Source organism: Engraulis encrasicolus, chromosome 10 (genome assembly GCF_034702125.1).
Source record: "Engraulis encrasicolus isolate BLACKSEA-1 chromosome 10, IST_EnEncr_1.0, whole genome shotgun sequence".
NCBI lineage: Eukaryota > Metazoa > Chordata > Actinopteri > Clupeiformes > Engraulidae > Engraulis > Engraulis encrasicolus.
Window position 1 is genome coordinate 37,946,724 of NC_085866.1, and position 72,089 is coordinate 38,018,812.

The 72,089-nt window shown below is 41.8% G+C and overlaps 4 protein-coding genes across 7 annotated transcripts in view; 3 read left to right on the forward strand and 1 right to left on the reverse strand.

The window, feature by feature from the left end:
* Positions 1-16,698, reverse strand: part of espn (espin) — an 84,005-nt gene extending 67,307 nt beyond the window's left edge. Inside the window, exons 1-2 of the mRNA XM_063208821.1 lie at positions 16,183-16,698; positions 7,460-7,653 (exon numbers count right to left, since the gene is read on the reverse strand). Of these exons, the coding sequence (XP_063064891.1) occupies positions 7,460-7,653; positions 16,183-16,476 (488 nt within the window). The 5' untranslated portion in view covers positions 16,477-16,698. The remainder of the gene's footprint in view (positions 1-7,459; positions 7,654-16,182) is intronic.
* Positions 16,699-33,116: 16,418 nt separating this feature from the next.
* Positions 33,117-33,977, forward strand: hes2.1 (hes family bHLH transcription factor 2, tandem duplicate 1). Its single transcript, XM_063208820.1, has 3 exons — positions 33,117-33,302; positions 33,419-33,506; positions 33,621-33,977. Exons 1-3 carry the CDS (start codon positions 33,117-33,119, stop codon positions 33,941-33,943), a joined length of 597 nt encoding a protein of 198 aa, XP_063064890.1. The 3' UTR covers positions 33,944-33,977.
* A 17,147-nt stretch (positions 33,978-51,124) lies between these two features.
* On the forward strand, positions 51,125-53,904 carry LOC134457059 (transcription factor HES-2-like). Its single transcript, XM_063208823.1, has 4 exons — positions 51,125-51,601; positions 51,723-51,818; positions 51,934-52,021; positions 52,134-53,904. Exons 1-4 carry the CDS (start codon positions 51,512-51,514, stop codon positions 52,439-52,441), a joined length of 582 nt encoding a protein of 193 aa, XP_063064893.1. The 5' UTR covers positions 51,125-51,511; the 3' UTR covers positions 52,442-53,904.
* Positions 53,829-72,089, forward strand: part of acot7 (acyl-CoA thioesterase 7) — a 124,954-nt gene continuing 106,693 nt past the window's right edge. Inside the window, exons 1-3 of one of the 4 annotated variants that reach the window (XM_063208818.1) lie at positions 53,829-54,084; positions 61,572-61,689; positions 69,797-69,953. In XM_063208818.1, the coding sequence (XP_063064888.1) occupies positions 54,035-54,084; positions 61,572-61,689; positions 69,797-69,953 (325 nt within the window). In that variant the 5' untranslated portion in view covers positions 53,829-54,034. Of the gene's footprint in view, positions 54,085-57,110; positions 58,080-59,953; positions 60,076-61,571; positions 61,690-69,796; positions 69,954-72,089 lie in introns of those variants that run through there. The other 3 variants (XM_063208815.1, XM_063208816.1, XM_063208817.1) reach the window with 3 other exon arrangements.

The following is a 72,089-nucleotide window of genomic DNA, read 5'->3' on the forward strand; positions in this document are numbered from 1 at the left end:
AGGTGCTCCTCGTGTCTAAACCTATCACCTGAAACCTATTTTGCAGATTACTTTTATTTATTGAACAGTAGCGCCCGTTAAAAAAGAATAAAATATCATTTACAAGTGGCATTTCCAACTAGAAGTATGCCTTTGACTCTGCCACGTTAAGTTGTGTATTCGTGGTCATGGAAACCATTGGCTGCAGTTCACTGGCTCCTCGTTCACGAACGAGAGCTCAGCTCGTTCAGAGCCGTGAACTGTGGACTAGGTGAGCTGCTGAGCTCTTCTAAATTATGAACTAAATACCTGGTATGTGTAAAAGCACTGGTAATATTAAGAGACCACATTAAGAGATAAAGTGGTGCCCCTTTGGGCAGATTAAAATGCTCATTGGACGACCACTTCTGCTACTGTCTGACTGACCAGTGACAGAGACCGGTGATTCACCAATGAACGAAGTGAACGAGAGGCAGAGAACTAGTTCGCTTCATTCACTTCAAAGACTCGTTCAAAACGACCGGTTCGTTCGTGAACGACACATTACTAGTAGCCAGCTCTCTCTCTTCCTGATTAAAGTTTCAGAGGATACATACAAACACTCACACACGTAGGGTGAACTAAGGTAATTTGGGACATCAGCCAAAGTGGGACAAATAAGGTTTTGGGTTGTTTTCTTTCTAAATATTAGCAGTCAATCACAAAATGGGATGCATTATTGTTACTGCAACTGTCATGTATAAGGAACAATAATTTTATTTGGTGTTAAGTATCATAAAAGGAATGAGCAAAGGTTTGAAGTGACAGTGGATCCAACACTTGTCAGTTGAGCTAGCTGACATATCGATTATGCTATCAGATCATAAGGATATTATGGCTGAATTAGTGATTATATGGTACAAAATATGATTGAAATATATGTTGTTTTACTAAAGGTTTACCTCAATATCAAAACATTCAGACATTTGTCTTTACTTTATTAAGGAGACATAATTTTAGTAAGTATAGTGGAGTGAGCTAATTTGGGACAATATTTTAAGCTAAAATGGGACAGTTTTCTCATAGCAACAGAATGGGTCAGCTACAGCTTCTGTTAGCTGTTAGCATAGCATATTAGCACGCCATAGGCCTGCATTGTAATATGCACATCCACATGCTAATGGACATGGCCACAGTCACACATGCCCTACTCCTTCTATATTCTCTTGAAATGGAAATGTTTCAGGGATGTTATATCATTTTTTAAATAGTTAAGATCCTAGTCTACTGTTAACAAGAGAAAAACTGTATTATTCTTCAGTTTGTGCAAAAGTAATGATAATCAAACAGACTGTCCCATTTTACATTAAAGGGTGTCCCAAATTACCATAGCATTTTCTCATAACGAAGTTGGTGTCTCACTGTCTTTAAATGTTAATATATTATAAAATATTATACTTTAAAAACTAATTCCTACATGGAAATGTACCCAAGACCCATATGAAGACATACAATTACTAAATGTTGGTGTAGTTTAAACTTAAAGTGGGTTTTTTTGGCGATCTACCAAAAGTGTCCCAATTTACCATAGTTCACCCTACACATACACACACACACACACACACACACACACACACACACACACACACACACACACACACACACACCAGGGCTTAACACTAACACACGCCAGGTAGCCAAATGCGGGTGAAAGTCGGCGTTGGCTAGTAGATACCGAAGGTTCACTAGCCATTTTGGCGGGTCCGTTACTATTCTGAATGATGAGGCACCGCATTTTGTAGTTTTTTTCTTCGGACCGTCTTTGCTACAAAAGCAATACAATGCGATTTCGCGAGCCTACAATACCCATGAAGCACCTGTGTCACGTGTCACCTGTGTCTCACGCAAGCCAGGAATCTGATAGGCCTAGAGCTAGTCTTGCGAAGAGGAGTGACAGCGAGCTACCGAGACGTCAGCGTGCGCTTCGAAATGTCACTGGAAACCTTCACGTGAAAATAAAGTAGAGAAGTTCATCTCAACTGACCTGTTTTGCGATCTGTCATTACTACAATAGCCTACTTAGTAGTAGTGGTCATTAAAATGACCAAAGCGAGAGGAAAACATGTCAGTCTGTCTTACTCTTGTGAAAGTCTCATTAGCGCAGTGATAAGACAAGGACACATGCGGCATTAATAATGTTTGGTTTAAATTATTTTCTGATTTGCCTGTGTCTTCATACCTTAATATTCCTCCATGTTTCTTGTGCTGTTGTTCCCGACTGTCAAACCGTTCTTAAAAAAACGCGCAGTAGTAGCCTTCCAGACTGCACAAAAGCATCCCATTGCATGTCCCTTCGCAGGTGCCCGTCTCGCCCGTTTGTATTTTACAACTCACTATTAAACGGAATGAAAGGAAGTCGTAGCCCCTTCTGTAGTTACCGCATCTGTGTGTGCTTTCTAGTGGATACTTTTATAAGCAAATATTCCAGAAGAGGTGTTATTCCACATCCATGTCCGAGGACCGGTCAACTTGGCAATGACTTTAGGCTATCTACTTTGCGCATGAATTTGGACGGCGACCTCCACAGATAGGCCTATATGATATGAAGAAGTCCCTCCAGATTAAAGACGAAAATATTTTGCTCTCGTGTAGCTTACATTTGTGCCCTTCCACAACACTGTGCTTGGTGTTTCTGCATGGTAGCCTAAATATACTATGCCATTCCTCAGATCAGTAAATCTGTTCTTTGCATAGCATGCATGCATGGACCAGTTAATAGGCCTAACAATTCTAATTGCCCTATAGCATATTATATTATATTATATTATATTATATTATATTATATTAGGCCTATATTATATCATATTAGCCTACATTACATTATTAGGGCCTACAGCCTATTATATAATTAATTAAAGCTGCTATGATGGCTAAGAAAATTGTGGCTAGTGAAAAGGCCCAATGGCTAGTGAGTCAGGAAAACCACTAGCCAAAATGGCTGGTAAGCGAAAAAGTTAGTGTCAAGCACTGACACACACACACACACACACACACACACACACGCACACACACGCACACACACACATACAGTCCCCCCACCACACACACACACACACAGACTCACACACACACAATCAGCTACAGAGAATTTACTGCATAAATGGAACAGAACAAGCAACACCCAACTGCAGTCAGCATTTCCTCTGGCTCTGGCTCTGGCTCTGGCTCTGGCCCTGACCCGGATGAGCTGACTGGGCAAATGATTTCATTCTAACACCATCTTACTGCCATAGAGCAGGTGCTCATGGAACGAGCTAAACATTAGCCGTCCACGATGGCTTTATGACATCTGGAGTAGATCTTCAGAGCAAACTGAAGTGCAAAGGCTATCCCATTAAATCGTTTAATTTTCCGTGCAAACCACACTGGGTAGATAGGCCTCGCCGTCATCCACTCTTCAAACAATTTATCGCTTTATGGCCATCGACCTCCGACACTGACTTGTGAAGTTTAAATGTCAACGCCAGCTATGAGTATTACTACCACCCGGCAGTGAGCTGACAGTTTATTACAATGACAAAAAAGGACAGCAATCCGCATGAAGACAACACACTATACACAGTAAAGAAATTGAGAGTTAGTTCAACACTTACAGTGTACTCTGGGACAAAATACACTCTAGAAGATGTTACTGCAAGATTAACACTGCATATTTAATGTGTACAGTACAAGCATTCTCTTGTCGCTGTGAAGACGCTCGCTTCCAAGCCAGTGCACATCCTCTCCTTTGGGACCAAATTACCAACACTGACAGCACAAGTGTTCAATGGGAGTATCTGTGAGACTGATAAGGCCATCCCGAGATTGCATCTGTGCATGACTAGCGTGGTGCGGCAATGTTATGTTTACGCGCCAATTACAGGAGCCTGTGTGAGTGGGTATCGGCAATGTGTTTGTTATCAGGCCCCTTGGGGGGGGCTCTTTGCTAAAGGTCCCTCTGGAACTTCTGGTGATTAGTTGGGCCTTATAGTTACACTTCGACAGATAGCACCACAGTATCTTTCTCTACACTATATCTGTCAACATTTGAGTAGCAAAATCCGGGAGATTTTTGTGGTGGCAGGTAAGTTACCTTTGCCTGATGAAGACCTGAAGGTCGAAACGTTGCTCGATTAAATAATAAATAGACAAGCAGTGTCGCGGACTTCTCTTTTCACTTGGCAGGTAAGTTAATCAAATGGCTGTGGGATCAGAACCCGTACAGAAAAGACAAATAAAATGTACAAAATGATTCAGACATGGACTATGTAATTCTTCTATGGAACACACCATGAAAGTGTCCAATTCCTGATTTTCCACATAAACATTATGCACATTCCCTATACTGCAACATATCAACATTGTACATGGAATGTGTGTAAGGGCTTACTTATATGGCCCATACTTGTGAACTTGTATACTTGTATGGGCATGTAGGTTTCTCTAAATAACTTCTGTATGGGAAATTACAAGAGAATACCATAGACTGCATTAGGAGAGCACAGTGAAGTGGTCAGGATTGGGTCTGAAATAAAGGAGAAACCCAGGAAAAACGTGAGTGCTGGCAAATATGCTCTACTACACTCACACTCACTCTACTACACTCAGTAGTGGTGATTGAGAGGCGGTGATGGGTGATGGACAGACAGACGCAAAATAAAATAGTAAGCCTTACTGTTCAAGCCTTACTGTTACTGTACAATACACATGCAGATGCGAAGTAGCATGTACATGCCACACATTCAGGGGTGAGCTGAATTGGGCATTATTTGTACATTGATCATGCTGTTCCACCACACAGTGGCAGCGGGCCATGCTTCTCAGTTCCCAGCAGTTGCTCTTACGCCAAAATGTAAAGATCCAAAGTAAACATTTCAGACAATTGTGTGTGTGTGTGTGTGTGTGTGTGTGTGTGTGTGTGTGTGTGTGTGTGTGTGTGTGTGTGTGTGTGTGTGTGTGTGTGTGTGTGTGCACGCGCGTGTTTGTGTGTGTGTGTGTGTGTGTGTGTGTGTGTGTGTGTGTGTGTGTGTGTGTGTGTGTGTGTGCACGCGCATGTTTGTGTGTGTGTGTGTGTGTGTGTGTGTGTGTGTGTGTGTGTGTGTGTGTGTGTGTGTGTGTGTGTGTGTGTGTGTGTACGGTCTATAATGGGTAATAGAGTCAATAGTAATAATGGAACCATCATCTACTACATGTTACAAGTTACAGGTCCTATGTACAATCCATATATATATTACATTTTACAACGTACATGTAATTAGACATTATATGATATTTATTGTTCTGTAGTTTTAGCAGTGAAGCAGAAACTCAGTTTAAAAGTTAATTTGTGCTATTACATGTTCTCACACTCATTCAAGCAGACACTACTCGCACAAAAAACGTATTTCTTAACTAGCCAAATAGCTTGCTTGCTTTGGACACAACATCATTACAGCTCCTTTAAATCTTTCCAAAGAACTGCTCCCTAGTACTGCCGTCACCGACTAGAGTACAACATATCTAATTATATGGAATTCATTCATAAACACTGCATCGGCCACGCATGTTCACCGTTACATCATTGTCTGTATCGGTTGTCTATTTACTGCTGAGTTGCCCTCGGCAACTGAAGTGTCACTTGCACGGGACCAAGTTCAGAGGTGCGGTGTGCGCCGCTAACACACTACCCCAACCATCCATGGCTTTGGGGGAAGTAGTGTTTTGTTTCTTCTGGTGGATCTGGTAACCACAGCAAGGGGGCGAGCAGTAGTGGGGACATCTACTGAAGGCTCAGAGCAGAGGAACCGTCAGCCGCGTGCTGTGTGTGTGTGCCAAATACACAAAGTGTCAAGTGCCCTGGCACCCACTTGCTATTCAAGGAAATCCCGCTTTGGCTCGGAGCCAGCAAGGTGTGCGTGCACATCTTGGGGGAACATTCGAGTGCAACAGCCTTACATGAAGTCATGTCGCCTACGGAAGAACCACGACAGTCACGAGAGAGTTTACAGTGCTTTGCCTTGTCACAACAGGCTGCTTGCTGAGACCCAAATCTCTTTGACTACATGGAAACCAAAAATCTCCTATAATTATTTTCAGCAAAGAGGGATTGAATTCCTTGAATACATATTACCATTTCAAATTACGTGTTATTTAGTCTCTTTGGGGATTAATAAAGTTAAAGTTACTCTACTTTCTTCATGTCAAAAATCTGCATCATTTAGTTCCTTTTTCATTCATCAATGAATGTAGCAAAATACATTTCACTTTCTCATCTACAGAAAGAGTGACTGCCATAACGGATTAACTGCCAGCCCCAACAGCCAGGAAAAGGGTGGACGGGACATATAGCTACATCGGAAACTGACCTGTCTAATGAGACGGTTAAACAAATGAAGATAAGCTTCCGTGCCAGAAGTAAGGACACTGCTGAGTGATAGCCAAACTAAACCTACATGTCTGCTCTGTGCAGCACCGGATCAATGTACACCTCTTGTGGAAGGGAGAGGTCAGTATCATTACAATGACTATCAGTATCAGTATAGAGTAAGATAACCATGTTCAGGCACTAATAATCCCTCAGATGATAAAACAGCAGTAATCTGTCAATCAAAACAGGAAATTGTGGGGGGGGGGGAATAATATTGCCCCCACCCCCACCCCCACCCTAACCATATCCTAGTCCTCTAGATGACCCTGTGACACTAGGCTGTCTGTAAAGGCTAGATCACTAAATTATCAGCAATTTCTCATTATTGATGTGTGTACCTAAACATCAAGCACAGATCAATGTGGCAGAAGAAACACGGCAAAATGCTCTGGGCGAGATAACATTGTGAAAGTCTTTGGCAGAGGGGAAAGTACGGTAGTGGTAAAAAAAAAAAACAGAAACAACTGAACAGCTCTTTTCCAAAACGTTATATCTACCATTTTTTAATTTTTGCATTTTAATATTGGAATTGACTGTTAAGAAGTCCTATCATATACAGTATGTGTGAATTCTTACTGTTCAAATGTTTTGAGAACATACCTTTTAAACCTCTATAAAATTTTGCAATGCAATGGAATGCCCAATACAAAAATGTCAATTTCCCAACATTCTATAAAATGGATATATGACATTTTGGAAAAGAGCTCTTCAACTATATCTAAGTCCTCTGTGGGCCCTATGAAGCTCTGGTGGGCTTCAACAATACTTCGTTCTTCCTACACAATTCTTCCTCAGTGGAACCCCTTGATCATCCTTGATTTGGAAAAGAGCATTTCTGATGTGGGTGTCAAAGTGCCAAGAAGAATAGAATAACTTTGATAGAGGAAAAATATTCTGACACAAACAAAATGGCAAAAAAGTTCGACAGAGGAAAAACTAGTGGCAAAAATGCTTCAACAGGAGCAAAATATGCAATAAAATGTGTCAGATAACCAAACAGACAACAAGACTGACAAGATAGACAGGGTGGGGTGGTGTCAGAACGTCCGTGCTTACTTTGGGCTGTGGTCCAGCAGCAGTCGCAGGGAGGGGAGGTCGCCCTTGGCGGCGGCGTAGTGCACAGGAAGGGCTCCAGACTCCGTGGAGACACTGGGGTCACCCTCACTGCTCTTCAGCAACCACTCCGTGATCTCATGGTGACTGAAACGTGCGGCAAGGTGCAGAACTGTGGCTCCAGAGCTGTCTTTGTCCTGCACAGTAAAAATACCAGAGTTAAAAGAGCTCTTAACAAGTTGAAATTAACTCAGTAATTAACTGATAACACTTGCTGCCACTGACAAATAGAGCTAATTTGACTCTTTGGTTAGTGTAAGGGTGGTTAAAAAAACACACAAAAATATGCTTCAAAATGTAGTGTGTGGGTAACGGGATTGGGATGGGGATGCAGCTGGGCAGTATCAGAGTCATTTATTACATGGCCTCTGCTTGGGAAGGGGTCCTGCATCCCTCTGCCATGCGCTATTCCACGAAAAGGAATAGACAATTATTCTTGCCGGAAAGGCTATGTTGTCCGGTTCATAAAATATGATAAGAAAACCCACACATCTGTGTTGACCATCTTGCACCCTTCATAGTGTCATCCTTTCAAAAGTGTTATAACTCTAAAGACCTCCATTGTTGGCTCAATATGAAACCAACATGTGAACTTATTGTAACTTTTTTTTAAATATATTTTTAGGGGCTTTTATGACATTATTTGATAGGACACTCTGAGATGGTGACAGGAAGTGAGTGGGACAGAGAGACAGGGTGAGATCGGGAAATGACCCCGACCGGACTCGTAGTAATGTAACTTCATGCTTATTTTCAAATTGTTCCAGTTTTGTAACAGTTTTGTAACAGTTCACCTACCTCCTTCATTGCAAAACACGCAGAATAAGTTCAAATATTCCAATCATGTGCGTTAGTCAAGCGCACACAGTGTAAACAAAACACTTGGTCAATAGCTATCCATCTCATTACCATAGTGGTTGAAGCAGCATCAACAAATCCCTATCTCTGTTACATTATGTATGATTCCACTGGAGCGTACTCCTAAATGTCATCCAGATAGGCCAGAGAAATCAAACGTAGAGTGGCTACAAAGTCTGTTGAGTTGCCACAACCATGGACCAGTCAGTCTCCACTTGGATGATAGAGATAACTGGAAATAATGGGCATGGAGCTAAAGAAAAGAGCTAGGTATCATTACATGGCAAGCTCTGCTTTTTTTCCATTTTAATACAGAGCACGGGGTCACTGATGCGGCATAGCTGAACCAACTGAATGACTGACAAGCCCCATCACAGCCAAGCTTCAATTTCACCTCTCTCAAGTTCTCGCACAGCTCTGGACTCGTGCCTCTCACATACTTTTTCAAGTCAAGTCAAGTGTACTTTATTGTCAAAAATCTATGTAACAGGGTTAGCACAGAAGTTTGAAATTGCGTTTGACCAATCTCACATACTTGCAGATGTGCAAAATTAAACTGTAGAAAGGTGTGTAAATTCACTGTAGATTGTTCAGTAATTGTCTAGATATGTAGTATGCCCAGCATTGCTATGACAATAATGTCATAGCAACAGTAATTGAAGAATAGAACAATAGCTCATTTGAGGTTAGATGATTTCCTCAACATACAAAATCATGCTCAGTCAAGGTCATCAGACCTACGTTGCATTCAAACCCTGCAAAAAGCAAACCAGCCAACCAACCAACAGACCACTTGACATAACGACCACTGCATGTGAAGTAAACATCAGAGCAGGCTTTTGGAATGCACCATGGGTGTCATTCGTAATTTCCAAGAATCTTTATAACATCCTAAATAAAACTGTTATAACACAACAGAAGTTGCGCTAATGGTCTAAAATAGTGTGTGTGTGTGTGTGTGTGTGTGTGTGTGTGTGTGTGTGTGTGTGTGTGCGTGTATGTGTGTCTGCACATGTGTGTGTGCACGTCTGTGTGTGTGTGTGTGTATGTGTGTCTGCGTGTGTGTGTGTGCACGTCTGTGTGTGTGTGTGTGTGTGTGTGTGTGTGTACGTGTGTGTGTATGTGTGTGTGTGACTGGGGGGTGGGGGGGTGGTTGTGGTAGAGCTTTGTCTTAATCATTAATGTGGAGGAGGCTAGAATGATGCAAACCACTCATGCATCTCCCTGCCTCTTTCTTTTTTCTTCAGACCACTCAATAACAAAGAGATCACTTTCTCCTGCCTCTAGAACCTTCTCGACAGGCTGCCCAGGAACAATGGAAACTTATACTACTCACACAGATCCTACACCAGATGTCTCACAATTAATCGTCCTATTAGTCTAATTGAGGATCGCTTTTTTACAAGAGGAATGGGAAGGGTATGCTTAATATATCTACAGTATGTTTATCTTCTCCAAGAAACTTCATCAAGGAGGGCCCCTTTCCCCATGTTTGCAACTTTTGCATCATTTTGGGGACTAATGGGAAAGCATGATGCAAGACTGTATTACAGCACCAACATATGACAAAGATTACATAAATCATAGGGAAATGTGAAGCATGGAACATATGTTAGGGAACATTCCCTAAAGGTTGTTGGCTATTCCACCTACTGATATTATTGTGAGTCTTTTCTTCTACTATGTTAGTCTTATCATATGGCACAAAGTAAGCAAAGGTAGTCTATAGACAGACAAGGGATCAGAACAATGCAAAGAGTGCTTACTAGTAGACGTAAACTCACACCAGGTGCTCTTTTGTGAATGAGAGCATGTTGAAAACTCAGAGTAACAAAGGCCTTTGTCATTTCTAATGTACATGGGACTGCCTATGACACACCTGTGTGCACCTGCCTATTGTACGACTTGCAACCACAGCACAGTAGTACGGTAATGTTATTTTCTGGGTTGACCTTTTACCCAATTAAAAACCATGACACAGTACTTTTCCATGCTATCACGGTGCCCTTGCCTTGACCACAGCATGAAACGTAATCATAATCGCTAATCATATTTCCTTAATCCTCTGCATACATCATGCAAAGCCTTGCCTAAACAGTGCCAGGGCTGCCTGGCAGTCATGGCTCGGTGAGAGAAAACTATTTGCCAGTGTGTCTCGTGAGGCTTCATTATCACACCTGAGCACTGCTGTCTCCCTATAGACAATGCTTCAAACCTCACCGCCCTGCAGCATGCACAAACACCTGAGCTAACAACCACTGGTAGATCTTTTTTAAAAAGTTGAGCAGAAACTACACTCCATGCATGATCGTGGAAGAAAGTAACCCAACCCACCCCAACAGCATGCACCAAAGCAAACAGCCACAGGGAGAAAACAATAATAATAATAATTAAAAATAGTGGACAAAAATCCCACACAACATCCATTGATCACAACGTTTTCGGTCTTTCATACCCTGAGATTCTGAAAATCTCACCTGCAGAAGACCAGCACGACCAAAATGTCGTAAAAGTGTAAACTTAATGGACGGTGTGCGGGCATATTTGTCTACTACTATCATTGAGAGTAAATAGAATGGAGGCCAAAATTCTATTTCATTGTTGAAGCCAAGTTGGAGCCAAGGTTGGACCCAAAAAGACCAAAAAATGGCCAAATCCCATTCATTCCTATGAGAGACATAAAACCCTGTATCTCCCTTAAATGCCACTCCAGGGGGATCATTTTTCGCTCAACTAGTAGGTCCCCTTGCTCTCCAACTTACCAGGGTGGTGATTTTTTGTGGTGATGTTTTATTTTAGAGAGATATTAAAAGTTAAATTGACCAATGAGCATCAGAACATGGTTTGATTGACCGTTAGAAGTCTTGTTGTTGTCCAATCAGCACCTGCGTTTGGCGTTGCTAAGGTGGAATGTAAGTTGGAATGTTCCCAAATCTGGCTTCAAAGCGTTGAATGGCAAATAGCGTTGATTTGGCGTCCATTCTATTTACTGTCAATGACTACTATGAACCATTGGTTACATCCAATGCACCCGTTCGATATGAGGTGTGCAAAAGAGGGCTATGGTGTTCTTAAAATAAAATAAAATTTAAAAAGCAGAAACTACATTCCATGTACGGATGTCATTTGTTTCATAGTGAGACAACGCACACGTAGACACAATCCTCTTTTATGTTTGTGTAGGAGCCCAGCTTGTATGCCACTGATTGGGCGACTCATGTGGATTAATTGGATTATGCCTGGCTGCAACAAGCCCACATCACACGTTAGTGGGAATGCCTGGCATTCATGAGGAGCCCTATGGGTTCCCACGATCCAACATATTATTTCCTGGAGCAAGGTTAAGCTTAATCTACTGAGGGCAGCAGAAATCTGAACAGAAACACCACACAGAAACCACACATTGACACAATCCAACAGAAACTTTGGACGAAATATTCAAAACATTCACATGTCTTTCTTTGATGTCATCTTAAAAAATGGCTGATTTACAAACAAGGGCTATTATACTGCAACTTTAGATTGGGATTAACTCATTTGAGTATGGCTACAGAGGGGTGTACAGAAAATGGTTCAGGGCACTGCCAGTTGTGCTTGGGAATGTAACCGCCCACCCACCCACCCAGCAGGAGTACAGTGTTAACAGTGTAACATTATCTCAATTATAGCGTATAACCCTGTTTCTGTGGGCAGGGGCAGTTGTGGCCTAAAATGTAGGGAATTTGTCTTGATTTGGTCTTTGATTTTGGATCCCTTTCCAGTCAGAAGTGACCTCCGGGAAGGCATCTAAGGCCAAAGTTCCAAGTGCATAAAACAACTGTAAGCTGCTCAAGTTGTGTAATGCAATTCACACTTGCAGGGTGAGGAAAACCCATTAAGGCTAACAAAGCAAAAAAAAACAAAAAAAACGTACATTTAAAAGTGCTTAAAAAGTGTATGAAACGCTAAAAGTTTCATCATTTCATCGGAATATTTTGAAGTTGAAACAGACCTACGTACTTATTATTTGTAGGATAATTGATACACTTTGTTTGTTCTTCATTTCACAAGACACGAAGACCTTATTTGCGCTATCCGAATTCAATATCCATGGCATTGTGTTACTTGCGTACTGCACTCAGCTGTTTTCAACACTAGCAAATGCATGTGGGAGATTCAGTTTGACTATTTTCTAAATTTAGTCAATGAAAAAATCAGCATCCTGTCCAGTCATTACCCATAACACTGGCAGCGTGAACAAGGGTTAACAACCTCACATACAACCTGCTTCTGCTTTCAACTGAAGTCAGCTCAAACAAGTCACTTTGCTGGCCCCAATATTAATCTCCTTAGCAAGCCTTCCAAGAATTAAGTATGATACTACTGTTCACAGCCATGCATCTGCACAGTCCATTTTGCTGTATTAATTCAACACCCAGAGAGCCAGATTTAACACACAATTCTACTGTTCAATGCCAGACAGACACGTCTGCAATATTAGTTAAAAACCAGAGAGGCGGATTTCACATTCACACAAGTGTATTAGAAAGCTGATGCCGCACAGGGCAACGACCTGATTGGCTCCTAATATGCCGGTAAAATGCTTGTCTACTGCTGAAACAAGTTATCCTGCTCAAATGGTGTCTACTGGTGATCCAAGTTCTTCTGCTATAAGTAGCTCTTGTAGCAGCATTGCCAAAAAATGTTGCTCAAAAAGTTGCCTAGTGCATCATCACCGTAGCCTCCTACTGCAGATGGGGTCGCCAGCGGGCCTATACACTATTAGCTGAAAAGACTCAACTACATCATAACAACATTGCTATGACAGTACCGAGAGCCTTAAGTACAGTAACAGATTTAGATATAGCCATTACACTTTTGGTGACAGTATAAGGTTATAACAAAGGCTCTGCGCTAAGGGTAAGTGTTTACGCTGAAAAATTAGTAGGGGGCTATATATGGAGTGAGAAGAAATAAGATTGTGCCAGAGGTGAAAAGAAATAAGATTGTGACAGCCAACCCATATTGTTAGTCTTTTATAGACCGTTTGGTGTTAGAATGAGTTGAGTAAGTAATGTCCTGGCAGCACACCAATTTCCTAATCTAATGTTTGCTTCTGGAATGTGGTATTATACAGTAGGCGAGAGGGAAGACAAGGCACTGGCTAGGCTGTATGGTGTTCTCCTACCACAACTTTTCCTGATAAAGCAGGGTCTTTTATCTCAAGATACAGTGCCCTCCATAATTATTGGCACCCCTGGTTAAGATGTGTTTTTTAGCTTCCAATTATTTTTTTTTTTTTCTAAATAATATGGGACCTTAATGGAAAAAAAGAGAAAAATCCAACCTTCAATACAAGTGCATTTATTCAGTGGGGAAAAAATCCCACATAAAGAAATAATTATTTGACATCAAATAATGTGTGTCACAATTATTAGCACCCCTGGTGTTAATATTTTGTACAACCCCCTTTTGCCAACAAAACAGCACCTAATCTTCTCCTATAATGTTTCACAAGATGGGAAAAGACAGAAAGAGGGATCTTCAGCCATTCCTCTTTGCAGAATCTCTCTAAATCATCCAGAGACCTGGGTCCTCTCCTCTGTACTCTCCTCTTCAGCTCACCCCACAGGTTCTCAATGGGGTTGAGGTCAGGGGACTGAGATGGCCATGGGAGGAGCTTGATTTTGTGTCTGGTGAACCATTTCTGTGTAGATTTGGCCATATGTTTAGGGTCATTGTCTTGCTGAAAGACCCAGTGACGACCCAGCTTCAGCTTTCGGGCAGAGGGCAACAGATTTTGATTTAAAATGTCCTGGTATTTCAAAGCATTCATGATGCCATGCACCCTAACAAGGTTCCCAGGGCCTTTGGAAGCGAAACAGCCCCACAGCATCACTGACCCACCCCCATACTTCACAGTGGGTATGAGGTGCTTTTCAGCATGCGCATCTTTCGTGGTACGCCAGACCCACTTAGAGTGTTTGTTGCCAAAAAGCTCAATCTTGGTCTCATCTGAACAAAGCACACGGTCCCAGTTGAAGCCCCAATACCGTTTGGCGAACTCCAGACGCTTGCGTTTATGATTGTGAGTGAGGAAAGGTTTTCTCCGTGCATGCCTCCCAAACAGCTTGTTGGCGTGTAGACAGCGCCTGATGGTTGATTTGGAGACTTTGTGACCCCAGGATGCTACCATTTGTTGTAATTCTGTAACAGTGAGCTTTGGAGATCTTTTGATTTCTCTTACCATCCTCCTCACTGTGCGTGGTGGCAAAATAAACTTGGGTCCTCGTCCAGGCTTGTTTACCACTGCTCCAGTTGTTTTGAACTTCTTAATTATTCCTCTCACAGTGGATATGGGCAGCTGCAGTTGAGTGGCAATCTTCTTGTAGCCTCTGCCTGACCTGTGAAGGTCGACGCACATCTGCCTCACTTGTATGCTGTGTTCCTTTGTCTTTCCCATGTTTAAGAGTGGATAAGAGAAATGGCCTCTGTGTCACGTCATATTTATACCCCAGGGAAACAGGAAGTGATGAATTACTAATTAAATGTTCCTACATACTCTGGTAAACTTTGTAAACTACTGTAGAAATGACAGAAATGCTTCAATTATATTTATTTCCTGGGAATTGTTAAGGGTGCCAATAATTGTGGAACAGGTGATTTAATGAAAAATAATTATTTTTTAGTCAGGGATTTTTTTATTTTCTTACAATTCATTTGAGTTGAAGGCTACATTTTCCTACAATTTTCAGTGTGACAGTATTCTTCTGCAATAAACACTGAATTTATTTTAAGGCTTTTAACACATCTCAACCAGGGGTGCCAATAATTATGGAGGGCACTGTAACGGTTATGCGCGTGACGATCTGTGACAAAGTCAACTTTCAGGAGAGAAGAAAGAATTTCCCGTCACATATGATTGTTTCAAGGAAGCAAAATTACAAATCCCCTATTCCAATACAATTTACAACATGTTGTCTTGGCTTGTTCTATCAAAAGAGCAGCACTCATGATTATGATGATCAGTAGCTGTGTAATAGTATAGAATTTACCATCTCCAACAATCCGCTATCACTTTGCTATAGATCAATTTGGTTCTCTGTGTAGGCCTACCTTAAATTAAAATAGGCCTACTGTATGAAACCAGTGTTAGGATTACTTAATTTAATTAACAACTCATTATTAGGCTATATTAAGTAAAACAAATAAATAAAAAAAACTAATTAGGCTACTTCAGCCAGTTGGTTAATGGGCTGTACTGCAAGTGGTCAGTAGACCTACACATCCCTATGATGAATTGAAGTAGCGCAACTTTCTATTCCTATTTTGCTGATACTGTGATGATTCCTTCAAAGACAACACCCTGATGTCTTGTGTTCTCTCAGCTGACATAAACATATTTACTGTTAAGTAGGCTATCTTTAGGTGTGACAAAGCACAGGTGTGACACACTTGGAGCAGGTGACATGCAAGAGCTGTCCTAGCCTATCAAAATGAATATTCCAGATCAACTCCTATCCAGAGATTACTGACCAGGTTCTTCCTGTCTAAGCAGATGGACTTAGAAGTGACTCTGCAAGAGCACGATTAGTCCAGGAAAGCAGTTTACCGACACAAGCTAAAGGCTGCACAGGAAGGAGGATAGCTCAGGATACAACTGGTGTGAGAAGTTTGTTTCGCTGCATGGACATGCGCTGCCCAACACACCAAATCATTAATTTCTTAATAAAGACGCACGAAAACAACAGCATGCCTATACCTCACGTAGGAAATTAGTTAGACTATGAGCAAAGTTCGTGGCACAGCTATTGGTTACCAACACTTACCGTGGCACGACAGCCTCCTTGGGTCAGTAGCCATTGCAGGCATGTCAGGTTGCCCGTGGCAGCTGCGTCGTGTGCTGGGTTAGCGCCATTATTTGCAAGACTGTTCCCTGGCAGACCTGCTTCTTCCACCAAGTAACGCAGGCACGCCAACTTCCCCGCCCGGGATGCGTGGTGCACAGGCGATGCTCCGAGCAAGTCCTTCACCTCGGCCGTGAGCACTTTTTCGGCCATCTGCAGTTTCAGAGTTTGCACATCTCCCTGCCTGGCAGCAAGAAGTGTCCGCTCCAGCACCATGGTAAGCGCAACACGGTGTCCCTTTGAGCTGCTGTCTATGGGTTCACCATGAAAAAAGTCGCCTCGAACCCTGTGCTGATCTACGAGCAATACTTTAGTGCTGCGCGTTTATCTCCAATTCATTCCCCTCACTCCAACCGTTTTATAATATGACGGGGCAATTGAAACGACTCATCTGCGTCTCACAGGTCACAGTCTTCATTACACAAATTATTTAAACGTAACTCCTATGACAAATGTTTTACAAATGAATGCGTTTAAAAGCGAGTAGTTTGAAGACCTCTTACCTCCGACAAAGTCACCACTAAGACAAACCTCAAAATAGTCGACCATTGTAAGACCACATTACACGTTGGGAAAACTGTTCTTTTACGCACAGAGATCTTTTCCACATGTGATACTCAACCTATTCGATGAAAATAGCATGCGTTCCGTTCTACGCACGTCCAGGTATCCATATTCCCTCATGCGCAATACAGTGCGTTATACGTAACTTCACAGAAGCTCTTTTCTTATCAGACCAGACACCCTGAGCTACCGATCAATACTGTTTAGATTACTTTATCATTACCATTCCCACACAAAACAGTTCTTTACAAAGAAAAATATGCACGGGCAGAAAGGAGGATACATCTCTGATGGTACATTCTTTCCTGCTGCTGCTGTCGCGGCCACGAACTCAACTTGTTGAATAATCCATAGAGGGGAGGAGAGACGCTAGCTCTGGGATATTTGCCTCTTGGCAATCGGCTCAAACGTTAAAGGGCCAGCGTGGTATGGACAACAGCTCTCTTGTTTCCCCCTGTTGTGTTTATTACTGTAGGCCTATCATAAGCTATCAGGCTACACTACATCACTGTTGTTATTTGGAATCAGACAAGTGAGGGCGGCGGATTCTATGGTGACAACAACTTCCCCCTATGATGTTGGGTGTAGATCACTATCAAACCTTACTAACTGACGTGTTGTTATCTGCTTTAGTTGTCCCATCGGGTTGAGATGTGTGATCTATCATCAGCAATGCCATTCAATGAATTATTGGGGTATTTGGGCAATAGATATTGCAAACTTAACATGCGTCTTTTATGTTTATTCCAGCATTATTCTAACGGTAGAAGGCAACCTTCTATGCTGGGGTGCATTGGGTCGTTTCTGGCCTCACACATTTAACCAAAATCTTACATTTCTCTACCACGTTTACTTTTAACCATAATATTTCCCAACGAAACAATTCATTGGCCTGCAGCTCATCACAGCTCGGGCACGTTCGGGCACCTGTAGGTGACGTCAGATGCTTTGCCATGTTTTATTTTTGACGCTTGCAATGCTCTTTGCAGCCAAGAGATGGCGGACCAGCACAGCGTTTCAATCAAAAACACCTGTCACGTTTGACCTTCATCCGGGTGGGTGGGGCGTCAGGTAGAACCCGCCATGGACAACTTATCTTGTTTAATTATTTTGTATAGTGGTAGGCCTTCAGAATACCGTCATTTCTGAGATAGAGGCCTGTTGGCCTATTGATTTTTGTGTGCTTAAAATCACATCAACTAATATAATAATAATGGGGTAGCGAAACATTCAAACAATCATAACAGTAGCCTGTAGCTACCCACTTTCTCAATTGGTGTCAGTGCAGTGGCTGTCAAACACTTGTGAGATCAACCGCACGCGCCAATCTAATTACACAGTGGGCCTGCTTATCTGCATTGTCTCCTTCCGCTTGGATGCGTTTCATATGTTCAACTGGTAATATCCCCTGGGAATATTCATCCCCGTGCTTGACGCGTGCACCTCGGGCCAGACAATCTGTCACACTTCAACCGATACTTTAGCACGCGCCACTTTCTTGCTTATGCATGACGCGTGCGCCATAGTCCCCGAGGACTAGCACATACATCAAGTTCATGATTATCTACAAATGCCAACAGTTTTAACAATATAGGCTATATTTTGCACACACAAAAATGCCCACTTTAAGTACAATGGCCTGCACTTTCACACGACAGCCGTGATATATTCTGAAATTGTTGCATTTATGTAGTCTGCCTTAAAATAAATAATAGGCATATAGGCTATAGGCCCTAGGCTAGATGTTGTTACAAGGGGAAACCTTAATATAAGGCCCACATATCATATTATTATGCAGGCCTAGCCTATGTTTCAATAATTGTTTTAAAGGCAAACCGGCTGGTTAGGCCTACTGCGGTGGTCTCCGATTGTTTTGTGAAAATACTTCATTTCTAATTTGTGCTACTGATATCGGTCGGGTGGGAAATTCCCAAGCGCCACATAGAGACACTAACTGTCATTTCCAGCACTGGGAACGAGGCCTGGGAAAGCACTTTTGCGCCGCACGCGCCAGGCGTGTGACAGTTATTCAAATTTCCCTCCTATTATATTCAAGTCTGTCCTAACCGAAACTCCATTGTGTGCACCATCTGGTGCGTGGGACCCTTGGTGGGACCACTTTAGAGCAGAACAAAACTGAATGGTCTCCGTAGGTTTCATTAAAGGAAGTCAGATTACGAAAACGTGCTGGCTATATTTATGGCGGGAAGGTTTAAAATGGCTTGGAGATGTCCATGTGGCATCACCAATAAGCACGAGTAGCCTAGTAGGCTAGTCTGCAAATTAGAGTAGCCTTGGCCTAGCATACATTTGCCCTTCATTTGAAAATGACAGTGCATTTCACTTTGATACTCAAAAGGTTAATATAATATAATATGTAGGCCTAACTTGGGGGATTCTTTTCGTTTTTTTGTTTTTTTTTAAACGTCACTGCTGGGTTGTTTTTTTCCCCTACAGCAGGCCTATACATTTTGAAGTCAGGCTATATTTTTTTTTTATTTGAAGTAATCAAAAATAAGATAACATAAGTTTACTAATAAAATGTTGAAAACATATATAGGCTGATACCTTTGTTATTACCACAGCAGAATTCCTCAGCTTTGGAGAGAGGTGCCGTTCCTTCACACGGTTTCAAACCGCTGCAGAGGCGACCATCTGCCGCCCTAGAACTAGCTCGCGCCTGCTCGTGCCTCATATTAGTGCAGCTTGAGCAAGCACCAGTCAATCAGAAATCAGATCATCACAACCACCAGTCTCCCAATTTTATTTTATAGTATAAATAAATGTGTGAAATAGCATGTTTAGTTGGTAAAAATAAATATGTTTAATTGGTTAGCCTACATTTTCCTCATGACGCACCCCTGGCAATAAAAAGATGCATTTAAAAAAAAAATGCTGTATGCCTAAAGTATCCCCTCTTTCAGTAATATACACCAAATTTCTGTTGTTTTGTGCAAAGATTGTTAGCTATTAGGCTATTGATTTTGCTGAGACATTGCCTACTAAATGTGTATTAATAGGTAGGCCTATACTGTTACGAGAAAACGTTTTCTAATCGAATACATCATAGTTAAATTGTTCACAACAAACACCACATATCAGGGAAAAATAATTTTCGCCTGTTCATAGTAAAACACAACACGGGTTAAACACCACTTTATTTTTTTGTTGAAAACACTCGGACACCATTGAAAAGTCTTTTTATTAGTCAATAATCAGAACATGCATGCAAGGAATGATCTCTGTCCAATGAAAATGCTTCTGTTGGCGTTCAGCATCAGCTTCACCAGCCAGTCGTCATCCTTTGTGCAAGTAGCCTAGTAGAGCAACCTAAATCTGTCTGAACAAAGACAACAAAGAGTTGCACTTATTTTATCTCTTAAGCATGTTATGTAGCATGCAAATACTCTACCAAAATACAGCCTACAAAAAATGTCAAGAGTGTAAAAACAAAATAGCTGTTATTTTTGTCATATTCTTATGGGCATGGCTAAACCCATTATAATGACCAAAATTGGACACCCACATGTGATCTGGTTCTTGTATTGTTTATAATGTTCCTTTGTTGTTGGAGTCCTGCTTGCTCGACCCTTCACTTCAGTGGTGAGGTAGGCTACTCCACACATTACTGCATCGAGTAAACCAGTGGTCCCCAAACCTTTTTTTTTTTGCCGGGATCCCCTTTTTGGACCTCATAATGGTTTTCACAGCCCCTCACCTCCCATAGTCCAAATGCCACATCACTTTTGTCCTTTAATATTGCTACATTTGAATGTGAAAATCACAGTGACTGTAGATACTATTATGAATAACCAGTGAATACCAGTGAATACTGTGACAATTTATCAAATCAGCATACAATTCTTTTATGCAAACAGCTGAAGGAGAGGATTGTGCACATCCCAAGAAAAGGTGCAGGACGAAGGCCAACTGTAGTTTTCAAAGTGAGAAGTCCGCACGCACACTTAACATGCTTTTTGTTGTCTTTTATTATTTCATGGCGAAACGTAATCCAGCCATGAAATAATAAAAGACAACAAAAAGGATTTTAAGTGTGCTGATTTCTCACTTTGAAAACTACATTTATGCAAACAGTCCCCTCTCTCCACCTTGAAGTACAGTATCACCCTGCATTGTCTCCACCACCACCCTCTGGGGGGTTTGGAAACCACTGGTGTTACTCTTGAAAGGACAGGGGAGGAAAAACAGTTACACAGCAGAAAGTCTTTGCACAAATGCTCTAGTATTACATGCCTATCTATTGGTTCTCAAGTGATGTATAGCTGAGAGGGATATCTAAAAACTGTAATCATTCTTGAATAGAACATGATAATAGTTTGAAAGTTTCATAGAAAGCCATCAACATCAGATAAGACTTCAATCATTCCTATGTGTATTGCAAAAATGTAGTGTATTGTATCACATCAAGGGTGTTAGCTTGTCTATGCCTGTGCAGTCGCTGGCTATTTGGAAAATGCTTTATCATATTAATCATATTCATTTTCTAACATAGGAAGTTTGTCCATAAACCTTAGTTAGGTTTTATGACATTACAGCACTCATCCACATCCTGCCTTTTTACACTAATCGCCAATGCTGACATCTTAAAACACAGTCATTATAATGTAATTCCACATAAAAAGACAAGCATTGGACACAAAAGGCATAATTTTAAGGAAAAGAATCATACACAACTGTTGACAAAGTATGAATTTTGTATGCATTTTTCAGCTGCTAATGAACAGTCCACCACCAATGAATAGGCCACCATTTTTGGAAACATGCTCATTTTACAGCTACCCTCAATTTAAATAATTGAGTTTTACCTCTCTCCTCTTTTTCCAGCCATTCTCTTGAGTCGGATGGTACCAATTGATCCCCCCTGTTTTGGTTCAATGATAAAGGCTGAGAAGTAATACAGAATCAGAGATCAGAGAACTGAAAAAATATGAGAGATGTAAAACCCAATTATTTAACTCAGGTAAGAGTAAAATGTTTGTATTTCACAAATGGTGATAAAGGCCTATAGGCAAAGTAATATACCAATATAACCAAGATTTAAATGTTTCCCATTACCCTGCCTGTACACTCAGTATTACACTACAACCCTGTGTATTGTATGATGCTGATTGAGTTGGTAATTCACTGTGGATTAAAGCATGCTAAATGTAATGTAATTTTCTGCCATGGAATACAGGACATATCAAATATAAAAGTAATGTGGAATGCATCATATATGTACTCAATATAATTACTTTAAAAGTGATCTGTGTAATATTGTTAGTTGTTTATTTCCAGAATTTATACTGCTCATTCACAAATGTTATCTTTTTAATGAATACTTACAACTACGCTTAAATTCTAAGTATTCATTATGACTGGGAAAATATTCTAGAAAAGATGCAATTTGGCAGTAAACAGCACAGTTTCAATGATCAGCATAGTTCCAATACCTACTCTGGCCACCATCATACACAGTGCACCTTTAAAGTAATTAATGGGTATTAATGTTGTTCAACATTATTTACCGGTCCGTCTGGTATCTTTTCTTTTGGTCCGGTGTTCTACCTTTGCCGCATATATTGAGTAGCAATGTAATGCTCATTTTGATTAAAAGTGCACTGTGCAGGAAATGGTCAAAAAAGGTACTGCAACTAGCTGCTCATTGAAACTGGGTTGCCTGCCAAATTTGATCTTTTCATGAAAGTTTACTAAGTAATAAACTAATATTTCTAGTATGGCCCAAGTACAGTCATTTTTGCAGCTAAAAATGTCTATTTCTGGAAATTCAAAATGGTAGACCATGGAGAAGATTCCCCTTTTCATGTATGAAAAATGCAATTTTCCCCGTCATAATGAATACTTAGAATTTGATGGTGGTGGTAAATATTCATGAAAAAGGTAACATTAGTGAATGGGTAGCATGAATTCTGGAAATAAACAACTACAGATCTTACACAGTGCACCTTTAAGTTATACATGTTATAATAAAGTTGATGGCTTTAACTGGCAGTGCAATGGCATTCAACACACTATAAGGCATTATTTTCCCTTTTTAGATGCAGGTTGTGAAACAAAGTTTAAACCAAATGTACAGACTATAAATTAATTGATAATATATTGCTTATTTTCTAATGTCCAATTTCTTATTGTAACCAATGATAATGGATGGTTGCACTGTTGTTTTCAGTGAAATTATTACTATTATTATTATTATTATTATTATTTACATGTTTGCCATAGTTTCTGGTTATATAACAGGGAAAGCATAATTGTCATAGAAATGTCTTCAATGTAACATATTTTACTTTATCATCTGGTATAAAAAAAACTTTAAACACATGACAACTTACACTGTTAAACTCCACTCTCATGGTCCAGCAGTTATTGAAGGGGACAACCAGGGGGGCAGTTTTGCTGAGAACACTGAAGTTTGACCTTTCCCACCCTCCGCTGGTCCCGTCTTCCTTAAGACAATGAACAGCCATCATCAGCATTGAAATGGATTGACATGCTCCACATGAACCATGAAAGCATGAGTAGGACCTATATAAGGTCACTTCAACATAAGCAAATTCTCCTCTGTGCCAGCAGTATCTTCATTCCAAGTATAAACCACATAATGACAAAGTACAAATACATTAATTGATCTCTTTCCCCTCCACATCATTCAAATGTATTTTAGAACAGTTGATGTCATCATATTGGTTGATTTTAAAGCATACTGTATGTAAGCAATCAAAGTCTACAAGTATTTCAAAGGTTTGACATTTGGTACATAAACATCAGCCTTCATGTATCATGATGAATCACAAATGTATGTCTACACATCCTCTACAACTGACCACAGATCTTTCTAGAATGACTATGTCTACACATCCTCCACAAATGACAAGTAGCCTCAATGTATGACATTATATAGGCCTAGATAGACTGAATGTAGGCCTACTAAACAAACAAATACAATCTGAACACTCTTTGTGTATGAACCAACACCTAGGCTAAAATGACACATGAACAGTCTGCAAACAATGGTAAATGATCTATTTTCGTGAACACATTGGAGCTTAAATTCGTACTCACGTGAACCAGTGCTGTCTTGCTCCAACCCAGCTCGTGAAAGACCGGAGTATGTGGTACACGCCAGGCGCGTGCAGTTGTATTGACCGCCCTTTCCACCACAAGGCTCGTGCGCAAATGAGAGCAGAGCATGCGCCATTGTGGGCGGGTATCTCCGCCTCCTGCATGGCTGAGGAAACCCCTGAACACATGTCTGATTAGACAACCCCAGCATCCTTTGTATTGTTAGAGACTAAAACTGGGCTGACTTTAGCATAAGTAGAACAAACATATAAAGTCAGATCATATATATTATATATTATATTTTATCTAATTAAAGTAAATATTTCAGGATTAAACGAGTGAACTTGAAAGATATGTCAGCTTTGCTATGTTTACACATAAAAAACAATTTTCCATAGTTTAATATGACTAGGATTTTCATTTTGCAAAATACATTGCCATTTTATGTTATTTTCATAAGAGCGCAACCAAGGCATCAGTTCACCATGGCATCATTTCTTATACAGTATATCCCTACCCATAGCCAATGTAAACTGTTTAAATAGAAGGTTGTGCGGCTGGTGCCCTCCTCTCCATAATTCATGTCGAACGAGGCGCCATCTGTCCTTTTGTCCTTGTGGCTCGTGCCGATCTCGTGCACTCTCCGCTTGAGAGGTCCCCTGTCCCCGCACTCTGCCTCAATTATGAGACCTTTGACCAAAGCTGCGTTGTTACTGTCCCAAAGTACGTTTCATGGCTGAAATGGAAAATAAAATAAATATGAGAAACTCCAAAACGTCAGAGACCAGAGAGCTCCTAGTCTCAAAATAATTGTTGGTCTTATTAGGCAACACATTGATGCAATGTTGAAATAAAACGAAGTGAAACATTTAGGCTGCAACCTGAGATTAAAATGGGTCCTGACGACTGAAAAGTAAGTTTGTTGTGGCTAGACATAAAGCAAGTTTGCTGTGGTGGGGCTATTTTTCCGTGAGAGGAAATGCTTTTCGATTGGCTTGGCGCGCCATGTTTGGCGACGCCATGGATATGGGTTTGACTTTTTTTTAAAAATAGTCTGTGGGCAAAGTTACTGCACCAGATGTGTCTCACATGGCTTGGGTTGTAGCGTGGGTATTTTATCCGTGACGAGATCCTACCCATGCCATTGGTGCTGACAAAGAGACCCCACTGGACATGTGCGTAAATGATACGCAATACCTGGCGCATGTGTGCTGTGACGTGTTTATCCTTCAATAGTTTGGTTTGGCTGGGTATGCCATGTCTACCAATCGCAGAAAGACGCATAGGCACATAACACCACATCAATAATTATATTTTTGGCTATGGTGATTTAAATATTTGGCGTCCGCGTCTTCAATAGCGTGTTATGTGTTATCCATATGTTCCAGGCTTACATGATGACGCCTCTGGCGTTCCATCACGAGTGCGATGTTGTTTTTCAGTTGTTATTGCTTAAGACCCCATGTTCTTGAACCAATGTGGAAATAAAATAGTTATTTCATTTTAAAGGTGAAGTTAATAAAGAAACCTACATATGATGAACGTCAAGCCTTACGCACGCACATAGCTTAGATTTACGCAAGGGATATTCCCATTTCAACCTCAGTTAACTGATAAACCACATAGTGTGTATGGGACAGGTCATCTATATTTGACAATTAGACACATTAATGCTTACCCAAAATACATTTCCAGTGCACCCATGTGCGTAAAACGTTGAGAGGATATAAAACGTCTGGCACTACCCCACAACCCAGTGTTCATTATTGTTTCGAAGTTAAATTGTTGTTCTCAGCAGAATTTATATTGTGTGATTAGCGAATTTCAAATGAATTTACATCAGAGAACCCAAAGTCACTCGTTTAGGTCTTTAACACTTTCAGGGATGTAGCTGCATTGCAAAGTCTGCAATTTAAGCATAACGTGATGAGTTCACCGCTTACATTTTTTATATCCATGCAAATGTATTAGTGATATTGTTGATATTGGTGTAACATATTTTACTTTTCATAAAATAATTGACTGATATGGCTGTTTAGACAATTCTGGAGTCCTAATAAACCATATGTTGGTTGCTGCTTCTGCTTGTGTTGCATTACGCGCGTCGCCGTGACGTTGTCCTGTCTCTCGGGTGAACCAAAGCCCTTGTTCAACCAACATAGATGCTGGATCTTGTTTTACTCGTGTTTTATGGCAGATGTTGTCTTTCACGAAAGCGTTGTTTAGGCTTGGAAAGCTGTTTATCTGTTGCTACTTCGATATTGGCATGATGTTGGTGCGTAAACAACCAGCCACCAGGACGCAGTGACACTAAACAACACAAAATGCCCCACTGGAGTCTGGCCAAAGCCAGTATACTAACTTAACTATTATATTAAACATAAACATGTACGCTACTGACAGTCACTGTGGCTATAGGCCTATCTATGAAACGTATGCTTAATGAAACACACACCAAATATCGTGTTCATACTTTATATTTACATCAATTTAAGTTCCAACAAGTGGGAAAGAAGTAACACACCAGACTGCTGGCATGTAATATAGGGCATGTTGTGCTGTGATGGATCTATTTATATACTCAAAGGTGTAGTTTTGGCTTGGAAAGTGGTGGGGGCATTCATGGCAAATTGTCCAGGTAGGCTATTTCCTTTTTGCAACATGTTTGTGAAAATGTGAAGGGGACATGCTATGTTTATCTCAAAAGTGATATGGACATATCCCCACCATCCACACCTAAAATTACACCCATGTTTATACAGCACCCATGGAAATAAGGGTTACATGTACAGCTACATGGGAAGCTGCTGCAGTACACATCAGAGTCAGAATGAGGAAAATGTGATGTCCTCTTTACAGAAACAAATTTTGGCATGATTTTCAGACATGGACAAAGAAAAGGACACATTTTACCACATAAAACATTTTGGGATGACGCAACTGTGGACTGAACTGATCAGTTCACTATAAGAGTGTGAAATATGTTAGCATTCAAATAAACATACTGGATTATAATTTACTGTATGTTGAGGTAGAGCAGACCATATGAGGCAAAGTGCTACATGTCATCTCTAAACCCTGTAGTGGTTACTTAGCATAATGATTTAAAACTCTCTACTTTCCTATGAAGTTTAAAGCAACTTGGTACAACTAAACTGTTTGGATAAGACGACCCTGATGAATGAGAATCTTCACAGGCATCTTTGAACGCTTAAATCATTACATTACATTATTACATTACATTACATTGCATTTGGCAGACGCTTTATAACCAAAGCGACTTTCAAAAGAGGACATAATCAAGTCAACATCACAAGCAAATACAAAGTGCACATACAAATCACCATCAGGATAGCAGTTCTTCAAATAACTATTTGATGCTAAAAAGTTATAGTATTACCAATTTCGATTGGGGGCTATGAAGAGCCACTTTTACAGCGAAACCCCCACACACAATACACATACCTCAGACTTTCAATCTTCAAAGAAATACCCAGAGATTTAACATAACCATTTATTAAGCATCTCTAAGTTGCTTGAGCTCAGAGAATTATGTTGAGAGTGCAGTCATTTTATTCAGAGGTCAAACCTGGTGTTAGGATTGAAGTAATGGTGGGTGGAAGACTTTGGCTATGAGTATAAGTCTGTGCAGTCTCCCTCAGATCTTCTGTAAGTGTGCATCCTGCCACAATTACATAAATGAAATCCTGAAGTGTATTGGATTCTTGTTCATAAAAGGATGGCTGCCCTGTCAGCAAACTGCAATAACAGCCCTGCAAAGTCAAAATGCAGTAACTACACCATTGAGACAGAAAATGTCTTCAAAGCCTTGGTATTGGGTTGGATATTGTAGTTACTGCAAATTTGCCATTGCAATATCTCTAAAACGGGACACATTTAGACCATAAGGCTTTGTCACAAGATAAAGGAGGTGCAATGAAGACCATTGTCAGTCTTAACTCAATTTTGACAAAATATGCTACATTTGTTTTCCTTTTTGGGATACTTGATGGCATTATATACTAAAAAAAGTTGATTGTATATCAGTACCCAATAAACATACACTGGCAATAACAACAACAACCCAAGCTCACTGAGGCCACATCCTCGGTCACACTGCATGCTAAAGAGTAGTTTTGCCACTTGGCCTCGGGCCTGCAGTGGTCTACAGTGTAGGTTGTAATAGTCATTGAAAAGCTACACATTATAGCAAGGTTTTAGTCATCCAGTTTGTGGAGGATGGCGTGCTCTTATCCAGATAGTTCGTTGGCTTCTTGGGTTTGGGTGCTCTTTAGTCCAAGGTATAGTACTTCCAGGATCACTTGTTTTGAATATGTCCATGTAGGACCTGTCATATTAATAAAGACATTTTAATTTGGAGTGCCTTAGTCAGAGAATTTATTCTCATTGTTTGACCCTGGAGTCTTTAGTCATTTTTGTCATACTGCTAACAGCATATTCACAACACGGCCGATGTTATCATTCATCAGAGATATGGATGAACCGACAGCAAAAGGACTCAGTTCTGTTTTTGTTCATATTGTGAGTTGCAGCATTTTCTGTGCATATATGAACGCTTCAAAGTGGACCCAGACCCATTGGAAGTGAACGGTGCTGAGACCTTTATTGATGTGGTCTCAGTACAGTTCACTTAGCCTATGAGTTCTTAAGGCTCAGTTATGCTTCCTACTTGTGCCACAGAGTGAGCTTGACGCAGCCATGATGCAGTTAATTCTTGTTTATGCCCTGTTTTGAAGCACGGTCTGCGCGATGTCATTCCACGCTGAAACTGCCTTCAATACAAAGAGTAAACTAGACGTGTCGGTTGTTTTTTAGCATCACAGACTCGACGAGAATGAAAATGAAACATTAAATCTTTATATCACGTGCATGTTTGATGCACTGGCAGCCACAGTAGTAGTTTCTTGGAACAAAGAAGTGGCTCATTTGTCGAGGACGAAGCGGAATGTTTCCTCGAACCTCGGAACCACTGTTCAACTGTCCAAATAACTTCAGCGTCGTAACTTGCAAGCGCATGTGTTGTCTTTGGTTCGTGTAAATAAATCAAACAACAAAGCACTGGCAACTTATTTAATGAAGAGCTCACAGTCCGTAGACCGACGAAGGTTAGAACAAGGAAGTAGCGCTTGTTCTCGACTCGAGGACAGAGCAGGCTGGTCGAGAGGACCAATCAGAGACCTATTTTCGCCCTTTCACGCCGTCGCTCCCTGCGTCGAGACACAATTTTGGGGAGGTGCCCCAGAGTACCTGCGTGATGGGGGGGGCTTCACTACGTTAACTGCGCGGCTCACTGCATCATGATGCAGTGACGCTGATCTCGAGGCATAAACCACCCTTTAGAAGTTATACGTTGTGACTAGGTATAATCACTTGAGGAGGGCTAGAGGACTGGATGTGATGAGAGGACTGACACACCATAAAAGCCTAATAGGACCAGAAAGAGCAGCTGTTTTTTTTTGTAATACACTCACAATATAAACAAAAACAGAACTGAGTCCTTTTTCTGTCGGTTCACCTTTTGGTCCAATGAAAGACGACTGAGCTTGGTTCACTTAAAGGGGACTAGGTGTGGAAATGCTCTATATCTCTTTCATGATGGGAGATTAATAAGATGATGTGCTGTATGTGAAGGATCAATCGACTATGATTGTCCTTGCCTGTCTGGCAACCTGTGATGACAAAATGGAAGAGAGGGAGGGGAGGCTGGTGCCTCTGATTTTAGATGCTCTGCACACAACCCTTTCCAGGCTTGGCTTGTCCCGTGTTGTGGTGTTACCATACCAGACAAGGATGGAGAATGTGAGGATGCTTTCAAATGCAGATCTGTAAATATGGATCATGGCTTAACTAACTGATACATGAAATAATGATTTGTCTCAATTAAAAAAAGCATTTTCCTATTCCCAATCTTCATTTGGAAGTAACCTTTCATCTCCTTGGTCTACTGTGTCACTAGCTCAGCAGCAGTGTCTTTACAGCTTGAATGTGTTTTTTTACTGTTTGAGATGAAATGTGTCTTATCAGAAATACACAATGATAGCAAAATCCAGAAATGTTTTAATCCCAGTTCAATGCACTACACATCCAAGTATACCATCTCATCTACAAGCTCTAAAAGGCCCACTGTCCTATAGTGAAAATGTATTCGTATTTTAACCTTGAAATGAATGTGTGCATCAAGGTACTGTTGGTATCTTTTAGGGTGGGATGGAGCAAGTGATGCTTGCATATATCATGAGGTTTCGCATCTGGCATCTGGTGTGGCATCTCTACTTTCTCTCTACTCCACTCTATCTGAACTAGTCATAGTCAGACATAAACATCTGCTTTGAAGAATATGTGTCTTGTCCTACTGTTGTTACGAGTTTGTTTCCCATTCCCGCCTGCAATTGATGCTTTTGGCTCAGATCTGTGGCTGAAATCACATTAAAACCATCTTTGGTAACGTTTTCCTTCAACACTTGCCTTCAGTTTTTCAAATAGACATAAATAAATGCACATCATAAAACGTTCCTCATTTTCTTTTCTTTCTGTTTTCATCATTCAGGATAAGATATGATTGAAACTATGATTAAAACGTTTTTTATGTAACTTTCATTTTATTATAGTGTTCCTGCTGACACTGAAGAAAGCTACATGGCCAAGAAGACACACGACCCTGGAGAGAGCTCATAGTCAGCGCAGCGTAGCGAGAGCTAGATGAAGTGTGGGGGATGGGTGGCGCGCTCTCTCCATCCCGACGCTGACCCCCATCCATGCTGAGATCTCGGCTCGTGCCTGTCTCATGCCGTTATTTGAGTGACATTAAAATAGTCTGCAATAATAACAAACAACAAACTGGGGAAATATGAAGATAAAAGAATGCATTTTACATTATGATGGATCATATGCTGCGTCAGTCCTTGTGGAAATTAGCAATTTGAATATAGTAATATTTTTGGATGTGTGTTTTGGGGGTTGGTAGCTTGTATTTTTATTCAGTAGCTTATTATTTATCACATGCTATACCCTATATTACACGTTTGTGCACCCACTATAAGTTTATTTCCCAGTTGTGATCCTCAATGACGCAAGTTTCACAGACTTCCGACGTCCCCCACATTGTTCATGTCTCACTTATACCTTTCAAGTATACATTCTCAAACAAAGAGACCTTGTTCAATCCACGGGCGCAGATGGGGGACCCACGCCTGAGACGTAGACAAAGACGGTCCCAACCGAAATCATTCTTTGATTTTTTTTCTGGATTCAAATCCTCTTCCCAGGGATGGGGCTGCAGCCGGCAGTTAATTGGGGCCCCGTGGGACCAGACAGCGCGTGCGAGTCACACACTCTGGAATAGCCGATAACTTACGCGGGCCACTGAGATGTATTCTCTGTGTACAACTCTTTATTTCGCGTATGTTAACTTATAGTTAAACGGTTTGCTCAACTATTTTTGTCGAATGTTGTAAAACTTTACTTTGCATTTTTGTATCGCGTCCCTTAATTACGCAGTGATGACCACCTATCTTTTGACAGCAAGAAAGCAACGTTTGACAGAGAATGTCACTTGACAATGAGCACATAGGCCTATAATGTAATAAACACACACACACACACACACACACACACACACACACACACACACACACACACACACACACACACACACACACTATAAACGCCAACGAAAGCAGTTGGGGTTGTATGGTTGGGAACGTTACACCGTTGGAAACCCAGTGTTCAGTCTCATACCTCTTTCCCATCCCCCCATTCCAGATGGAAGAGGAGCATCTGAAGTAGAATACACACAGGCAATTCATAACTAACGATGGGCGCTAAAAAAGATGGGTATGGGAGCAACGGGGAGTGATGCGAAATGAGACTGGGGACGCGAGCAGTTGAGGAGGTGGGGGAGGGTTTGGTCGGTCGGTGTGGGATTGAAGTGGTTCGCGTGACATGCATACATCTGTTGCACATTCATGGCTCGTGCCACGCGCGCGCTTGAGTTTGACATCGATTTGAATGGCCAATGCTCTAGGGGTTTTCGTCGGGTAACTCTACCCTTAAACGACAGTTCTTTACGCACAATAAATTAATATAACCATCTACAGTGCAACGTACCAAAATCCGTTACTAACACTCGAGAGTCTGGGAAGGAAAATCTGTCATTTAAATAACCCTAGCTTACATTAAATCAGAAATGCATTATAAACTGTTCAAAATAACAACATCAAATGCTAAATAGTTTATGGAAGACGCTTGGCTTCTCTCGCCGGACCCCCACCCCACCCCACTCTCCTCCTTGCTGCAGCAAACAGAATACCATCCCCCAGTTTCAGCAGATCCACAGGTGAAGCCCTGACTAGATGCACAGGCGGGAAACGTGGATTTGGAATTAAAAGGCAGGTGTTAATCCATACATAGCGTGGCTTGGGCGACTTAATAACAAGCATAATCATTATTTGCAAAGCTATAGCCCTGGCACGACTGACTCCCCTCCTTCCAATTGAACAAGTTTACACTTTCCATATCTGCAGTACACTATAATAGAATGGCCCAACAAAGAAATTCTATTAAAAATGTATTTTCAAGGTGAAAGCTCTATTTGCAGTTTTGCACGTGTGTCATTTAAAATCCGCCTATATTGCAAACTTTGCAACTTATTAACTTCAAGAAAGGGATGCATGGGTTACGTGTTTGTAAGATATGGAATTGAATGGTGTCATGGAACATATAACAATAAGATAGAGTATGCATTTATTTAATTGTGTATAAACGTTTTCGTCCCCAAATGACTTTTAACTTTACCCACTTCCTTGCATCAGCAAAAACTTCAAACAATCTTCAGGACAGTATTTGCTTAGGCAATATTAGTTTTCATGTACCCTACCCCTTTAAACATCAGAAGCTCTGAAATGCAAGTTTCTAACATCCCCATCCTACCCATCAAGTGTCGTTTATCACCGGCGCATGCCACTGGTTGATGGCGCGTCAAGATCACAACATGTACTTAACAGATGGTCAAGTTAGTATCGGCGTGTCCTCCTCCCGGGGGCATTGCATTGTGCGTCAAAAGTGGAACACAATGAATCTCGGTCCCTCCCTCCACGCCAAGTTCCGCTATAAAGCGCGCAGCCTCTCCTCTCCGCTTCATTCCAGCTCCGACTCTCTCACTGAGAACACGATCCCACAGTGAACAAGCCATGGCTCCTAACATGATTATCGAAGCTCCCCAAACTTTCGGCTCCAGGCTGACAGTGGCTCAGCGCAAGGAGGCCAGTGAAATGAGGAGGACTCTCAAGCCCTTGATGGAGAAAAAGAGGCGCGCTCGCATCAACGACAGCTTGAACCACCTCAAGACACTCATTCTCCCTCTCGTCGGCAAAGATGTAAGTGTTGTAACACTCATTTCGCTTGTAGCTTAAGTATCCACTTGTCATATACGCAATCTACTCTTGTTTGAATACCAGAGACTAATGTTTTCGTCTTCTTTTCAATTTTCCAGAACTGCCGTTACTCCAAACTTGAAAAAGCTGACATCCTTGAGATGACCGTCAGATTCCTCAGAGATCTCCCATCTTCTCCTGTCAAAAGTAAGTTTATTTCACCATTCCTTTACCTTGTGTTTTGTCATTGCTTTTTATCATCAATATTTCCCGATGCATATAGAACATATGTACTAACGGTTTCTCTTTACTTTTCCATAGATTCAGCAGACAGTTACAAAGATGGTTACAAAGCTTGTCTCCAGCGCGTCTCCGAGCTCCTGCCCAAAACCAGCCTGGACAAAGACGCATGCCAGAGGGTGAACGACTACATTCAGCAGTCCATGCCAGCAGAGGCACCCTGTCACAACTGTTGCGGCCAGAGCTCCAAGATGCTGCCCGAGATCCAACAGAAAATCCAGAACATGAAATCTGCCGCCAAACTGAGCGCGGAGACCAAGAGCACCAGCGACGTCGCCTCCCCAGCCATCCGCGCGCAGCCTGCGCAACAGTCTATCCACACCAGCATGTGGAGACCTTGGTAGAGGCAGTTAGGGGATGGCCATGTCTATTTATTCTTATTTGTGTATATTTTGTATATTTTGTTCAGAATATTTATTATTTGTCGTGGACACACACACGATTGCAATGTTTTGATAACGAAAAACATGCCATAGAGATTAATTGTATATTACGTGTTTCGCAAAGAATGTTTGGCTGATGAACAGTCTATAGACTTGGCCAAATGCACAGATCCGAGTTTGTTCCATTGGGGAACGTTACTGAATGCAATCCTCTTTGGGGTTTCAAAGAAAATGGGTTGTACACAACACAATGTAAACCCCACGGGTTATAATGTTTGTATGAGGTTTGCACGTTTGACTTAAATGTATTTGGTCTGTGCAAAAGACGAGGCATGTAAACACTGTGTGTTAAAAGCAATTATCACTATACTGAATTTGTTTTATTTCAGTTGTCAAATCACAATGTGGAAACAAAATGACACAATAAAACATTCAACTAAAGAAAAAAACGTTATGCGTCACGTTGCATTGCTTTCCCATTCAAAGATACCATAATATGAATTCAAAGGGGTTTAACGGTCAGAATATTCCTTTTTTATCAACACTGCAGTCTTTCCTCATTTAAAAAAGAGAGGGAAACCGCACACAAAGGGACAAAGAGTTGGGGGGTCAGCCCATTGTATGCTCAACCAGGCGCCTAATTATTTTAAGTTGTAACTGTCACCACAGTTAAAGTTCAGCATATGTAACAACTTAGCATTGGCATGAGTTATACAGAAAACAGGAGTAGGCCTAACTACTAGTTGCATTCACCAAAATGGGTTGACTGGTCTGTGCATAGGCCACAGAAAAGTAAAGCCATATGGTATTTCCACAGTTGTCAAAAGGAAACAAATATTCAGGGAACATGCATCGCACACCATAGTTTTTTAATTCAAATATTTGCTGTTGTTAGCCCTAGTGACAATGTGCAGAAACATTTGGTTATATAGGTATAGTAAGACCCAGCATTCAGCATTGATGTTGTGGACTGATGCTCTGGTGTTAGGATTTAACACATAGGCCTAGTGGTATTAGGCCTAAAATAGTCTCAATAAACAAATAAGCTGATCGCCTCAGTGCATTCTGTTGGCCTGGTTATTACTGTAGTGTACATAGACCTACTTCTACTAAATCAGCAAATAAGAGAGAATATCTATGTGGTCACACACATCAATGAGGCAATGCACAGCCATGATCCACGTAAATGGACAATGCATTTTCTTAATGCTGGGAAAGTGTTTTCTATTATTAAACCATACTAGCAGCACAAATAAGGGTCTTATAATTCAGGGTTGTTGACTATGAAATACATTCTGCTGTTACCAGCAGCTAACAGTTCAGATCCTTGTGTCAAAGACTTTCTCATAAATGTGATCTAGTTTACAAATAGGCTACTACGGAGATAAACATTTAAGATCACATTCACTACAGACAGAAAGAAACATTTTAAGATTTCATTCATTACATTAATTTAAGATTGCATAGGGCACAAAGCACCGTACCATATGACCCAGGTTTGAGTCCAGGGTAATTTCCCAGCCCTGTTCCATCTCTCTCTCTCCCTACTTTCCAGTCTCATCTTCACCACCCTGTCATAATAAAGGTCAGAAAAGCCCAAAATGCTTTAAAAAATGTGATTGTAAGGAAACATTTACTGAACTTGACTTGCGATAGAGTAGGACAATCAAGTTCTGCTAACATGGGAGATTACAGGGAAAGTGCAGAACAGGAATAAAAGCATGCTTTTGAATAGTCCTTGTGCTTTGTTAGAAGGAAGAGACATTCTTGGAAAACGAAAGTTTTCAAGACCTTCTTGAACACAAGGGATAGCTCTGCTCTTAGAGACTGGCAGTTTGTTCCATTTTTGGGAACCATGAGGGAGAAAAATGCCTGAGATAGTTGCTAGTCAATATCAGAAACAGTCCGCTTGACAGGCACAGAGCCCAATGTAAAAGTGTTCAGTCCAGTAGCTCATTAACTATAACAGCACAATGTGTCAATGCAACCGAGTTGCTTTTTTGTTGTCCTGATATTATATCTAGTGAATTAATTAATTTGATTTGTGAGAGAGTGAGGACATGGATTATTTGGACTCAAGATGGAGAAAAAGTTTTAAAATGATTCTTGATAACTTAGAAGGCACATTCTCAATGTTCTTTTTTGGGCCAAAAGTACTTTGGTGAGGGTTTAAGATTGAACCAATTGTTTATGTGGCAAGTATTTGTCGAGTTTCAGTAGACCTATCAAACAACTTTTTTTAAACAGATAGACAAGCACTGGGTATTTCCCTTTAAGTGACCATGCTGTTACAGTGTGCAGTATTTGGTGAGAGCATATCATGATCTGTCTCAGGATGTCACATTAGAATAACATTTAACAGACCAAAAACCCTCCAAACCCACAAACAACATGACAAATTAGGCTCATCCATGGCAGAGAGATATTCCCAAAGTGCTTCATGTTAGGCCTACATAAAGCTACTGCCATCTTTGACCATGTAATTGATAGCCTAACGTGTAAATGTTATAGAATGTTAGAACACGAGTTGGTGTCTTTACCCACTCAGAAGTCGACAAGAAGTCGGCCATCTTGAAAGTCAGCCATATCGGAAGCATTCATCTCCAACATTTAATCAGTTTTTTTTTAAGAAAATATTAGCTCCCAAGATTTGATGCAAATCCGTCCACCCATTCAAAAGTTAAGCCACAAAGCGGCATAATCCAAATGCACCGCTTTTTGGGAATATAATAAAGATCTTATTGTATTCTATCAGCACCTTTATTATATTGCTGCACTGTTTATTTAGGCTATGTCAAGTCAACTCAAATAATTGAAATTAATAATAGCTTTGATTTTGTCTTTCTGTGACTACATCTCACTCAAGATATGCACTGCTACTGAACTTGATTGACAATGAGAACCTTTTAACTCAATTTTAGGGGATGTGTACAGAGTAAAATAGACCATAATAGGCTACCTCTTATTGAGTACAAACCCATTGGATAAGGAGATAAAACTAGATATCACACATCACATGCACTGTAACACTGTTGAGTGCTTGGTGAGCATTAAATAAGAATGTCCATCATTTGTATTCAAGGCGGACACCTGCTTTCTCCCAATAATTAAAATGTGAAATTAACAATGCAGCCTAAATGTTAAGCTAACAAGGTTGCCTTAGGCCATTAGGCGAGGAAGTATTTGTAAATCAATATTCATTGTGAGACGCCTCGTATTGAAAGAAGACAATCTTGCCAGAGCATGTAGGAACAATCAAACTAAGCAGTGAATGAACATTTACATGTGCAATGCCCAACCGAATGAACAGAATCAGCGGCCACCGGTTCACGACCACAGTTCTAAATGGTGAATGAATAAACATTAACCTTATGTGTCTTTATGTCCTCCTGGTTTGACAAAACCCACCGGCTCAATGAGCACACAATTAGCTCAGAACAGTGACAAACTGCCACACATTCAGGACTCATGGTGTCAGGACTGCGGTGACCCTGTGTGTCCTGGCCACCCTGTTTACCAAGCAAAGGCCCTGTCCTTTTAGTCAGCACACAGGAATAAGGTTGTAATTAGGCTCGGTAACCTGCGTCCTGCACGGGTTAACTCTCGTGCCCTCACGCCGCACTCTATTCTTCAGACATCAGTGGGGACTAGATTGATTTGTGGTTTTGCCACAGAGACAACAGAAGACTTTTTAGGCTAAGCGAAACCATAGCTGAAGTAATTTCACTGTCATCAGTTAAACACTCACACTTTTACAAAGTAGTATTGGGAGATATTAGATAGTACCTATGTATTAATGCACAGAATGTTTAACTCCCCATTGTTTTTACCAAGGGAGTTCAGGCTCACTGCAGTGCATATGATTAAATCCAGTGGCATAGCTCAGACAGCATCACAATACAAGGATACAAGGATGTTAATTTGTCATATAGCCTACATAGAGAAACTTTCGTGTCACTGAATGGCCGGTGCAAAACAAGTGTACAGAAAATAGATGTGGGTGTGTGTGTGTGTGTGTGTGTGTGTGTGGGGGGGGGGGTCATCAATTAGGAGGAATTTAGCAAATAGTCAGCACACAGGAATAAGGTTGTAATTAGGCTCGGTAACCTGCGTCCTGCACGGGTTAACTCTCGTGCCCTCACGCCGCACTCTATTCTTCAGACATCAGTGGGGACTAGATTGATTTGCGGTTTTGCTACAGGGACAACAGAAGACCTCTAGGACAAAGCGAAACCATAGCTGAAGTAATTTCACTGTCGTCAGTTAAACACACACACTATTAATATTGGTTATTAGATAGTACCTATTTAGTTATTCACAAAATGTTTAACCCCTCATTGTTGGGAGGGAACTTGTCTCTGAATGTGTCCAAGACAAAAGAATTAATAGTTGACTTCAGGAGGAAAGAACACCAGTTTGAAACCATTAACATCAACGGTGAGACAGTGGAGAGGGTGAGAGACTTTAAATTCCTTGGCGTTACCATCTCAGAGGACCTCATCTGGGACAGTCACACACAGCGCATTGTTAAAAAAAGCCAGCAACGTCTGTACCACCTCAGACGATTGAGAAAGTTTGGGATGAGACCCAAGATCCTGAGGTCGTTTTACAGACGCACCATTGAGAGCATTCTGAAGGGGACCATTATTGCATGGTATGGGAACTGCTCTCAAGCCAACAGGAGAGCTCTTCAGAGGGTTGTGCGTACAGCTCAGTACATACAGTATGCGGCTGTGACTTACCCTCCATACTGGAGCTGTTCGAGGGAAGGAGCATCAGGAAGGCAAAAAAGATCTTGGCTGATCCTAGTCACCCCAACCATGAACTGTTTACTATATTACCATCTGGGAAACGGTACAGAAGCCTGAAGTCTCACACCACCAGACTCCAAAGTAGTTTCTTCCACCAAGCAGTTAGATTACTGAATTCATGCTGAAGACAACAAGGCACTTTCTTTGCACTTTTTTCCACAACCCCCCCCCCACCTCTCTTTTTTATTTTTTATTTTTAAATCTTTCTGAGGACACAAGAAAAACACAGCAATTTTTACTCTTTATAGGCTTCAAACCTATAATAAGACGTAATAAACTAATCTTGAATTGAATCTGAATCTGAGTTAATTTAGGCTCACTGCAGTGCACATGATTAAATCCAGTGGCATAGCCACTGTTACAAATCAGACAGCATCACAATACAAGGATACAAGGATGTTTTTTTGAACGAAGAGAAGACACCGGAGCAGCTCAGATGGGATGCTTTTATTTTTCATTCAAGTGCACAACATGTTAGGGACTAATGTTTCGATGGCAAGCCATCTTCATCAGAGTCCAAGGTATACAAGATACAAGGATGTTTATTTGTCATATAGCCTACATAGAGACACTTTCGTGTCACGGAATGCCCGGTGCAAAACAAGTGTGCAGAAAATAGGTGTGTGTTTGTGTGTGTGTGTGTGTGTGTGTGTGTGTGTGTGTGTGTGTGTGTGTGTGTGTGTGTGTGTGTGTGTGTGTGTGTGTGTGTGTGTGTGTGAGTGTGGTCAAATCAATTAGGAATCAATTAGGGGGAATTTAGCAAACAAGTGGCTTGAGTAAAGACACTCCTTCTACGGCTCACTGTTCTTGCGCAGCACATTCGCCTGACAGATCTCAATTTTTTCAATAACCCATATCCAGGGTGTGATTGGTATTCGGGAATTGTATGGGCCCTGGATATTACCCTCTTTCTATAGATGACTTCTACGGATGGCAGAGGGTCATGAATACAGCGCTCAGCAGAACACACTACTCTTTGTAATGCATTATGTTCACGCACTGTGGCGTTTCTGTACTGGTTGATGATGGATCCTGTCAAGACGCTCACTACCACTGAGGAGTACAATGCTTTTTTGGATGGGTGTTGAAACTTTGAGCTTTCTCAACAGGCGCAAAAAGTATAGCCTCTGCCTGGATTTCTTTATTATATGTTCTGTGTTTGTCCTTCAGCAATGAGCATATTCAGGAGTTGCTGGACCTTGCCATGTTTTTATGGGCAGACTCACCATAACATACACTAAAATGGCCAAACCTATGCCATCAAGCCCAAATTCAAGCTAGCTCCATCTTGACCATTTGAGGTCTCCAAAATTCACTTCCCTTTCTCACCTTCTAAGTTATTCAAGTGGAGAGGCACCACATGGAAGAGCACAGTGTGTCGGAAGTACTAGGTCTCCAAAATGAAACCATTTCAAGTCAAGTCAAGTCAAGTTGGTTTTATTGTCAATTTCTTTACATGCACTGGTCATACAAAGAATTTGAAATTACGTTTCTTGCTTTCCCATGCAGACATAGACTAATCTAGGTAAGGACATAGACAGTATAGACATAGACAGTACTCATACATGGACAAAAGACAGTATGGACATAGACAGTGCTCATACAGACATTTAAAGTGCAAGACTGGACAACAGAAGACTTGTAGAGAACATACATTAAGAGGAGGTATTTGTTGTGCTTTTTCTAAAAGTCCTTTATAGCGTTCTGACATAGTAATAGTAGCATTTTGAAGAAAAATAAATATTAAAATAGGTCTATCAAGCACACCAGCAGCAGTGTGTGTGTGTGTGTGTGTGTGTGTGTGTGTGTGTGTGTGTGTGTGTGTGTGTGTGTGTGTGTGTGTGTGTGTGTGTGTGTGTGTGTGTGTGTGTGTGAGTTGTGTGTCAGTGTGTGTAAGTTTGGGTTTAGTGCAGAAAGTGCAGTGTGCTTGTGTGTGTGTGTGTGTGTGTGTGTGTGTGTGTGTGTGTGTGTGTGTGTGTGTGTGTGTGTGTGTGTGTGTGTGTGTGTGTGTGTGTGTGTGTGCGTGTGCATGTTTTGAGTTAGTGCAGGTTGAAAGTTCAGTCACAAATATAGTAGTGCAGGTGGAATGTTCAGTCGCAGATATGGTGGTGGGGATGAGGGGGGTGGGGTTGTCAGTGGCCTGGCTGGCTAGAGGCTGACAGTGGAGGGAGAGTGGGTTGAGTGTTCAGTATCTTGATTGCTTGGTGCATGGAACTGCTTGCAAGCCTGGTGGTACATGGACTTTATAAAGCAGGGGTATTCTATTAAAAGTCACAGAGGGCCAGTTTTCCCTCCAGTGTATTACATTACATTACATTTCACTTAGCTGACGCTTTCATTTGTTCAAAGCGACTTACAACTCTTATGTGTCAGGGTATTGGTTACAGTCCCTGGAGCAATGTGGGGTTAGGTGCCTTGCTCAAGGGCACTTCAGCCATGGATAGAGGTGTAGGGAGGGGTCAGGGGGGATTCGAACCGGCAACCCCTAGATTGAAAGAACAACTCTCTAACCACTAGGCCACGGCTGCCCAGTGTAGTGGTCGGATGTAGAATCTGTATAACTGCGAGCAGCATGGTTTCTGAGGTAAGTGTGTGAAATAAGCAGATACAGCTTTCCAGACAGTACAGATATGCTTCTCTAATTCTTAGTAGTCTCAGGATGGTGTATTTATGAAACTGTTTTAGATAAGATTTCACTCTTATGTGAATGTATAGTAGAGATCCCCAACCTGAAGTGTTAGTGATAGCAAATTATGCACGGCCACAGATTGTACACACATTTCATTTGTTTTTATTTTGTTCTGGCCTAATGGGGGACTGGAACAGTGGTGTAGTCTACGTTTTTATGGTGGGTATACTGTATATTTGAGCATTTTTTTAAGTGGGTATAGTGTATATATTTGTGCTATTCAGAATCATGGATCAATCAATTGTAAGTGGGTATACTGAAATCCCTGAAATTTAGAAGTGGGTATACTCCGTATACCCGCGTTCTACGTAGACTACACCACTGGACCAGAACCTTACCATCCAAGAGCTGCATCTGGCCCCAGGGCCTCTATTTGAATAGCCCTGTTATAAAGTGTTCATGTACATTATATAAAGTGTTAGCACACACTATTTGGTGCAGATTTATCCAAAAGTTATCACACAAACAAAACGTTAAACATCTCAAAGGTTTGCCATGTTGAATGGTTTGGCTTCCCAAAGGTAATGTAGCTATTACAGAGTGTTGGCCCATCAGATTTGGTGAAAATTAATGTGTGCCCGTCCCAAAGTTATCGTGTTAACAAGCAACACGTGTGTATTGGTGGCAACGGACATGGCTGCATTTGGGGCAATACCAACACCATGTGAATACACACAGTAAACATGACCAGGTTCCGTAGAGGACAATTTACACACAGTGTACATGACCAGGTTCCTCGAAGAACCCTAGTTGGCATTGTAGGAGAACCCCTAAAGGTTCTCTGATGAACCTATAGGTGTTTGGAAGAACAGCAGGGTTGTCTCAACTGTTCATCACAGAACCTTTAGGCCGTTAAGATATAGCGTAAATTTGCTGTTACCATAATGACAATGACCATGTCGTAGTGCATTACTAAAGGCCCTAGTATGTCATAGTAGTGTATACTATAGTAGGGTAGTTAACTTTTCAATGATTATAAGAGCGTGCCACTGGAGGTATGGCATGCATGCAAGGGGCTACGTCAGGGATGTCAAACTCTGGTCCACAGGACAAACCTGGCCCGCGGAGTCATTTTATTCGGCCCGCAAGAACATTTCAAATGTGTATTACAGTTGACCCAAATACAGCAGTAATGTATAGCATAACAAGACTTGAAATTAAATTTGGTGGTGTTACAGGAATATGAATGTGGCTCAGGCCAGTGACACAGCTCACAATCGCAACAAAATATGTGCAGGTAGGCCTACATTTGACCTAGAATGTATGATAGGTACATGTATGTGTGAAATTAAACTTTGAGTATTAAGTTCATGCACCCACAATTTTAAAAAAATTGTTAAAATAAATATTGAGTTCGCCCTGCGACTTCTTTCCAGATTTTGATTTTGGCTCTCAGTCAATTTGAGTTTAAGACCACTGAGTTTGAGTTTGGTTCCCCATAGAACTTTTAGGTTCTTCAATGAACTTTTGGGTTCGAACCACCTGTTGTTTCTTTGAGGAACCTTCAAAGTGTTACAGTGCAACAGTGCATGCTGTATCTATGCATGGATACTGAGAGTCTTTGAGAAGGAAAATAAACTGTCACACATACTTCAAAGATGTGGTTAGAATTTTTGTATGCTGTAGGCCTACGGTAACAGTGAGGATGCAGGTTTCGAGAATCCTCCGTCATGGCACAGATCAAGCACATATCAGCATTACTTCTTTGGGACGTATATTCTTTGAAATTATGTGTGGGTATGTCCCTTTCATTTGCAGTCCAAGTGCGGGGAAAGCTACAATACCATGTTGAACTAATCAAAAAGTAAAACAAGTCAGCATTCCCCAAAGGTTAAACCTAAAAAGGCTTTTCTGTATGAGCTCAAATTTTAAGACAGTCACTCAGTAGTTTTATTCAACTCCTGAGGTAGCCATGGCCAAACATATCACTAACAAGTTGCTCCAAGCTAATAAAGCATATACACTACCATTTTGAGTCAAGATTTTAGATGTTCCGTTGTCTGTGTGTAATAATATATCAGCACTGTGTATTAATATCACATCTCAGTTTGATTGACCTTCCAGAATTTAGTGCAACGCCAACCATTGGAAGAGAAAAAAGGGATTGAGGGAATTTCTTCAACAACCCAGTAAGTTTTATTTTACTCAGAGCTCTTCTTTGTGTGCAATAAATCCATTTTATACAGCTTAATAAGGGCCTAAACTTTTATAAAGGCGTTTAAAGATTAAAACCCCATTTTACATCCTTTATTTGCCCAAGCTGGCCACCTGTGAATGGTGCGACAAAGGGAACAAGTCCAGTGAAACTGACGTTGAAACAGTGAAAGAGTGAGGTGAAAGGCTGCATTGTACGGCGGGTGAAAGCAAGAGGCCGAGAGAGTCCAGACAGAAACCATGGCTTTCAGCCGGATAACACAAGACAACAAAGAGGCTGCCCCCCCACCCCCACCCACCCAGCATCTCCACCACCCCCTCCCCCTCGTCCTCCTCCTCCTCTTCCACTCTACCAACCCCCAATACTGTGTGTGAGAGACACAAGAGAGGGGGAAGAGGGAAAAGATACAGAGGGAGGGAGGGAGAAAGAGAGGGAAAAAGGAGGGAGAGAGAGAGAAAGAGAGCAAGAGATGCTGCTGCCTGATTCAGTCGTCTCTCCCACCCCATCCCCCATGTGCCACTGATCAGACCCAAGCGAAAGAGTTTAAAAAAAACAGCTACATATGTCCTTATCCCTTATCGTTCTTTGCCACTGCTATTGAGGAAAGCGGTTTGTGCTTGCCACTTGGTATCTGATATGATCCTATCGCCAAGTTCAAGCCAAGTCTAGCTTTTGACAAATAAAAAACACGTGTTTTTTGTATTGTCTGACTTAAACTATACTGCTTTACACTTTGTTTTGAAAACATACCAGGAAGTACATTGTAATCTTACCTGTTTAACTATTTCTATCTCACTACCTTGCATTTTAACTGTTCTATGGTGTATTGATTAATAATTAACTGAAAAGGCATCATGATGCTTAAGGCATATTTGAAGATGCTTGTAAATAGTTTGATGTTGTCTTGCCATAAGCCTTGGCCAACACATCTTTTTCAAGAAGAAGAAGTGGAGGAGGAGGAGATGAATGATATTTTAGCAATAGGCACAGGAGGAAGGGGGAAAGTAATATACATTTCCTTTAATGTGTTAATACCTCATTTATTCTAAAGCAGAGCTAAATATTGTGTGGATGTGAAAGTGAATGCTCAAAAGACTCCTTGTAGGACAGTCAATATAGCGTTTGACCCGGGACAAATTGCAATAGTAACCATTCCAATTTTTGTGTAGTCTCTAGGTATGTCTAAATAACATATTAAAAATCTACAGCTTTATATTTAGTGGAACATACTTTTTTTCAAGGTCAAAGTTGGAGATTTCCCATTCATTTTCCCATAGGGAGACAATTATTGTCTTATATTATAGGAAATATTTGGGGAATAGGCTAAAATTTTAAACAATGAGATCACAATTTGAAACTTTCACAGTAATTTACTCAAGCAAAGACAAAGATTTTTTGTATTGCAAGTTGTCTGAAATGATGATTATTGATGATTAAATATGCAAATGAGATCACATCTACTTAAATAGCCTATGTGATAAATGATGCAACAACGGGCAAAACATGAAACAAATTGCAAAAGTAATGATTCACACTTTTTATTGATACTTAATCCACCCTACATCACATATAAAAAAAAACTACCTTCATCACTTTAGTGGAACATACTTTTTTTTAAGGCCAGAAGTAGCAGATTTCCAATACATTTTGCCATTCAGTGGATAAAATCGGATACTTTTGACCTTGGGAAAAGTATGTTCCACTGAATTGATGAAAGTAAATTTTCAATGTGATGCAGAGGGGTTGAAGGATCAATATAATGTATGAACCATTACCATTTCAATTTGTTTTATGCTTGTTCTGTTACCAAATTGTATCACATATTTCAGTACATATGACCTCATTTGCATATTTCATCATCATATTTCAGAAAACTTACAAAACAAAAAATGTTTGCCTGAATGTGAGTTACCAACTGTGAAAGTTTCAAATGAATGTGTCATAGTTTAAAATGTTACCTTATTCACCTTGTATCTCCTATATTGTCTCCCTTTGGAGAAATGAATGGGAAATCTGCCAACTTTGACCTTGCAAAAAAAGTATGTTCCGCTAAATATAAAGCTGTAGATTTTTAATATGTGATACAAGGGGGTTTAAGGATCACTTAAAAGTAGGAACCATTACTATTTATCCCGGGTTTGGGCCTTTTTAGAGCTAGATTGACTGGCCTATAGGGTGGTAACACGAACATGCTCATCATTGGCTTATAGTGGGTAGAGCAACACATATAACTTGGACAGACACAAATGTTTTCATTATGGCATCGTTTTTTGATTAGTGTCTGCAGTGCATTTAAACTTACAGTTACAGTAGGCTATGGCAGGGAATTGGTTACAGCGTGTGTAACAATGTGGTGTGACTTGCTTGAGGACACCTCAGCATGGATGAAGGTGTAGGGATACACACAGTCTGTCTACAGCCTGTTGGGGTGGGCTTTGCACTTGCAACCCCCTGTTTTTAAGACCAACTGTATGAACCTTAGCCCATGCCTCTTAACACGTATTGCAGTGAAACATTGAACGTTCCTTCTAAAATCACTATAGTTCAGGACAGTCATAAGTGATTGTCAAGCTTGTAGCCCAAAGGTTGCAGGTATGATTCCTGATCCACCAGGTTAGTGAGGAAAGTAAATAACCAGTGCTCTCCCCCATCCTCCTCCATGACTGAGGTACTCTGAACATGGTACCTATCAACCTGCCGCACTGCTCCCTTGAATTGGTGAAACAAAAAATGCAATTCAGTGGTATGTGCAGAGCACTGTTAGCTGTGTCACAATGACAATGGGAGCTTGCTAGGTGGGTCTTCACTTAAACCAGCACTGAAGACCTACAGTGTTGATTAGAATAAGACGCTGGTCAGTTATTGTGCCACATTAACGGGAACATTGAAACGTCATAAGAGAACACCAGTAACGTGCCTAACACCAAGACATTGATACATGGCATGGAAATTAAATGGAGCCATAGCACTTTAAAATAACTACCCCTGAAAGACTTTATAAACACACTATAAATCATGTGTTTATAATCATCAACAAAACATTTACAAATGTTTGTAAATGAGTTAGAAATGCTATGCTAACACAGCAGACACAGCACAGTCACATCAGTCCTGGAAGTTTGTCCTACAAAGACCAGAGGGTATGAAACCACTGAATTATCCAGCAGGAAAACACACTTAAAAGTCAGCCAGTAAAAATCAATTCCCACTGTGCAGTTGTAGTTTGGTTCTTACACATTTCAAACATTTGTAAATGTTTTGTTCATGATTAATTAATTCATAAATGTTATTGGATGCACAAAAAGTGTGCATAACAGGATTGACCATTTTTAAAAGCTTTATCACAATACATGTTACCCTGCTGTTGTAACTAGTGTGCTGCCCATTAGGGTTGCCACCTCTGTCTGACAAAAACTTGGACATTTCAAACTCAATCAACCTTTTTGCTTGTATGTAATGGTATCCTTAATTCAGTGTCCAGGACAGAATAGGTCTATTTTTTGTAATCTGGGACAGGTCATTAAAATCTGTGACAATCATGAAAAAATGGGATGCAACACTACTACCCATCCATTTACCTACTTGGCTGTCCTGTGATTAGTGATCTGTTGTTCCCTTTTTTTAAAGATTACACGTGAACAAACAGTATTACAAACATGTAGCCTATAGAACCACCGTATTCGCATTTTATCTGGTCATGTGTAAGGGCCCACTTGTAGCCTTCGTCATTCAGTTGCACAGCTATTTATTATTATTATTGCTATTATTATTATTATTATTATTATTTGGTCTTTTTGTCTTTATTTATGATAGGACAGTGAAGGTGGTGACAGGAAGCTAGTGGGGAGAGAGGGACAGGGAAGGGCCGGCAAAGGACCCGGGCCAGGAATCAAACCCGGGTCAGCCGCATGGTAGACGAGTGCCCTACCATTTGGCCACGGCAGGGCCCAGATAAGCTAATTTTGACAGCACCAACTGTTCTCTGTCCACTCAAAGTATATAATTTCATCCTGCATGAACCACATGTTAACATCACAGTGCATCATGAACATTTACCTTCTGACACCTGTTCTTACAACTGGAATATCATCCTAGACTGATGCCACCACCAAGTCAAGCCCTGTGAGACGTGCTATTCACTGCCCTCAGCAAAGTATTGTATCCTGGGTGCAGCAGCCTGTCTTTGTAACGGCAGGCTATAGGCAATATGATGCTACCTACTTGTCAGGATTCAACCCAAGCTTAATGCATTTGTCAGCTAAGATGAAGGCACTGCAGTGTAAGGGCTTTAACCACATACTACATTTAGCACAAAAGAGAACAGAGCCAAAGCCGCAACTGCAACATGGTGTGTGGACATGCAGAAGATAGGCCAAAGCACGAGAAATTTAGAAATAGATTAGTTATATGAAGGGAAGTCAATGCTTAGTAAACTATTCGTGTATTCATAAGCAAAGTTAGGCTATAGCTAAATTAATAAACAATGCTGACTTGGTTCGGTGTGGTTTAGGTTCACAGAATGCCTCGACTTTTGCGCAATTGCCTGGTTTCAAAGACATCGAGACATATTTAGTGGGCATCATGATGAAAAGAGAATGGCGTGCATCCAACTATCGAAAGCAGAACGTGAGATACACACCTCATGCGAAAGTGACTTTGATATCATGTCTGATGTGTGAAATGTGAATGATCTCTTAATCCAAACTCACCTTGCTTTGATCTTTGTGTAGTCGACTCTTTGAACAAAACACTATGTGAATTGGGTTTTAACTTGTGCATAGAACTTCTTTGAAACTAACTGAGAGCTATTTCTACGTCCACTGTTCCCAAATGTAGCCCACGCCTAGGACTTACGGTATGTTAATGTCAAAATGAATAGCTAGGTTTATAAACTATTCATGTAAGTCCATAGAATGCAATTCAATGAATGAAACATTAGGCACAAGACTGAAAATTAAAAAAATCTACAAATGATTAAGTTCAGTTCTAGCATTATAGTAGAACAAACATTCTGAAACTAAAAACATCTGTCCCGATAATTGCTTTCAGCTTTAGGTTTCTTCCTTTGATCTTTTCCTATTGATCCGTTAGTTTTGATATTGTTGCAATACACGGTGATTTTCAAAGCAACCTGTTCAAATACACATTTCATCATGATCACAGAAAAATGGCATTTCAACACATGTGTTCCGTGGCTTCTCTGAAAGTCCATTTTCTTTTTCACTTTTGTTTGAATCGTACATAAGATTTAAATGCACCCATAGGCTAGTGGATGAAAACGTGAAAGGTTTTCTATAACGCATCAATTACTTTATCGTGCAATATAAGATAGGCCTACAACCTAATACTATCTAACACTAATTGCAAGTTCCCTTCATTGTTGCATTATACAATGTAAAGAAATTACATAAATAACAAGGACTACTCGTGTAATGCTTGTCTAATGGTAGTGGATTACACAATTAACGAAAACGTTTTAGTTGAATTGTATTGGTGTATGGGGGTACACTTTTAGAAATTATTGCTTTCTTGGGCGACATGTTGGTTGTCTGCTGGTTGTCGGCATTGTTTGATTTGTTCATAATTTCAAGATTTTGTCAATACGACTTTGAAAATTAAGCAACACTACTTAAGTAAACCAGACAGAGATCCAGAGATCAGACTCGAGCATCCATTGTACCATATTTCACGAAACATTCACATGCCTGTGTGATCTTTGTTATCAATATCGTAGGCTATGACCATTTTATAAGTAAAGGGTTATGGTTGTGCGCTTTCTGAGTTGAAAAGAAAAAACGTTCTTTTTCACGAGAGTCGTTCGGCATAATATTAAGGCATCGTTCTAGGCATTACGGAAATTTCGATTAACATGCCCGAGAAGGAAGAGAACTTTTATTATTCCCACGCAGTGTCCCAGCTCGTGCACAATGGGTTGCTGTTCCGTCGTACCTCGCCACAGATGGGAACCCCACGCCAAATATGTTTCAAGACAAAGGGGAGGCCAACCGTACAGGCTGTGCGATATTTTCTGATTTTAGACCCTGTCTACATGGTCTGCACTGGACGCATGCTTAATATGGTCCTTGGGGACTGCTGGGACGCGTGCTAGGCGCGTATCGCTTACCGCACCCCTGCTTTGTTCCAGGGTCGCACAGCGCACGCCTGTGGTCGACCAGTGCCATTGTGGACGTGGATTCCTGAACAAAAATGTATCATCATAACAATTATTATGGGCTTGTTCATATTCATAACACTAAATTGGGTATGCCGTAAATATTTTGCATTGGTTCTGTGCGTAATGAACGAAATGGAAAGGACAGCAAATGCCTTGTTTTGTGGTGCTCTGGTGTTGATGTTTTCAATTCACACATCAACATATGGCCTCGTAGCAAAAGATGCACATGGCGTCTCTACAGAAACAAACACGTCACACTGATGCCATAAATTGATGATGTAAAGCAAGGCAAGCCAAACTTTTCAACCAATGGCAAGCGCCAAAAGCAAACCTTGGGGATCTCTTTTGTATTATTAAGCAGCGGCCAAAAGCCATCGACTGGACGCATGCGGGATACCGACGCCAAATATACTGCGCTGGCAATATGCTTTCCAAAAACCTGATGTGCAATGGGGAAAGAGGAGAGGAGGAAAGCAAACAACAGGATGATGCTGGTGTGCGGGTTGGGAGGGGCTGGCCTTGTAGAGGGTTCGGGGCTAACAGACGCGCCCATCTGGCTCCCTTCCCCCGTGGCGCGTGCGAGGCGCGTGTGTCCCAAAGGGGCGGCGGTGACAAACTCATGTCCCATCATTTGGACGCAAGTAAACTATGATCCAAAAGTGAAGACAGACAGAGAAACATACACTGTGTTTGCAAAAGACTAAATATGATATTTGAAGCTTTTACGCACACGTTGGGACAGTGGGACGCCTGAGGGAAACTGTATGACACGCTTAGTTTGAAATCCCTTTATAACTCCATAAATGAAGTACTTATAACAAGAGAACAATCTAACACAGTGGTTACTATGGCAACCAGGGGATGATAGGGGTTGTCCCAAGCCAAACTCATGCGCGCCAACTCCATATGCCTAGACCCCACCCTCCATTGCGCCCCAGGTAAAGGACCACGTCATCAATCGGGGTATTCTTGTTGATCATAAATTACAGACAGATGTTTGATGAAATTCAGCGTGGCTTGGGGATCTGTCTCGTAATTTTAATTATACATGGTCATTTCCAAACAATCCATAAGCCCCACCTCTCCCAAACATCTGAGCTACCCCCCCCCCACACACACACGAGATGCAAAGTATTATATTTAACATTTATAAAATACAAATCAAACAAAAGTTGTACTTCCTTGAGATTAAATAAAGTATATCATTTAGTTGCGTCATTACGCACGGTTGTGTTGGATCATACCTTGTAATTGATTGGTAATAGAATAACACATATGAATAAAATGTAATATAGAACAAAGCCCATTAAAGTAATTCTTTTATGATGTTTGTTTGTCAAATTATAAGCCTCTGGCTTCAGATGGATCAGCGTTGCATTGGCAACCTTTTGGTGAGTGCGCGCCATGAACACTTGGAAACAAACGTGCACCTTTAAGTAAAATATTTGTTTGTAAAAAGTAACAAAATGTGTAGTGAGGTACCAAATAACCCATTAACAGATGGTTATCATATTTGGCACCTCTTCTATTGTTGTGGGCACCTTAGCACCCCACTCCAAGCGCTTTCCTTTTGGCGTGGGGGGCGTCACCAGACGCACAGGGCTAAGATATAAGGCAGGCTCCAGCAGCCGAGAAGACACTTCAGCTTCCAACAACCTTGGTAGCAACACTTCTCCTGATACTCTAAACTACTCACATAATGGCTCCTAGCATGACTTCTGAAACTGCCCCGTCTCACTCCCCGAGACAAACTGTGGCCATGAAAAAAGAAGCTCTTGAATTGCGCAAGGTGAGGATCGTGCTGAACCATTTAACATCAGCTCTGTTTATACCAAACGTTTATATGTTTTCCTATTTATGTCTGTGGCATGTGATACTAACCTTCTGCTGTTATGTTTTGTCTTTTTTAGACGCTGAAGCCTTTGATGGAAAAGAGAAGGCGCGCTCGCATCAACGACAGCCTGAACCAACTGAAGGCCTTGATTCTTCCTCTGACGGGAAAAGATGTAAGTTACAACTCAGATTTGAAATCATGTTGAGCCAACAATAGTTATTCGTTTCAACAATTCTGTAACCATGTGAAGAATCGTGATCTAATCTGTTTTTATGTTCAATTTACAGAACTGCCGTTATTCCAAGCTCGAAAAGGCTGATATCTTGGAGATGACCGTCAGATTCCTCAGAGATATCCCTACCTCTTCTCCTAAAGGTAAATATCCTTCTAGTTTAATTTACCTTAATAATACCTCGATTTTGCTATGTCCATAAAAAGCAAACAATTGAGCATGTTGATTAATCAAGCTTTCCTCTCTTTCCTCCAGATCAATCGGAGAGTTTCAATGATGGCTACAAAGCTTGCCTCCAGCGCGTCTCCACACTGATGCCCAAAGTAAACCTGGACAAGGACGCCAGCCAGCGGGTGAACGAGTTCATCAGGCAAGCGGTGCCTGTTTCTCCGTGCCAGAACTGCTGCGCCCAGAGCTCCAGGATGCTCCCCCAGATTCAGCAGAGGCTGGCCGTCAAGCCTTCCAGTGCAAACGGCGATAGTCACGGTGCCATCGCTCCCCAGCCAAGCCGACCACAGCTCGCACAGGCACCTGCCGGCTCCAACATGTGGAGACCTTGGTAGAGACCCAGAGCAGGAGCTCCACCAAAAGACTTTTTTTTGTAAAATATGTAAATATAATGTATTTAATGTACAAAGTTATTGTTAGGATAGACACGTTGTGTTGTCCTTTCGAAAGTTGCTGATGAAATGTAATTCATCGTTATAAGCCCATCGTTTGGGATAAGTATTGTATACTCGTGTAACTATGCCTCTACCAATTTCGCGTTGTAATCGGGCTGGTTCAAAACCATAATCGTGCGTTATGCCTTTAAGGTCATTTTTCTTTCTACAAACGAATATTTAGTCCTCTCTGGGGGTTAAATGATTACTGGCTGTAGAAAACGCCTGCGTAAAACCCCAGGGGTTGTTCAATGTTGAAAATTTGCACGATGAACCTCAGTATTCTGGGTTGGTGCAGATTAACATGTAAACACATTGTGTTATGAAAACTAAATTCTCTTATGGGAGCTAATCGTGTTGTTTTGGCATTCATTGTTATGCTGACGTGAATTTTAATAAAATTTATGGGCAACACACTCTCTGCGTCCGTGCGTAAATTTGGTTGGAACCGTTGATACCTATAAACCAAGAAGACAACGCACGCCATGTGGTGTTTGATATGAGTTTTAACAGGATCTTGTGCTTTTGTGTGACCTATTTCTTTCAGAGCAGTAAAGTCCACGGTATTTTAAATCCACCAAAACCGTTAACACCGTTAACTGACATGCGTAGACGCTTGAGTTGGGCATCTGTATTAAATGCGCATAAACGCCGAGGCTGCCGATGTTCAAGTCTCTGTCTCCCTCTGCAGGCCAAGTCTGGCATTATAGAGCTGTCAATATACATTGGTCAGAAAATTCTCTTGAACTTTTCATTACACTAGGCCGACGCCAACATGTTATTTATTTAAAGGGTGGGTAGTAGTAGTAGTGAGGAATACATAATATAAACCACAAAATAGATTATGAACTACGCACTGTCTTGCACCAGAAACACTCTAATCCGCCATATTCTGTGGGCCTATTGTTTATCGTGTACAGCATTTCCTGATCCTGATTTTGAGACATTCTACGCGACACAAAGGACTTTTATGTGTCGGGCAATATTTGTTGAACTGAATTATCAGCAGATCTTTTCTTACACAACTGAGTAGAGCGCACACCCCGTTTAACTAACAGCTCCAGAGACATGTTGCCTTCTGGGACAGTAGGCGACATGTAGAATCCAGTTTTTAGAACTGTGAACTCGCGTGACATAATTTGAAAGTTGTTATGGTTTTATTCCCCTCAAATGTATGTTGGATGCTGTCTCATCAAATGAAACCTACAGGAAACTGATAATAAACACAGGAAATAGACTATAACACAGGGCACACATTGCAACATTGTTACACATTAACCGGGGCACTGCAGTCTGTGTGACGCGTTTTGTTTACGTTTGAGAGTGAATCGATTCATTCTTAAAAAGCCCATTCGCCTCAGCAAGCAAACCGACTGCTGCGCTGCTCATCTGCACTGCTCCGAGCAGCCAATCCGCCGTGTAGTGTGCCAGCCGCACCGACCAGGAGTCTCGCACCAAGACGTGCTGCTGCAGTTCCACAAAACGCCGGTCAGCATGTCTGCAGCAAATTCCCCGTCCACTTCGCCATCCATTCAGATATGCCGGTAAGATCAAATAAGACAGTTGTAATTGCTGTCGTGAAAGCCAGAGATGTCTGCTGCCTTGTAGTAATGTATGTTTATCATCCCAGCCATGGTTGGTGGATTTTCGTGTAACAAATAGCGGGATTATCCGCAGCTGTCACTGTGGACTGTGGTTGTTTTGTGCTATTGAATTTGTGTTTGGTAGATAACGGGACTAGTGGAACATACCTAGAGCCCTCAAGGACACTTGAATCGTATCCTGGATACCTGATAAGGACACGGATGCTGGTTAGCGTTACATCACGGCACACTTTTTAATGTCGCATGTCGTATGTGATGACCTCAGCTGTGATGCTGAGTAAACCAGGATGCTTTTCAGCAAACAAGGGTATGCAGAGGTCACAATAACTTGCAAATATAAATACCGCTCGATGTGTGTAACGCTGACACTACTACGCTGTAAAAGTGTGTGAATAGCACAACACAAGACATGCGAGTCGTACGCTACCGCAGTCTCCAATGGAGCGAGACACGACACAGGCACAGCGTAGCCTACATCGATTGAGTTCAGTTTGAATAGCTGTTGGATAAGGCTGTGTGTCCTAGCAATGTTATCCGCATCTGGTTAGCATGTAATGCCTATCCAGTAGAGGGATTAATCATTCAAACAGCCTTGCCTTGCTGTTTCGTTGATGACGGCTAACATAGCCTTTTCCGCGTTGGCTTGGCTGCCTCAGCGATTTGGCACGCGTTTCCCTCTACTGGACAGTCTAAGCATTGCGCGGGCGCTCTCCCTTTCCTTTTTTGCACACACAGTAAACGCATCCACACAGCTTCCAAATTTTAAGGCGTCGCAAAACAGGACCGTTTGATCTAGAATTAAAAATTGACTAGGCCTACAGTTGTTTATATTCTCTGGTTGAAGTTACTTAGTGAACGTGAAAGTCCCATTTTTGTCACTCACTCACATTGGCAGAGGTGTATAAAGAAGTGGTATTGGTCGGCCTACTGATCTTACTGATGTAATTACAACAGGGCCTAGCCTAGTACAAATCCTCCATAGTATATGTACCAGTTAAAAGGCTGTTCCTGGGGGGCGCTGTGGCGCAGCGCGCTAAGCCCCCCACATTTGGGCTTGCATGCCCACCCACGGGGACCCCGGTTCGAGTCCGGCCGTAGTCATTTCCCGATCCTCCCCTGTCCCTCTGTCCCATTCGCTTCCTGTCACCATCTTCGACTGTCCTGTCAAATAAAGGCATATAAGGCCTTAAAAAAATTATATATATATATAAAAGGCTGTTCCTAATTAGGTATAGACTTAAAGAGCCTACTTATACTTTTACTGTGGGCCTATACACATGGGTGCCACGAGGGGGGGGAAGGTGTAACAGATTCTAAGGGCCCGACAGCACTGACAGGGGCCCTGGAAGGATGCTGATAACTTAATTTGTCATTTTGGCGGCCCAAAATTTGAATCTTTCATGGGGCCCAAATGTTTTAGCGGTGCCCCTGCCTATACATCTCCACTGGGCATGCTGCAGCATAGAGGAAGGGAAGGGACTGCTGCCATCTCTATTAGAGTGGAAAGGACCTCTGACAGAGCAATTACTGGAAGTGCTAAAGTCATCAGCTAATCCAGGGGTAGGGAACCTTTTTCATTCGAGGGGCCACTTCAAATTCATCCGAGGGCCGTAAAAGTCCTCCGAGGGCCGTATTATGAACACAAAGCAGGATTTCTTCCTGCACTTAAGGCCTATATTGAAGGCAGCTAGCTTTAAAACAGAACCCACCTTCTCTAGGTCCCCTGAATATCACTTAATTGTATTGCAAATGTATTTTCTAAGTTTCCCTTACAAAATATGTCATATTTCATGTGAATCTGCATAAGATTAAAATGTAACACTTTATTTTAGGGATACATCTCAGGGCTTTTTCTAGGGTTTTTTGGCATGAGGGAGCATCATGGCAGGTTGTGAAGGGGGGAATTTACAAGGGGCGCTCAAAAAAGTAATGTATATATATATATATATATATAAGAAGTATGAGGGTGCACCCGCGGAGGTATGAGGGTGCAGCGCCCCTATTTCCCCGTTCAGAAAAAGCCCTGCATCTATTAGCACTAATACAATCTGCCTGTATAAGTAACTTATAAGGCATGTACAAAGCAAAATCAAACATTTGTTAGGCATGTATTCGCAAACGTCTTGTTCATGCACAATAAGGGATTTATTACCAATTTAACCTTAGTAAGGACCTAGTAGGCCTTAGCGTTTGCTTAGTACATGTCTTACAAGTTACTTATGCAGGCATTAACATTGTATAGTGCCAATAGATGTAAGCTTATCCCTAAAATAAAGTGTTACCGATTAAAACTATATCGGGGGCCGGATAAAATGGCCGCAAACGGCCCTTGAAACATAGGTTCCCCACCTCTGAGCTAAACAGTCTACAGAATTGTCAAATTCCTGTAAAACACTCACGTATGAATTACATAACCTTAGTTTGTGAGCACATTGTGCTATGACTTAGTCGTCAAGGGTTTGGCGTTTTCTGCCCCCCCACCCCTCGGAATTAATCTGGTTCAAACAAACAAAACAAATCAGATCAGATCAAAATTCTTTGATTGTCACAGACACACTGTTATGGGATTTAGCTCCTTAATTGTTGGCAGGTTTGTAGGTTTTTTTTTGTTATTTTGGACAGACTATAATAACTATTGTGTCTGTATAAATCATTCAGGCGATTATCATCATGCACAATGTTATTTGAGGCATCATGAGTGAAATCTTTGCTTTATGGTGATGACTGCCTGTACACTCTCTCCTACTCTAGCAAGACAGATGGTGCACCTTGTCACGCAAGGCTGTTCTGTATGGGAAAGCGGTGGCCTAATGGTTAGGGATATATTTTGGAATTGTAAGGTTGAAGGTTCAACTTCCATTCATGGCTGAACGGCAATGCACTTACTCCCAGGATATAACCAAAACCCTGAATCTAAAGAACTGTTATAAGTTTTGAGTAAAAGTGTGACCTAAGTCGAATGTAATGTAATATTTCATTTTGAGGCCTATACTACAAGGTCAAGGTCATTTGGTCGTGTTCAACCCTAAAATGAGAAGAGCTCTTCAACCACAAGAGAGGTCATGCAACACCAACACTCATAACATAAAGCCATAGACTGTATACATTATGAACGCCAAAGTTTGTAGTTCTTGCATAAAGCGGCCAGCTCTCAGAGATGCATATCGGGTACATCTTCCTGTATTTCCTTGGGCAACAGGGCACATTCTTTTATCTACAGTCAACACCAAATGTTTTTTTTTTTTTTAGATCAAAATGTCCAGAATGATCGGAGTGGGGTTTCTCTTGTATTATACCAAGAGGGACTGTGACTGGATACTGGGGCAACTGGTCACTCATTATGCTAAAGTGGTAGCTTCATGCTAGTGCTAACAGCTCTAGGCCACTAGTGATGGCCCTATGCCAGCTGTAGTAGTGATGGCCCTATGCCAGCTGTGGCTGACTGGCAAGGGCAGGAAGGCACAGGTAAAGGAACGGCGTGGTTGGGCTGGGTTTCAGCTTGTAGTCTGACTCATCCACTTTCCCACCCATGCGCCATTTCACCTAATTTGTTATCATTCCTCTCGACAGACTTCTATAGTGTAGGAATTAATAAATGGCTGTTTTATATGGCGTGTTGTCCACAAATGATAGTCAGTGCATTGTGAAAACTTCAGCCAGTGTAAGCTACTTGAGAAGCACTGAGGGCCAGTTGCTAACGTCCGGGAGCATGGCTGCTTAATGGGGCCGTTGCATGGATACCAGCCATCCTCCGATAAGGCCCAGGTGCTGAGGTAGCCCAGAGAGAGGTAGCTGTCTTCTCTACTGGCAACGGAACAAAGAGGGAGAAGGTTGGATTCGGAACAGAAGACGATGTTCTCTGTCCGTCTGTTAAGGAGGACATTCCAGATTGGAACCAAACGCTTCCTGCACAAACTTCATGACCACCTGCACAAGTAAGGACACACTAAGAATTGATTTCTTTTGAAGTTAGTGTTCGAAAAAGCAGTATACATCTGGATGAAGAGGGATGAGGGTAATTTTTTTGATTGATTAAATGTACTGTCAACACATAGAAATTTGTAAAAATGTGAGGGATAGGGTACTTATTTCAGGTTTGCTGCACCGATTTGTTTGGCTGTTAATGTGTTATATGGCCCTTACCTTGTTAGTCCTTTGTCACGGACGAAAGGTAGCATTCGTGAGACCGCCATCTGTTCTTAGTTCAGGTTTTTTCCCCTATGCAAGTGCTTAAAAGGCTTGGAGGTAACAACAGACAGGGGAGAGAGAGAGAGAGAGAGAGAGAGAGAGAGAGAGAGAGAGAGAGAGAGAGAGAGAGAGAGAGAGAGAGAGAGAGAGAGAGAGAGAGAGAGAGAATCTGCGAGAGAGCTAAAAGGCAGAAGCAGAGGAGCCTGTTATACTGGTTAATGGTTAACTCAGCACACATCTCTCACCGGATAAGCATCTGCACCGAAGAGACACACCAGCATGAGGTCCGACCAGAGGAGCCAATGTGGCTTGTGTCTCGGAGCATCCACCTGATTAATCGCATCAGGAATGCAAGAGCACACAAGGGGCATACCGCCTGTCTCTCCATGTACGTACAGTAAATGCTGGTTTGCTTTGCACACAGTGATGCAACAGTTGCTATTTGTTGGGGCCTCTGTGTTCCTCCGCTCACCTTGGCTGCTTCTGCTATTTTAATTTGTTCAGGAAGGAGCTGGAAAATGAGCTCCAGGTTGAAATAGCTGATGAAACCTTTAAGGTTGAACATATTTATAGTAAAGTAAGTTATTACTTATTAAAGGGGCCCTATTATGCTATTTAGAATAACTTTTCCCTTTTGTTTTTTTATATACTTTTTATTTATGGTATTTTTTGTGAAATAAGACAAGACAAATACAAGTAAGATCAAAAAAAAAAAAAAAAGCTGGATGTCAAGAAAAAAGTCACAATCAATACAATACAATACAATGCAATACAATACAATACAATACAATACAATACAATACAATACAATACAATACAATAGTCAAATTAACCTGTGTTGTTGATCCTGTCATTTTTGTAAACGGACCATTTTACCCACTTTCTTTCTCCAATTTCTTTTTGCAGTCTTAGAGAATAGGTATTTCCCTTTTGTTTTATGTGTCTAGCTCTACTCTTGTTTAGCTTAGTTTCTCTGTTTTGAGTTACATTTAGGTAAGCACTGTGAGAGTTTTAGAGATGAGTCACTTCTTCTCTATCCTCTGTTTAGACATATTTATTCAATTAGGTTGTTTGTCCTCACATACTGCAGTTGGCCTTTCGGCCTAGCCACGCTCCTCTGACGAACCGGTAGTCCAACCACAGACTGCAGGAGGTTTGTGTACGTGTGCATGTGCGTGTGTGTGAGTGAGTGTGTATGAGAGATTGTGCATCTGCGCTCACTAAATGAGTAAAAAGCGTGTATAACAAACCTCAAACTCAAAACACTCTCACACACACACTTCCTGTGTCATTTTCCTTCTCCTCTCATGTGGAGTTTCCCACGATGGTCACATGATTAAGAGGCCTCTGATTGGTCGCTTGGTCAGTGGGATGTCAAAGGAGGGGTGTGGCCTACCAGTCGCTTGTGCCGACAGTTGAGGCAGGGCATTGATGTCATAGGGAGTGTGTGTGTGTGTGTGTGTGTGTGTGTGTGTGTGTGTGTGTGTGTGTGTGTGTGTGTTTGTGTGTGTGTGTGTGTGTGTGTGTGAGAGAGAGAGAGAGAGCGAAAGAGAGAGAGACAAAAAGAGGGGGAGGAGTGATGTCAAGAGATGAATGAACAGAGAAAAGACAGAAAACCAAAGACACACTGGCACACACGCTCACACGCACACACACTGCACATGGGCTGTCATCCACGCAGCTCTTCATCCAAAGATCTAGTACCAACCTCTCAACAATGAATACACAGTACCAGCTCAGCAGGTAACACACACACACACACACACACACACACACACACACACACACACACACACACACACACACACACACACACACACACACACACACACACACACACACACACACACACACACACACACACACACACACAGGGGAGGGGGGTTCTCATTGTTTTACTGTTGATTTTGAATTTATGTAAATGGTAGTATGCATTGTGCTCGTTGTCCTAAGGTTAAATATGATGGCTTTCACTGTCACAAAGAGACTAATCCAGGCTACTCCAAAGTGTTACAACAAGGAGGGGAATATAATATAAAAGCCTTTGTTACACCTTGGCTGAACACGTTTAAAAAAGCCAACATGTTGCTTTCACTGCCTCTCTGTTCTGTTGTGAGGGGGTTCGCAGGCAGTCTGTGGCTGTTTAGTTTCTGTGGTCTCATCATGACTTTCAAAAATTTCAAATAGTCAAGCTCGGAGATGTGTTTGTTCAAGTTCAAGTTCAAGTTGTGTCATTGCTGTGTGTTTGTATATTTCCATTAGTCCTCATTTGCATGTTCCTTTTTTTACTCAGGCAGAAAGGTACTAGTCGGTAATAGCGCTCTACCAGTGTTTGACACAGAGGAAGTTGCATTTTGGGTCATGCTGTCAGATCAGATGTCTATAAAAGAATAAATGAGACAAGAGTGTGTGAAAGTAGTAAGTGGGAGGTATGTGGGAGGTCTTATTAGACCGTTGGGGAAGAGGAAAAGTAGTGACATACTGTATACAAGTAGGACAAACAGAATTTGATCAGGAGATGAAACCTGTTGACATGCATGTATTTGCGTGTGTATGTGTAGCACGAACAGAATTTTATGAGGAGAAGGAACTGTGGTTTAAAATAAATAAATACATGAATAAAAGTGAATCATAACCTTGTTTGCATCGAGTGAAGGGGCTTCAGCATGAACGAGCAGCTAACTCAAATTCCCTAGATTATATGTGTTACTTTGCTTTGCACATAATTTTAATTCCCATTATTTATTTACAAGGACAGTGCAAATTAATAAGTCATTACTCTTGCCTACTGTACTAAATATGTCAGTGTTCAAAAGCAGAATGATTTTCAACCATAGTGCTGGGGATGACACGATGTTGATCAGTTGTAGAAAAGTCAGCAGAATTACACACTGTAAATGTAAATATTAAAATCAGGCGCAATCAGAGATAAAACTTGGGCCCCAAGATGGGAAACTCCGGGGCCGCCTTTTTTCATTGACTCATAGACACACAGACATGACGTTGAATTCTAATTACATTTGAATAGAATTCTATTCCCCATACGACAGTAGTTATTGACTAATTAGTTGGGCAGGCACATAGACAAACAGACAGAAGGGGTCATTGCAATACCTAACCCCCAGGTGATAAAAACACACTATAGGGAGAACAGGAGGCCTAAGACAAAAGCAATCGACCACATTGCAACGGATTAGACGCTCGACTGACTAGACTGATCTGTCTCATCTTCCCAACAGGATCATGCGGCCGGACGATGCCAACATCGTGGGGAATGTCCACGGCGGCACCATCCTGAAGATGATCGAGGAGGCCGGATGCATCATCGGCACCCGCCACTGCAACACACAGACGGGGGTAAGATTACATATACACGCACACACACACACACACACACACACACACACACACACACACACACACACACGCACACGCATACACACACGCACACGCACACGCATACACACACACATACACACACACACACATACAAACACACACACACACACACACACACACACACACACACACACACACACACACACACACACACACACACACACACACACACACACACAGGCGGGGGTGAGCTGATATACACTGATTTATGTAAACATAAACGTAAACAAACACACATGCGCACACACACACACATACATGTTTATGGACAAGCACCCACACTCACGTAGACAGGGGTAAACTGAAACGTATGCATTACACACAAAGCAAAAATGCGGATACGTCACACACAAACTCACACACCTGCATGTTCATAAACACACACTTTTTGGCATGCTAATCCAGGGGGTCATCAGCACTACAGGTTACTGTCAGAGCAATTAGATATCCCTTGTTGTTTTGAAGACTGTCTGATGGCTTTTTAACCTCAGGCTAAAGCTGCAGAATGTGCCCAGTGCCACAGGGAAACAAGGTTTGGGTCTATAGCTCAGGATGGGAGTGTATGCGGTTCACTGCATTGTTTTTACATAGTGTGCACTCTCCTATTGATATGGGTCCGGATGCGATGGTAAAGCTCACACACACACACACACACACACACACACACACACACACACACACACACACACACACACACACACACACACACACACACACACACACACACACACACACACACACACACAATTCATTTCAGCCTTTTCTAATCCCATGCATATCACAGCTGCACCAAAGCAGTGCGCCCCTCTGTAGGCCCTGACTCAGATTCATTTTGGTCCGAAAAACCATACGGTACATAGTAGCTGATGCAATACGATTGGGGCATTCCCTGCTGTGCTGTCAAATGTTCCTGCTTTACTCACCCATTCTGCCCCCACCCTAATCATCAATTGCACCATGCTGCAACCCCTTTAGCAGTTCTAAATTGTGAACAACCACACAGACTCTCATAGTTTTTTTCTTTGATTTACTTTCCATCTAACGTTGCTGAAGGACTAGCTTTGAAACATTCAACAGTGACACTCCCTCTGTGAGTGGGATATGGGATGGCGATGAGGTTCCTCTTTCGCTGAAGGGTTTTGAATGTCTTTAACAGCAGATCCCGTGTCTGTGGTACTACGTATGTGAAAGCACTCCAGAAAATTCAGGCATAATAACGACGACGAGTGTGTTATACAAACACAACACTGTTAAATTGTTTATTTAATGTCTTACCAAGCACTATGCACAGTAGATGCAATGACATTGTTTGTACTATTGTCTGCACTTATAGTAAGACACTGCTAGCTCTTAGTCATAGACGTATCCAAGTACTGGTTTCGTGTTGTAGTTTGTTAGCAAAGCCATGCTAACATACCGTATCGGAGTGTGCCAAGTTTGAGATTGAAAACGATTAGAGCGAGTCACTGAGATGGCAGGATTACCTCATCTCAAACATCAGGCTGAAAACCGGTATGGTCACAGTGCAGGAATATTTTTAACCCCGATGAAGCATCTCTCACATCCAGTAGGCCTACATACTCACTCTCCCTCTTTGTCTTACTCAGTAGTTGCGTTTTACATGGACACCTGTAATCCAACTAAATGTGTAAACCGATTATTAAATATGCCTCATGTAAACAGTTAAAAATAATCTCCTTAGATATAAGGTAGTTTAGAATGTTCATCAAACGATGAAACGAGGTAACTACCCATCTAAATAATTTGTATAGAAAAGTGAATATGTAAATGTGGTTACTCTCTATGTGCTTCACTCAGAGACGCAAACAAAACATACGTATATCTTCTCTGCCTTGTCTCTCTGACACACACACACACACACACACACACACACACACACACACACACACACACACACACACACATTGGAGAAAGTTATTTGAAGAAACTCTCTGCTCCATTGTCAAACATGCAGTAACTGGTAAAAGAAATCAGTGAGTCTACTGTACAGTAGCATGCACTCATAATCCTTAGCCAGATTACCCGTCTTTTGTTGACGTACAAATGTCCTCCCACACAATTTATTTGACTCCACCAAGCGAGTCATCATGCTCAAACAGGTATTAATGGGCCATGCCCTGTATCTACTTAATGGGTTGCTAGGAAAGGGAGTGAAAAGAAACTACCATGGATAGTTTGTTTCCCACCCTTACATTTTTCATGAGGCCGCTTTGCACAAACCGAGCCACACCAGCTTCTTAGGGCCAAAACATACCAAGGCGGAACGGAACGGTCGCAGGGCGGACGCGGTCTTTCTGCTTAGTTTTGGCCGGCGTGCTTTTCTCTGCCTTGCACACTGACAGCGTCGGCGTGCGCGGCCAGTCCCATTCAAAACCCTCCCCACAGCCAAAGCTAGCATGCTACTTTGCCATTCATTTGAATGAGACACCGCCGGTCGCCGGCGTGAAAAATACGCTCGAGTTCTATATTCCAAATCCAGCGCGGCGCGGAGCCGGCTCCCGCGCCGCTGACGCCCGACTACCGCCGGTTGGTGTGTAAGGACAGATAGGTTTCAATGTATTTTCACTGACGCCGGTAAAAAACGCGGCCGTTCCGCGCCGCTTTACCGCCTTGGTGTGTCAGACCCCTTAGATGCACTCACACACGCACACACGCACGCAGGCACGCAGGCACGCAGGCACACAGGCACGCAGTGACGCAGGCAGGCAGGCAGGCAGGCACGCAGGCACGCAGGCACGCAGTGACGCAGGCAGGCAGGCAGGCAGGCACGCAGGCACGCAGGCACGCAGGCACGCAGGCACGCACACTTGCTATTAAGCCCCATTGTACCAGTTGTTTGTATTAGTTCTATGGTTTTTGGCTGCAGTTTCAATGAGTTCTCCACTAGTCGCGCATCGGAGACCAGAATGAATGGGACCCAATGGAACTAGATGCTAAAAATCTTCATTTTCACCCTGGTCTCCTCAACAAAGCTCAGATTTGAATGTCGTACTGGAGACTTCAATAAGGGTTTCACTCAACAGTTTAATAAAAAAGCACTATGTCCGTTTGAGTTTTTACAGGAGGAGTTTTTGTTGCTCACTACCCGCTAGCATTTTGCTAAGTATGTGAAGTCATAGACACTTAAAATCACTTTTAAGCATATGCGTGGCTCAAAAAATCTAAAACTCAGCTGTGGGTATTTTCTATATATAGTCTTTCAAAAGCAACATCCGAATTACAAGAGAAAAAAATCATATACTGAGATAAAGGCACCATGAGGGGTTTTGCTCCATAGGACTCCATTCATTCTGGTCTCCGAGCCAGATGGATAAGGGTGGAACTGCAATTACAGCTCAAAATCTGCCATAGAACTAATACAAACCTGCCTCGTTTCGGAAACCGGAAATGCACCGTGAAACCAACCAGTGGCGACTTCCTAAAGAATCTAAGGACATACCTTGTTTTGTTAACTCAAAAATGTAATTTTGCAATACAAACTCTGTGCCTTTTAATAGAACATGGGCAAGGTGTGAGGCCTTTATTGTCCAGGTGGCTTAGTTGTTAAAGTGCCATGTATTAAGTTAGCAATCAGTGACATTTCCAAAAATGGCAGGGTTTTGTGTTCAAGGTATTCTTTAGGAAAGGCGGAGACACATGGCTTATTATTTTAAATGCCTTGCTCAAGGGCACTTTAGCTATGAATAAGGGTGTGGGAGAGTGATACAATATTTATTCATTACTCTACCAACATTCTTTCTACTTCTGTATAATTAAACCCATTACCATCCTATCATACTATGTAAACCAACTCCTTAACCATAAGACAACAGGTACCCATGGCAGAATTATGCAATCAGACCATGCAATCAAGTGCATTTCAGTGGATTGGATTTATAAAATAAGAAGATTAATACATATTGAAAGCCACCCAAATTATCTCACAACAAACTGCCATCATTGTTTTGAAACTGAAGACAATATCTGCATATCAGTTTTCAGTGCTGAAAAAAGTGATAGCACATTAGTACAGCAATATTTCCGCCTGTAGTATCTTTTCAATCTCAGTAAGACAATGCCATGGCATAAATAGTATACACTCGCCTCCAAAAGAATTGTCGCCTATCCATCTGTTTGGAATAACAGCTAATAACCTGACTTTCAATTAATCACTTGGCTTCAGAAGTCACTCATATGAAAGCTACAACCCTCCCGAATGAAAATGTATGTACAAAAATAAATTTCATGCACCAACGAAAGATTGACCCTTTATTGAACACAGACAGGCAGATTTTCACAAGACAAAAGTTTTGTCTTGTGAAAATCTGCCCTGTCTGTGGTCATTAAAGGGTCAATCTTTCTTTGGTGCATGAAATTTATTTTTGTACATTAATTTTCATTCGAGAGGGTTGTAGCTTTCATATGAGTGCCTTCTGAAGCCAAGTGATTAATTGAAAGTCAGGTTATTAGCTGTTATTCCAAACAGATGGGTAGGCGACAACTCTTTTGGAGGCGAGTGTATGCCATAATATGCCCAGAAAAATATATAAATAAATGGCTGAAAATATCTTTATATTTTAGACCTTTTGCTCATCTGGCCCTATTACAATTCTACACCATGTTCCCATTTTCTCCATAACATCATTGTTTTGCATGTCAGGTCACCCAAACTGTGTCAGAGTTCAATGTGTCAGACAGAGGAAGAAGCATCTAGTGAATTCCGACCATTTCAGGTTGACTGATAAGCACACAGTTATGGGCTGCCTGTCACGTCAGGTCAGGTGTTGAGATACAGTGTGTCATGTCTTGGGGACAAGATGCCGGGAGGATTGCCATCAGCTGTCAGATGAGCTGTCGCCTGTCGCACCCTCGGCCTGTCTCATTGCCTGCTTGCCTGTCTTCTGGCCCTGCTTGTGTCTCGTCTCCTATCCGTCTGCCCGGCCCGCCTGTCTGCCTGGCCCTAGTGGCTGTGGATATGTGTATAAAGGTCATCTTGCCTGGTGTCAGGTCCATACTGAATTGCAAAGCAGGTTGAGCAGCAGTATGCTATCTCCTGGATATATGTTTACCAGAACAGGGATAGCCGACATGCTATTGTGGCCGGGAATTAAATGTCTTCACGGTTTAAAAGGACACCGCTCAACATTTTTGAGGTTGATGAAGGATGAAAGTCAGTAGATTGTTATATGGTGGGTGTAAGGTTTGTGCTCTCCTTAAGTTGTTGATTCTAGAGGAGTCCGTCTCTGTGATGTTTTGGTCTTATGGTGAAGTGGTTTGTGAAATTTTGGACCATGGAGGGAGCCTTGTTAGAACACTAACCAAAAGTTGTTTCTCTTTACATTACATTTTATTACATTACATTACATTACATTGCATTTGGCAGACGCTTTATAACCAAAGTGACTCTCAAAAGAGGACATAATCATAACCAACATCATCTTTAGGAACGATAGAATCATGATGTTGGCACAAAATAGTTAACATAGTGTAGTTCCTCACCGTCTGAGTACACAGAGTTCTGTTACAACCTAATACCTACAGTATGTACAAATATTTACCAATTTAAATTTTAAACACAAGCGCGCACACACACACACACACACACACACACACACACACACACACACACACACACACACACACACACACACACACACACACACACACACACACACACACACACACACACACACACAGATTGAAGGTGGAAGTGGATGCGGGATAGTAGCAGTCACTGGCAGCTGTAGCCTAGGGTTAGGGAGTTGGTTAAGGAATCTGAGGATGTTCTGGATCAGATGCCACCCTAACCAGGAGGCAACATCTGCAGTAGCCTTGAGCAAGGGCGTCAGCTGACCTAATGCTACCGGTGCACAGGGGCATAGTGGGGCACTGAAAGATAATGTGAGCACGCGAAGCGCACAAGAATTTTTGTTTTGCAGTTATTTATTTTTAAAAGTCTGTACATTGCTCATATTATTGCAAGTAGTGCATGTGCTCTATTTTGTGCGCAGTCTATAGATTACTCCGTATGCTAAACATGAGCTAAATTCCAAGGTAGCAAGGTTTTTTTTTTTTGCGAAACGTACGTAAATTAATACCCAGGCACGTGCCCCTGTAAAATAGGTCTGGCGACGCCCCTGCCCTTGATCGAGGTACGCTCAAGGGCAGGGTATGGGTGGGTATTGGTATGGGTGAGCTGAATTCATATATGGGCAACCAATGACTTTGTCCTCAAGCCCTGACATTCCATACTGAGTCAATTGAGATGGATTTTTCTGGCAAAACAATACTCTACAATTAAGGATAACAATTCAAATATTATTGGAAAATTGCTCCCTGGGTTCGCGGTCAATGAATTCACCTGTAGACACTCCGGTGCCAGGGACTTGGTGTGGTGTGGATTTCGAGGCTGGCACTTCAAACTGCCTAAGGATAAAATGGTATTCAAATGAAATATTTTAAATTCGAACATATATTGAATAGTCAACAATGCCAACATACAAAGACCATCATCATACAACAAATAATTTAACACACCTCTGTTGGCATTTGCGTCTGGTCTGCATCAATCAGGAACACACTACCTTGTTGAAACTGAAGAGAAACCTGCAATATTAAGACATCTTTTAGTCTAATTAAGTCACAGTTAAGCCGATATTGTTGTCATTGTGGTAGAACACTTGCCTCCTGTAGTTTACCCATCTTGCCGATAAAATACCTACTATTCTTCCTCAGGCTACTTCTTTTGCCATGATATTTATTTGTCTGTTTCACCACCATTGCTTAACCAGATGTTTTAAGTACAAGGCACAAACATATAACTCTACTACTAAGGCATTCACTTCATTTGCAATGTCATGAATGAAATAGACCAGACTGAGCTGTCATACTGCTATTCTACCACCAGATGCAGCCAAAGAGCTAGTCAGTGGATGCCGAGACAAACTCAAGTGCCTGTGGCCACGGTCTGACTCACTGCATGTTTAGAGCTTAGTTAAAATTCAGTGAGTGCCTTTCCAATTTCAGGGAGTGTCACCAGAAGCCAAACTAATGTGAAACAGCAACAGTCATTAACTCCGTCAATCGATAGGCTACTTCAATTTTTCATGAGGCTTTACCCAAACTGAGCCACGGCAAACTTCACTGGCCTTTGGCGGAGTAGACTTCTCAGACACACACGCACACACACACACACACACACACACACACACACACACACACACACACACACACACACACACACACACACACACACACACACACACACACACACACACACACACACACACACACACACTCAGACAGATGCTCCCGTTTCTCAATGATGCAAACCAGAGAGGGGCTATGAGTAACCAAACCCAGTGTGAAGTGTGACAGCTGGGCCTTATGATTTAGCACGAAGCCGAGTGACAACGGAAAATTCAGGCCTCGCAGGTCACGTAAACTGTGAAGATAATGGAATTGCAAGGCAAGGGTCTTGAGAACAAGATGGTGATTTGTGTACTGTGTGAAGAAGTGGTTCCAGACCAGCTCTGATTGCTTGTATTATACACAGTGATCATAAGGATGGGTGCTTTGTCATCAGTATCAACTCACCTCACGCATGCATGCAGACAGACACACACACACGCACACACCAACGCACGCACGCACACGGCTCTAAAGTTGTGGCCCTTGTTCATGGGATGGATCGTTGTGTAGCGCGTGCTGACACACACACACACACACACACACGCAAATTTCCCTAAGAGTTGTCTTGTCTTATCCCCAGGATCATTGTGCTTCTGCCTTAGTGCGTGTGGAGAATACTGACTTCCTGTTCCATGTTCATTGGAACACACAAACACACGCACGCACGCACGCACGCACGCACGCACGCACACACGCATGCACGCACACAAACACACACACACACACACACACACACACACACACACACACACACACACACACACACACACACACACACACACACACACACACACACACACACACACACACACACACACTGTAGCGGTCTCTTAACCTCTATACCTGTGTGTGTGTGTGTGTGTCCTGTCATCAGGATCGCTGTGTGGCTGCGTTAGCGCGCGTGGAGCGGACTGACTTCCTGCACCCCATGTTCATCGGGGAGGTGGCCCACGTCAGTGCTGAGATCACCTACACCTCCAAACACTCCGTGGAAGTCCAGGTCAACGTGCTGTCTGAGAACATTCTCACAGGTAAGGCCCCCCCCCCTTTTCCCTCTCCCTCCTGGCCCTATTGTGTGTGTGTGTGTGTGTGTGTGTGTGTGTGTGTGTGTGTGTGTGTGTGTGTGTGTGTGTGTGTGTGTGTGTGTGTGTTTGTATGCGCGCGCGAAACATACTGTAGCATATGTACTTGAGTAGGTAATGCTGTCTGTGTCACTTGTCACAATGCTACCTTTTGTGTGTGTGTGTGTGTGTGTGTGTGTGTGTGTGTGTGTGTGTGTGTGTGTGTGTGTGTGTGTTTGTGTGTGTGTGTGTGTGTGTGAGTGAATGAGAGAGAGAGAGTTTCTGAGTAAATGTGGTGTATGTAGTATATCAAGAGAGGGTGTTTTTTCACCGTACACCATGTTTGCGTCTGTGAGATGCACTTGAGATGTTTTCTCACCTTTTCCTGCGTAGCTGCGTAGCTTCACATGAGCGCTTGACTGATTGAAACAGAACAGGAACGCATGCGACGATGGGTCTTCTAACGGACTTCCAACATGTGACTGATTGCTGGAGTAGGTCCTTGTCCAATCAGGTTCATTGTGACGTGGAAAGGCCGCCACGCTTAATTTCAGACACCTCGGTCTCGTCTCATCACCCACATCCTTCAGCTTAACAGCTTTTTAGAAGAGTCCTGCACGACCATTATGAACTCAGTTCTTTTCAATGATTCATCCGTTAGGCAGGCTGTCACCGAGTGGACATCATATATTGATGTGCTGGGAAAATCTTAGTTTTGCATAAGCAAAGCCCCTTGACAAAATGCATTATTGAGTTTTAGTAAAGTAGGTGTGTGTGTTTGTGTGTGCGTGCGTGCGTGCGTGCCTGCGTGCGTGCGTGTCTGCGTGTGTGCGTGTGTGTGTTTGTGTGTCCTTTTGCCTGCTCTAAGGACCATTGAGAGTACCTCAAGATCCCCCATCCCCCTCTACCTCCCTGCCGTGCTGTTTTTTTTCTTTTTTGTCCTTTTCTTTCCTGAAGTGACATTTTGCACACCTAAAGAACACAGGGGCTAAAATCAAGCCTGACCTTTCGCTTACCCCACCACCCCACCACACCCATATGATAACAAAAGATCGACAGTGCATCTGAGTATATAACAAACAACTGCTTTTCTTTCCTTAAACACCTCAATTTTCATTGCAGAATACCAACTACAATTTGCTATTGTTGCTAATGAGTATATTTAATAGCAAGGAGAGACGAGGCAATGCACATGTGATAGTTCTGAATCGGAATTGGCATTTGCAGAGGTGATAATGTTGTGTCCTAATATGTTTAGCGATCATTATGTCCAACTGTTTAAATCACACTTGAGATTTTCTTTTGCTTCGGACATGTGCAAGTTTTATCTTTTATCTGACATGTTTCTACGGTATAACTTCCGTCTTCATCAGAGGGTCACTGGGATGTGGTCAGGGTCACTGGGTTGTGGATATGTGACCACATCCCAGCGACCCTCTGATGAAGATGGAAGTTATAGCGTCGAAACATGACAGATAAAATATAAAACTTGCACATGTTTGAAGTAAAAGAAAATCTCAAGTGTGAATGTTGTGTCCTGTTAGAACCCTTTTGGAGCTCTGCCGTGACCTAACGGTAGGGCACTGTGTTACTACGCCGGCGACTCGGGTTTGATTCCGGCCCGGGTCATTCTCCGATCCTCCCCCCCATCTCTCTCTCCCACTCACTTCCTGTCGCTTCTCATACTGTCCTATCGAAATAAAAGCAACAATGCCCCTAAAGAAAACCCCATTTGGGTCACTTATCAAAGAATATGAAATGAGTTTGGTGGCCATGAGCTCCAACAGCGCACCATCTGTGATAAGAACCCAATGACATCATCTTACGTACCTGGGTCAAGCTGTCACGCCAGTTCCCTAACACTGACGTATTGCTTGAGGGCTGGGAATGGTTATTACATGCATTGTGACATGTAACGCTTGAGGGCTGCCAATGGCTATCACATGCGCTATTGGCCAAGATACGCACCAGTGGAGAAATCTCGCCATGCCGAATTTCACAGAAAAGAATACTTGAGACAGGAGAAGTAGATTATAGGGTTGAACTGAGTATGGCGTGTAGAGATTGTAGACTATAGAGGTAAACTGAGACTGAAAAAATGGACGA

Coding starts and splice junctions, on each gene's coding strand:
- hes2.1 (XM_063208820.1), top strand. CDS start 33,117: ATGGCTCCTAACATGATTATCGAAGCTCCCCAAACTTTCGGCTCCAGG. Junction 33,303..33,418: donor TCCCTCTCGTCGGCAAAGAT/GTAAGTGTTGTA, acceptor TCAATTTTCCAG/AACTGCCGTTACTCCAAACT. Junction 33,507..33,620: donor CCCATCTTCTCCTGTCAAAA/GTAAGTTTATTT, acceptor ACTTTTCCATAG/ATTCAGCAGACAGTTACAAA.
- LOC134457059 (XM_063208823.1), top strand. CDS start 51,512: ATGGCTCCTAGCATGACTTCTGAAACTGCCCCGTCTCACTCCCCGAGA. Junction 51,602..51,722: donor AAGCTCTTGAATTGCGCAAG/GTGAGGATCGTG, acceptor TGTCTTTTTTAG/ACGCTGAAGCCTTTGATGGA. Junction 52,022..52,133: donor CCCTACCTCTTCTCCTAAAG/GTAAATATCCTT, acceptor TCTTTCCTCCAG/ATCAATCGGAGAGTTTCAAT.